Source organism: Arachis stenosperma, chromosome 9 (genome assembly GCF_014773155.1).
Source record: "Arachis stenosperma cultivar V10309 chromosome 9, arast.V10309.gnm1.PFL2, whole genome shotgun sequence".
Lineage (NCBI taxonomy): Eukaryota > Viridiplantae > Streptophyta > Magnoliopsida > Fabales > Fabaceae > Arachis > Arachis stenosperma.
The window spans coordinates 4,775,245-4,847,333 of record NC_080385.1 but is presented as its reverse complement, the minus strand read 5'-3'; the positions used below and the strand labels follow the sequence as shown (position 1 = coordinate 4,847,333).

General features: G+C 35.6%; 5 protein-coding genes, 1 long non-coding RNA gene and 1 pseudogene across 12 annotated transcripts in view; 4 read left to right on the top strand and 3 right to left on the bottom strand.

Annotated features, from left to right (window-relative positions):
- The window catches only part of LOC130948040 (polyadenylation and cleavage factor homolog 4-like), a 2,662-nt gene extending 389 nt beyond the window's left edge, over positions 1 to 2,273 (top strand). The window contains exons 1-4 of the mRNA XM_057876748.1: positions 1 to 122; positions 959 to 1,060; positions 1,146 to 1,403; positions 1,883 to 2,273. The exon at positions 1 to 122 is cut by the window's left edge and continues 389 nt beyond it. Coding sequence (XP_057732731.1) covers positions 1 to 122; positions 959 to 1,060; positions 1,146 to 1,403; positions 1,883 to 2,113 — 713 coding nt within the window. The 3' untranslated portion in view covers positions 2,114 to 2,273. The remainder of the gene's footprint in view (positions 123 to 958; positions 1,061 to 1,145; positions 1,404 to 1,882) is intronic.
- A 22,980-nt stretch (positions 2,274 to 25,253) lies between these two features.
- LOC130951631 (isocitrate dehydrogenase [NAD] catalytic subunit 5, mitochondrial-like) lies at positions 25,254 to 26,991 on the bottom strand (annotated as a pseudogene).
- LOC130948901 (putative disease resistance RPP13-like protein 1) lies at positions 26,992 to 29,679 on the bottom strand. Its single transcript, XM_057877766.1, has one exon. It carries the CDS (start codon positions 29,677 to 29,679, stop codon positions 26,992 to 26,994), a length of 2,688 nt encoding a protein of 895 aa, XP_057733749.1.
- A 792-nt stretch (positions 29,680 to 30,471) lies between these two features.
- Positions 30,472 to 32,705, top strand: LOC130951978 (uncharacterized). Its single transcript, XR_009074175.1, has 3 exons — positions 30,472 to 30,654; positions 30,750 to 30,804; positions 32,421 to 32,705. It is a non-coding gene; the product is annotated as an uncharacterized LOC130951978 (long non-coding RNA).
- Positions 32,706 to 38,186: 5,481 nt separating this feature from the next.
- Positions 38,187 to 43,758, bottom strand: LOC130951673 (putative disease resistance protein At3g14460). 7 transcript variants are annotated; one of them, XM_057880373.1, is made up of 5 exons: positions 40,019 to 43,758; positions 39,508 to 39,702; positions 39,115 to 39,219; positions 38,927 to 38,989; positions 38,187 to 38,619 (listed from the first exon to the last, which is right to left on the bottom strand). In XM_057880373.1, the coding sequence occupies exons 1-2, from the start codon at positions 43,632 to 43,634 to the stop codon at positions 39,647 to 39,649; spliced, it is 3,672 nt and encodes a 1,223-aa protein (XP_057736356.1). In that variant the 5' UTR covers positions 43,635 to 43,758; the 3' UTR covers positions 38,187 to 38,619; positions 38,927 to 38,989; positions 39,115 to 39,219; positions 39,508 to 39,646. The 7 variants fall into 7 exon arrangements, with proteins under 7 accessions (XP_057736356.1, XP_057736359.1, XP_057736355.1 ...); XM_057880376.1 differs by having other exon boundaries at positions 38,949 to 38,989; XM_057880372.1 differs by having other exon boundaries at positions 39,140 to 39,219.
- A 13,916-nt stretch (positions 43,759 to 57,674) lies between these two features.
- Positions 57,675 to 62,756, top strand: LOC130951400 (LRR receptor-like serine/threonine-protein kinase IOS1). The gene is made up of 13 exons (XM_057880049.1): positions 57,675 to 57,936; positions 58,019 to 58,562; positions 58,688 to 59,172; positions 59,274 to 59,406; positions 59,480 to 59,551; positions 59,642 to 59,716; positions 59,959 to 60,039; positions 60,381 to 60,559; positions 60,643 to 60,860; positions 61,395 to 61,521; positions 61,623 to 61,691; positions 61,769 to 61,958; positions 62,209 to 62,756. The coding sequence occupies exons 1-13, from the start codon at positions 57,855 to 57,857 to the stop codon at positions 62,609 to 62,611; spliced, it is 2,658 nt and encodes an 885-aa protein (XP_057736032.1). The 5' UTR covers positions 57,675 to 57,854; the 3' UTR covers positions 62,612 to 62,756.
- A 4,807-nt stretch (positions 62,757 to 67,563) lies between these two features.
- LOC130948472 (probable LRR receptor-like serine/threonine-protein kinase At1g05700) overlaps positions 67,564 to 72,089 on the top strand; it is a 5,406-nt gene continuing 880 nt past the window's right edge. The window contains exons 1-12 of the mRNA XM_057877216.1: positions 67,564 to 67,808; positions 67,887 to 68,424; positions 68,838 to 69,334; positions 70,108 to 70,240; positions 70,348 to 70,419; positions 70,502 to 70,573; positions 70,802 to 70,882; positions 71,091 to 71,272; positions 71,383 to 71,612; positions 71,697 to 71,823; positions 71,914 to 71,982; positions 72,069 to 72,089. The exon at positions 72,069 to 72,089 is cut by the window's right edge and continues 169 nt beyond it. Of these exons, the coding sequence (XP_057733199.1) occupies positions 67,724 to 67,808; positions 67,887 to 68,424; positions 68,838 to 69,334; positions 70,108 to 70,240; positions 70,348 to 70,419; positions 70,502 to 70,573; positions 70,802 to 70,882; positions 71,091 to 71,272; positions 71,383 to 71,612; positions 71,697 to 71,823; positions 71,914 to 71,982; positions 72,069 to 72,089 (2,107 nt within the window). The 5' untranslated portion in view covers positions 67,564 to 67,723. The remainder of the gene's footprint in view (positions 67,809 to 67,886; positions 68,425 to 68,837; positions 69,335 to 70,107; positions 70,241 to 70,347; positions 70,420 to 70,501; positions 70,574 to 70,801; positions 70,883 to 71,090; positions 71,273 to 71,382; positions 71,613 to 71,696; positions 71,824 to 71,913; positions 71,983 to 72,068) is intronic.

The window sequence follows — 72,089 nt, the reverse complement described above, 5'->3', positions numbered from 1 at the left end:
TGCTGCTGTCAGAGCTCACGTCCAATCAGAAGCTCATTATCAACGATCTCACCTTCATCGCTGTGCACCAGAGGGAGCATGCCAGGGGCATCGCCGACGCTATCTGCGCTCGGATTCTCAAGGTCTGTCTCGGTTTCCGCGGAAAAGTTCCTCTCTTTTTCTTTTTGTTCTCGGAATTTCGTAAAAATCCCATTTTGGAGCTAGGATCGAAGATACTGCCACTGTTATATTTGGGTGAAAGTTTCAGTTTTCGTAACTTGAATGACAGAAGTTGGGTTCAAAGTCTTTCGGATTTTATTTTATTTTGTTGTTTTTGACTTTTTGTTTCTAACAATGAAAGGGGTGTGTGTGTGTGAGAGAGCGGACTTCAACTTGGGTTCAAACTCTGCTATTTCTGCTTTTAGGTCTAATCTTATCTGAAAAGCAATGTCGCCCAGACATAGAGTGAACAAATGGGTTATCCTCAACTTGTACTATATTATGTGTATTATCATCATTCAACTAAAACAATTAGTTGCTAATGGTCATTCAAAGAACAGGAATTAGTGCAATCTAACTGATTAGAAAAGGGAAGATTAGGTGAAAGTATGCAAACACGTTTGAGTACTTTAATTCCTTTCAGGAAACTCTAAGGGGGCGTGCAAATTGAATCTGGCTTCGTATCTAAAGGAAGTTGTTACTTTACTTTTACTGAATTGAAGTCTTGCTATAACTTGCCAAAGAAAGGTCCATTATCGGGTATTTGATTATATATAGGCTTAGGAACACTTTCTCAGATTCCTTTTCACAAATACAACAGATCAGAAGAAATGATATACCTAAATTCTATATTGTTAATGATGGACTACAGCTATGTAATTTGTGACTAAGTGGTAGAGAGTTAGTTTGGGGTTGATTTTTAGAACCTCTGTTGAATTATACGCCTTATTATGCCACTTGTTGAATCTCCTTTGTGCAGGTGCCTGCAGAGCAAAAGCTTCCTTCACTCTATCTCTTGGACAGTATAGTGAAGAACTTTGGAGAGGAATATGTTGGATACTTTGCATTACGCCTGCCCGAAGTAGGTCAATTAGATTCACATTATTGTTTTACTTTGTATCATTTTGTTCTGTTCACTGAAACTTCTCGTTCTGTTCTGTCTCCAGGTTTTCTGTGAGGCATACAGGCAGGTTCAGCCTTATTTGCACCCTGCTATGCGCCATCTCTTTGGCACCTGGTCAGAAGTCTTTCCACCGTCTGCCTTACGCAAGATTGAAGCTGAGTTGCAACTTTCTCAAGTAGTTAATAATAGTCAATCGTCCAACATGAATCCCCTCAGAGCATCTGAATCTCCTAGTCCAAGTCATGGCATACATGTAAATCCAAAGTACCTGCAGCAGTTGGAGCGCTCAACTGTGGATAGTGTAAGCTCTTCATTGGCATCTCTGTCTTTCATACAAAAAATGTCCAGGGGCTAGTCTGACACTTGTTTTTATCAGCTTATTCCCCAAGGTTGTAATTTTTATAGAGCTGTTTTTTGTACACACGTTACCCCAACCAGAGTAAATTTTTGTGACAAATATCTTGTTTCATCTCAGATGTTAGGATCTTTCTCTACCCGTTCTCCTCTCCTCTCCTCTCTCTCTCTCTCTCTCTCTCTCTCTCTCTCTCTCTCTCTCACACACACACACACACACACACACACACACACACACACACACATGGGCGGGTTCCGGACTGGTGTGGCTGTAGTTGTCGCCCTGTGCTTAGGTGGTTAGCGACTGAGACACATCCTAACAAGCCCTTCTTTAGTTGCCCCAACTATAATGTGAGCGAAGGTAACTGATTTGTAATCTAATGCTTTTTTTTGTTGTGATATTAATTTGAGGAGGGTTGTTTGCAGACAAGTGGGAAAAAATGGTGTGGCTTATTCGTCGGGGATGATTGTGTGCAAGAGGAGCTGCTTGAAAAAGCTGTTCCAGGAGATGATGATGGTGAAAGGAAAATGAACTTTGCATGGCGGGTGGACAAGATGGAAGCAGACATTAGAAATCTGAAATTCATGACTCAAGTTCTTGGGTTTGGGTTGTTGGTAGTTGTAGTTTTTGTAGGAATGGTGCTCTTAAAGCGTTGAGAACATGGCAATGTAAGAGAGTACCTAATTTAATGAATGAAAGTTTTTTGGGGTAACATCACAAGGTTCTGTTATTGATGTTAGTTTTCTATAATATAATATCCTGTTAGATGAACAAACAGCACATGTTAATAATTAATAGAAAGGCTGATTCAAACCATCCATAGTATTACTTAATCTAAATCAAAATATGACAAAGCATTAATAGTTTTTACACATTGAAGCCATAAGTATTTGGCCATAGCAAGTAATATGGCATACTTGACTAAAATTAACAAAATGAACTATACTTTAGACTGAGCACAGTCACAATTTTTTTTTACAAAAGATGAACAATTCGCATAAGTAATGTCCTGGTATTAAGTTTCACTTCTTTCGTGGGTGCTTAAATCCAGGAGTCGATACAAACTTTAGAAAATTTGTGAATCGTGAGATTGTGGTTGAACTTGCATCCTTCATTGGATCCAGTGCTGTAGTGGGGGTTGGCGATGGAGATCTTCTAGTAGGTAATTTTGTAGGTCTTGTGGCTAGTTCAGCATTTAGTTTAGTGAACTACACAATACACGAACAACAAATGAAAACCCAAACTCATTAGCCACTAAACCTTTTTCAGAGTTAATAGTGAAGAATTAATAAAAAAGTATATTAAAGAATTAATGTTAAACCTTTTAAGAATCTTCTGGTTTAGAACAACTTGGCTGTGATAGTTCAATCTCTGAAACTTGACCAATTGGAGCATCATTTGCTGCAATCGGAATATTGTTTATAGCAGTAGCAGTAGCTGTACCTGTAGTAATTGCAGTTGCAGTGGCCTGGGCAGTAGCATTGGCAGTAGGTGTGGATGAAGTAGCAGTTGCAGTGGCATGGGGAGTAGCATTCTTAGGATCTTTAGCAGCCTCCACAGCCTTTGCAGCAGCAGCAACATCAAATGCCTTCTTCTTTTCACACCCTCTCTTGGTATGACCCTTTTGCAAACAATACATGCAGGTGAATTGTCGAACTTGTTTTTTCATGGTTGCACCTGGCTTAGCTTTCTTGCTAAAACTTGTGCCTTCGTCAGAGTCCTTCCTCCTCTTTGTTTGAAGGTTGCCTGACTTCCTCTTGATTGGTGGTGCCATTGGCCTGTTATACTGACTTTGTTCCCAGAAGGCTTGGCCAGGTAGAGGATTAATGTGATACTTGTATGTTTCTTTATAAGACTCCATGGTTATCAATTTGTGGCAGAAGTCTTTAGGGTGCTTGTTTACTCGAGCCAGTGCAACACAAGCATGAATGCATGGAATCCCTACAAATAATCATTTATAGGCAGCTCAAATTACAAACAATCATTTATAAGACAACATTAATTGTTGAAGAAAAAAAAATTGGTTGGGAAATAGAACCTGTCAACATCCAAAACTGGCAGGTACATAATCTTTTTCCAAGTCAACCGCATGGTTGGTAGGACGCCCATGAACCTCAAACTTCTCGCAGCCAGTATCTCCAGCCCATATAGCATGCCAATTCCTGGACTCCTTCCTAACCTTTTCTAGCATACTTTTGATTACCGGTGGTAACAACCCCAAGTGACTGTCCAACTTGACCTTGTTCTTAGCCATAGTCCTCATGACGAACATCCTCACCTCTTCTAGAAGGGTAACTATTAGCTTTCCCCTTACTTCCTTGATTTTTGAATTGAATACCTCACAAGCGTTGTTGCAAATTGAGTCTAGTTTGGGGTTGTGTCTGAACTGTGACCTTGTCCATGCCTCTCTAGACCACTTGTCAAGATACGCCCATGCATCCTCGTTCATCCTCTTGATCCTATCCATGTATTCCTGAATCACAAGAATTGAGAGAGATGAACATTGTGCATACAACAAATATTGACTAACTTAAAGTAAAAAGAGACCACTGTCCTTACATACCTTAAACTCTTTAAAGGTAGTTTCTCGTGCGCACTCCCATAATAGTCCCCTTAGCTCCAAGTCCTTCTACTGCTTGTTAAAATTTTGCCACAAATGCCACACACAGAAACATTGACCCACATCAGGTATCACCGCTGTCATGGCAGACAGTAATCCCTAAAGGCAGCAAATATCATGTTACAGAAACACATACAACAGCAATAACAACTTTTCATGGTAAATCCTTACTCTATCACTCGTTCACCATAATAGCCCCTAACTTTAATCATCATTCACCAAAATAATCCCTAACTTGTTCAGTCGTTCACCATAATATAGTCCTTAACTACCGTTCTCGTTCACCATAACAGTCCCTAAATTGAACCATTCAGACTCTATCTAAGTTAAACAAGTAAGCAAGTATAACAAATATAGTAATTAAACAAACAAGAACACAGTTTACAATCATCAATCACAGAATTTGTCTACACTTTATGTACTACTAAGGTGTAAACCAATTGAACACAGTTTACTCCATTCAGTTTAATATGAGATCATAAAGGTGATGCTAGATGAGTACCTTTTACATATCAGAGATGAAGTTCCACCTATGAGTCTTATAGTCTCCATGGTCTTCATGTAGCAACTCTAGAAACCACTTCCAATTCTCAAAGTTCTCCACTTCTACAATTGTCCACGCAATAACATATATATGGTGATTAGCATCTTGTCCAACAGCAGATAGGATTTTTCCCCCGAATACAGTTTTCAAAAAGGCCCCATTAAGTCCAATTAATGGACAAAAACCAGCCCTGAAACCAGATTTGCATCCACTCAAACAAATGTACATCCTCTCAAAGATGACGTCATCACTAGGTTGTGGTTTTGTGTAAATCTGAACTGTCGATCCCAGGTTGGTCTTCAACAGAGTTTCACCATAGTCCTTCAACATGGCATATTGCTCCTTTGTATCCCCATAAACTACATTCCTAGCATCACACAATGCCTGTGATATTGAATTCCTATTGAGCGACAAATCGTATTTCGTCTTGAAAAAAGTTGTAGCCTCACAGTTCCTGAAATCGGGATATTTCCTTAGCTTTTTCACCAACTTACCTACTACCCAGTTTCTATTTGCTGCCCTGTTCCTATCCTCTATTGGACAGGTGTGATCATTCAAGAATGTCTTCACTTGTCAGCAACTGTCTCCGTGGTCCCTCGAGGCGTATACGAACCATTTGCAATCCTTCACCTTACATACTGCCCTTACCCTTTTGCTGTCCTTCTTCCTGAACTTCATCCATCTCCCTTCTTTTATAGTAAACTCCCCCACTGCCTATTTGAACTCCCACTTAGTGTTGAATTTCATGCCTACTTCCAAATGCAATTCCCCAAACCTAGCACCGTGCCTAAACATCGGAAATACATCATCCGAACTTTCTTTTCCACCCAGCTCATCCTTTGAATTTGGTGGGGTTTTCATCTCCAAAGAGTGCCATGAATGGGCACCATCCAATTCTGAACCCGGATTAAAAGCGTCATAATTATCAGCCTGCCCCCCCAACAAATCCTATGTCCACATCTTTATCAGAAACGTCCTGCACAAATGCATCATCATCAACGCAAACCTTGGCCTTCCCTTTTTCCTTTCTACTCTCTGGCTAGACCTTCTTTCTTGCACTGGGTTTTCTAACTTTCTTCTCGGACAAAGGAATGTTGTCTTCAATGCCCGATTTACCTGAACTATCTTCCGGATCTTGTGGATTATATGCCTTGTCCTCAGCACTCTCATAGCTGTCATGAGAATCTGAGTCAGAGGATAGAATAACATGGTCACCTCCATCTCCCTTTGCTTTGGAAAAACCTTTCCTTGTAGCCTTGGGGGTGGAAGACCTCTGACAATATCTCCTAGAACTGGAGACTTTGTTTTGTGTGAGTATGGGTTTGGGTTTGGGAACTGTCTTGGGCTTAGGCTTAGACTTAGGCTTAGGCTTGGACTCCATTTTCGAATTCATATTGATCTTCTTTGGTACTACATCTTTATCTTGGGGCTTATATGTTACTATGCTCAAACTCATTGGAGGTTCCTCTCGGTAGTAGTTTTCGGAAGGGGGTTTATCACATTCCTAGCATTCGACTTTGCTTGCTCTCCAAGATCCCTCACCTGGTCATCAATGTGCACAATAACATCCTGCCCTTGTAGTATCTAGGGTTCTGAAATACTATGTTTAATGTAGACATCAACTACACCATTGTTCTTTCTACTCTGAGAACACATCTCCCTCAACTCGTTATCAGAGTTTAAATGTCTCAAACCCACTTCCAGGCTCATTCCTAGCACCTACCACCAAACTTCCTTCATTTTCTCATAGCCTAACTCTTTGAAGTAATTTATTAGGTAGAATGTATCCAACATGTCTACATCAAGCTCACCCAAACAGTGCTTATTGTGAGGATAATATGTCCATCTCCCATCCTTATCCTTCTCAAAATTTTTTCCATGATGAAACATTATATCTAACACTTCGGCGTCCATCTGCAACATAACAGAAGAAAAAATAAATTTAACACACATGCAACACAAAAACAATAAATAACAACCAAATTATGCACCATTAGAGATTGCCCCTGTTCTATTGAAAAGAAACAGAGCATCCAGCAGCGAACATATCAACAAGAAAAACCCTAACACCATATGGATTCCAACAAAATTTGAATGCATCATATAAGAGTAACTTAAACAATTGCCCGTCCGAAGAATGAAAAATGATCCAAAATTTTTTTTAAAAAATTAACTGACCTTGAAGCTAGATTAAACGGTTTCTCACTCTTTGCTTCAATGGCTTCGCACGGACCTTCTACCAAGTTTAGTGCAACAACAGTAAGAAAGCAGCGAGCAAGCAGCAGTGCCCTAGGCTATCGCCACTGTCTCTAGTTATGGAGGAGGAAAACAAGCGTTGAGTGAGATGAGAAAGTATGAAAAAGACGTAACGAATGACAAACTCTTTACCCAAGCAATCATTACATTCCCTGGGATCAAAGCGGTGACGTTTAGGCTTTAAAACGTTTCACCCATGAAACGACATCGTTTCGTAGGTCCTAGGTGGCAGTGGCTGTGCCACATAAGCAAGTCCGTCACTGAGTCACACCGGAATTCCAGTGAAGAACTATTATATAGCCCGGAGCGCAATCTCGAGGATATGAATAGTGCAATTAGAATATAAGAGGCTAAATTGGTGCACGAGTCAAATCTGAAAGAACACTATGAAAATTTAGGAGGAGTTTGATTGGAAAGATATGACTCCAAGCGAAACATGTGCAATAATTAATTTATAACATGATAAGGGATAAGCATATTCATATTCGTATATACCTAAATAATTGTTATTTGTTAATGTATAAGCAACAAAACCAACAATTCAACCCCGCATAAAAAAAATTTATATGTGAACAAATCAAATCCAATTAAAAATCCATTTTAATTTTTTATGCGTCATTTCATAAGGTTTCACTTTCATATTATCAATCTTAATTCTCATACATAATAATATGAAATTGTTTCTTCTAAAGATTTATCATTTTATCGGTCTGGAAAATGAACAATGATATATTGAAATAGTTTGGTATAGATAATATACTTAAGCTGAATTTAAAAATTAAAATGGGCTAACCGAGGTTAATTCACTTGTTTAGAGAGTAAGTAACTTTTGTCTTTTTTTTTTTAGATTTGACACTCAAATTTTATAAACTTAACTAAAATACCGAGGTTAATTCACTTGGTTAGAGTAAGTAATTTTGTGTGCTTTTTCTCAGATTTTAAACTCAAATTTCATTGTGTTAAAAGACCAAACTAGAAATGTAAAAAGCTTAAGAAAATTAAGACCACAGGTAGTCACCCAAAAAAAATAAAGTAAAAAACCACTTGCAGATAAAATAGCAACTTAAAATTTCAATGATTTATGACACCTTGCAACATAAAAGAATTTAAACTTCGTCTTGTGCATGGCGATAGATTAGTCATAGCGATAAATTAGTTCTTGGCCTACCCGAATGAAAGATACGGGTAAAAAACCAAAACAAATTCTATATAACCAAAACAACAGAAAAGAGAAGACACTTGATGCCCATATACCTTTTATAAACATGTGTATAAGTGCAGCAGATTACCCTGGATAACATATTAACATAAACTACTGCTGCTTCTAGCGGTTTTGTTACGACCCAAAATGAGCCATGACCGGCGCTCAGGAAGATAAACCCTAACAAGTCTAACCGACTCAAATATAAGTTGAATAAGAAAGTTACAAATATTTTAAATAAATTTATAGTTTCTAAAATAAATATTTACATATTTTAACAAAAGGTAAAATAAATAAATATGGATGGATTCTGCCTGTGACATGTAGAGCATATACATCTAGGAACTCGACAAAGAATAAGTACTCATGGCAGATCGTTACTCTTGAATAGAAAGTCTCACATAGTCAAGTATTTCTTCCTGAAAAATATTTTAAAAAAAAGGGGCGAATTTTGTAACTCAGTGACTAGACAATACATCTATAATCAACATGAGACCATATAAACATTATTATCAAAGTAATTTTAATTAGAAAATAGTAATTGATAATAATAAGTGAATCAATAAGGGAGTTCTCATATAGAAATCAAATCAAAAGTCCACACTTGGGCATCTCCACCTCTACGGGTAGCCCTTTCCTCTCGTGTGTCCATACGGAATAACAGATCCAACGTGTGACCTACACGTTAGGCTAGCAATGCCCCTGCTAGCTGAGGTCTGAGCCAGATGCATCTAGGTTAACGTCATAACCATCGTTAACTACGATTTTCTAAAACGAGCTTCCTAAACCAATTCAAAACATATAGTTTCAAATACAATAAATCTCTGATATTTCAAATATAAGGTATCAAATCAAATCGAATCAGATAATAATTTTTCATTAGAAATGTTTCAAATCATATTTTTCAATCATAAGAACATATTTTACCGTTTCAAAGTAATTGAGTGCCAACAAATACTTCAATGCTTGAAAGGTATATATTCGAGTAAAATCAAATATTCTAAAATAATATAAAGCTTACCAAACATATATATAGTCTCATGTAAAATTTATAAGGTATATATGAAGTTCATAAAAATAATTATTCAACTATAATAAATTAATTATTGTAATCAAATCAAACTTCTTCAATAACAGTTTTATAAATATAATTAAAAACTCAGAATAACATATACCAAAAGGTTATCGGTTAGAAATATAAAGCCTATTCACAACTTGGTCCCAAGAGACCAAACTCAGAACACCAAACTAAAGGGTACGAAAGAGCACAAAATTTGGACTAGAGCAGCTGCAGCTCCAATAGGCAAGTAGAACAGTGAACAGGGGCACAACAAAACAGAAGCGACGATGGCTAAAAGCAGAGCAACGACGACAACATCAGCAACTGTGGTAAAACAGTAGCAGAAACAAAACTGAACAAGCAACCACTAACTAGGTTAAAATGGTGGTGAAATAGAATTGACAGATGTGCGAAATGCTTCCTACAACATTTTCAAAGGGCAAGGGTAGTGGCAAAAGGCTCCAGTGGAAGAAGAATGGAGGATAGAGCACAGCCGGAGGCAACACAGCAGCTCAGCGATGAGCTCCTTCAGTGACGACGACAACCACCGTGACAGCCCCAACAGCGACGACAACCACCGTGACAGCCCCAACAGCGACGACAGCAGCACTGCTCTCTCTCTCTCTCTCTCTCTCTCTCTCTCTCTCTCTCTCTCTCTCTCTCTCTCTACCACTACTCTGGCCCCTCTCAAGCATGGTGAGGGTGGTGGCAGTGACTCCCATAGGCGCTGCCTTTCTTTTCCCCTCTTCTCTTCTTCATTCCTCCATCACTACCCCTCTCCTTTCTCTTTCTCTCTTTTTGTTTTGTCTTCTGTCCGTGGGATGGGGGTGTATATGATAGAGTGAGTGCTAGTGGGTTTAATTTGGAAATTAGAGTTAGGTTTTGGTAAAAGATATAAGGGTAGTATAGAAATTTTAATAAAATTGGAGGGTTAGATAGTAATAAAAGAAATCTAATGTAAAATGTTTTAAAAAAAATTCAGGACGTTACATTCTACCCTCTTATAAAAATTTTCGCCCTCAAAAATTGATATAGTATGCAAAATGTTATGTGGTTTTAACACTTTACCAAACATGAGAAAGAAGTATAATGGAATGAAAACGTTACAAATAGGTTTGTGTTAAAACGATGCGGTTGACATTTATCTACTCTCGTTCCCTTGACGACTCAGATATACATAGCACTTTTTACTTTTTTCATCATTCCCAAAGTACATCCGAATTTTAAACATCAGGACTAACCTTTCAACTTGTACTAAAATCTCCTTAATTTCCTCCTCATAACACTCCTACTTCATAATCTTCTTATGACATCGCACCCCTACAAGTTTTACCTTCTGAGTCCATGAGCTGTGTCCTAGAAACTAACGTATCGCTTGCTATATCTAGAAATCGCACGTGACACTGAAACAAGCTCAAGTTTACTCAAAAGGATACAAAACTTATGAAGAGAAAAGCAAACATCATAGATGGTGTTCGCAAGATCTTGGAAGGATGTATAAGATCACAATTAAGCTGTACAAAAACAATGAAGTGTGCCAGAAAGAGTGTCAATCGCATCCTAATAAGAAAACCTGAATCAAGGAACTTTGATAGAAGCAATAAAAGAAGGATGGAGTATTATATCGGAACAAGTTCAAGCGAAATAAAAAGAGTACATAGCTCACAAGAGATAACCACTAAAGTCGATGTCAACGTTCACGAAGGTTTAAGAGAATGATTAGGAACACAATCAAGTAGGATATCCATCAACAATGGATACAACTAAGAGAGAATCATTTCCAATCTCAAAGGAAAAGATATAAGACGAACATTTCAAAAGAAATAATAAAAGTATAAATGCTATCACGTCAAACAAATTCAAGTTGAAATAAAAGGTGCAGAGTTTATGAATTGAATATTAATAAGGGTTAAGGGCAAAGTTTTTTTTTATTTCCTCAAGAACCTTAGAGGATACCTAGATGCACAATCAAGCAAGGAGTAACAAAGAAAGCAAAGTAAAACAACATAAATTAAAAATACGACAACACAATTTAGAATAGCCAACTTGACAGTCATAAAAATTAAAAACAGCAACTGTCACAAAAATCAATATGCTTCCTTTCCTATTCTATAGAAACATTCAACTAAGTGCCTTTTAGATTATCATCACGACTTTGGATATTAAGTAACTATGTCATTATAAAATTTAATATCTCATGACTTTAAATAGTAGATAAGTTATGTAAAGCATGACAAGAATTATAATTGATCTCCTTGTCGTCCTTTATGCCAAAATTTACATATACATTTAACTCATTCTTGTCATCGTTGTAAAATAAAGTTAAATGATTTCCTACAATCATACAAGACTTAGTATGAAGTTACAAATTAAATTCGCATATAAAATAATAATAATAGAACTAAAACTTGAAGTACTGGTAATTAACACACTAAGATCAATTATAATAACAACTTTTTTATTTTTATTTTTATTTTTATTTTAACATAATCCAAGCACATAGCAAAAGAATTTTAGAAAAATGGTATGGGATCATATTTCTTGTAAAGATAAAATACTAAAAAGAAAATTCACCTTTATAAATAGTTAATTGAACTTAAAGCTCGTGAACTAAGGACAAACTCATATATATATCATAAGAATAAAAAACTTTTATAATATCATAAGAATAAAAAACTTTTTTTTTAATACACAAAGTCTTTCACAAATTTTCAACTCGGAAGTGAGGTTAGGAAACACAAAATAACAACTAAATACAAATCAAGAAACCCAAAAGTCCAATCACAAAAGAAATTGACTTGCTTGTTACTTAAAAAATCTCAATGATCTCTATTAATATGTCATATAACCACATTTTGGGTTCAAACATACTAAGAATCCACTTATCACTCTTTTCTTCATATGCATTGTTCTGAGTTTTCATATATACGAATTGTAGGCTTGTAGCTTTCTAGGGAACACTTATGTCACGGCCATGGACACACTCTAACGCTACCGTATCAGCACTCAGACTTACTCAACCTTTTGAGCTAAGGCCAAGTCAGCCTAACCCTTAATACTTAGCAAGAAAGCTAAGAACACAAGAGAAAGAAAGTTTTGGTGGAAAGAACACTTTATTACTCAAGTGCTTATTACAAATGACTCACACACCCAAACTCTAACTCTCACCCCTATTTATAACCATCCACCTCCTTAATGGATGGTTATGATTAAATCTAATTAACAGTCCAGATTGATCATCTAGAACCTTCACTACACATATCTATCCTACCACATTCCTCTAAATATTTCTAGATTATTCCATATTACTATTCATACTTTTATATACATGCATACTCTTCTAAATTATCTATGACCTTCCAGAGTCTTCTAGAACCTTCTAGGATATTCCAGAACTTTCTAGGACATTCTAGAATGTTTCAAAACTATCTAAAGCGTTCTCAAACACTCTAAAAAACTATACACACACACACACCGTTAAATCTAACCTTCTAAAATTTACCGTGACATTCTCTCCCACCTAATGCGTAGACGTCCTCGTCCGTTCTGTTCACGATAGCGCTCTAGGTGTTCTTAGAATTGCCATAGGCCTTCACGAGCTTCCCAGCTAGCTTTGGTTATCGGGAGTCCTTTCCACTTGATCAAATATTAGATACTTGGTGGTACTCCTCTTCGTCGCACGACGCGATTAGCTAAGATCTCTTCGATTTCTTTATCAATGGATCTAATCACCACAGGTGGAGCATGACTCGAGTCACCTCTACTCAGTTTATCTTGGTCTTCATGATATGATTTAAGCATGCTCACATGGAAGACGAGATGAATCTTCATAAAGGGAGGGAGTTGTACTTTGTAAGCAACCTCCCCAACACGTCCAAGATCTCAGATGGCCCTTCATATTTGTGGATTAAGCCCTTATAAACCTTGCGAAAGGCTTTGAATTATTGTGAAACAAGTTTAGTCATTACCTTATCTCCCACTTGATAGCTTGCAGACCTCCCCTTCTTATTTGTCAATTTCTTCATTCTCTTTATAGCTTTGTCGAGGTAAGAACGAGTGACATCTTATTTAGGGCTTAATTTCTTCTGAGTTTGGAAATAACTTGTAGCCACATTGTCTGTCTTGATGATGAAGTGTGAACCAAGCAAGTAGTGGAGCCAAATTCTCAAATAATGCACCACCGCGGTCATCTCCGTCTCTTGGATAGTATATCATCTATCTGTAACATTCAACTTGCGACTCTCAAAGGCAATAGGATGCCTTCTTGCATCACAACCCCTCCAATAGTGTAGTCAAAAGCATCAGTGTGGACTTTAAACACCTTTGAATAGTCAAACAGTGCTAGTACTGGTCCTTTTGTGATAGCAACCTTCAACTTATCAAAGGCCTTTTGACACTACTTTGACCATTTTCAAGAGTGATTCTTCTTGAGAAGATCAGTTAATGATGCAGCCTTGGCAGAGTATCCCTTGATAAACCTCCGATAGTAATTAGCCAACCTAAGGAATGACCTCAATTCAGATACCTTGTTTGGCAGCTCCCATTCTTTGATAGCCTTTACCTATTCTTCATCCATGCAGAGAGTTCCATCTTTAATGATATGTCCCAAGAAGTGAACTTCGTCCGATGCAAAAGAACATTTTTCCTTCTTCATATATAGCTTATTCTCTTGCAAGATCTTGAACACAGTTTGTAAGTGTTCTACATGTTCTTCCAAGGTATTGCTATAGACAACAATGTAATCCAGGTAGACCACTACAAATCGATCAAGGTAAGGTCGAAAGATCTCATTCATCAAGGTACAGAAGGTTGCAGGAGCATTGGTCAAGCCAAAAGGCATCACCAACCACTCATACGATCCATACCTCGTGACACACGTGGTCTTAGGTTCATCACCATCATCAATCCTCACTTGGTGATATCCTGACCTCAAATCTAGTTTTGAAAACCACTTAGATCTACCAAGTTAATCAAACAAATCGGCAATCAAAGGAACATGATATTTGTTCTTGATGGTTACCTTGTTAAATGCTTGATAGTCGATGTATAGCTTCAACGAACCATCATGCTTCTTTTGGAATAATACTGGTTCCCCATAAGGTGCCTTCGACGGATGGATGAATCCAGCACCGAGCAAATCCTTGAGTTGCTTCTTCAACTCCTCAAGTTCTGGCGGTGCCATCCTATAAGGTGCTGAGGCAGGCGGCTTTATTCTTGACTCTAATTCAATCTTGTGGTCCACCTTCCTCCTAGGTGGTAGTTGTTTTGGCAACTCGAGAGGCACCACATCCTTATTTTCTTCAAGGACTTCCTTGATTTCAGGAGGAATTTCTTCTCTTTCAGATGTTGACTCCTCTTGTAATATAGTCAAATATGTAATCTCTCCCTTCTTGAACCCTTTCTTGAGTTGCATAACAGAAAGCATTGGTAGTCTTCCAGCTTTAGAGATTGTAGGGACCATGCATGCAGACCATTTCTCCGTGACACATACTATGTCGTAGTATGGCATAGGCATTATATTTTCCTTCCTTTTTAAATCGAGCTCGATGAGTATTTTAAAATCATCCATGTGTGCTACTGAGAAATCCACAAAGCCCTTCCAAGAACCAAGAGTCATCTCAACCCCTTTTGGTACTCCCTTAAGGGGTTCAACTTTGGTATTCACGGGTTTGAACCTGCCATTCTTTTCGATGATCTTTAACCCAAGCCTCTTTGCTTCATCGAGTGTGATGAAGTTGTGTGTAGCACCAGTGTCAATCATAGCCATGACGGGTTTTTTATTGATAAAGGCTTTGACATACATCAAGCATTTCTTTTCTACAGTGCTTGCCACTTTGCCCTTCACAACATTCATGAGTTGGATAGATCCAACACACTCAGTTATTTGAGATTGAGCCTCTCGTTCCTCGGCGATAGATGCCAGAGTTCCCAACTTGGGACAATCCTTTATTTGGTATGGTCCCTTGCACATGAAGCATCCTCCTTTGGGTACGAAATCTTTCTTCTTTTCCTCGTACTCTTTCTTTGAAGAGTACTTTCCTTCCTTCTTGGTTGAGAAACTCTTCCCCTTGTCTTCCCCACATTTAGTAGAACTAGGCTTGGAAGAAGACTTGGGTTTAGAGTCTTCCCAATGATACTCAGTGAGTGATTCGGCCACCACAATGGCCTCATCGACATCCTTAATATTCCTTCTTTGTAGTTCTTGCTTTGCCCAAGGTTGGAGTCCATCAATGAAGAAGAACAATGCATCTTCTGATGCTAAGTTGAGGATTTGAAGCGTAAGAGTAGTGAACTCCCTTACGTAGTCGCTAATCGTATTCTTATGCTTCAACTCCCTCAACTTTTTTCTTGCTTCATAGACCACATTCTCAGGGAAGAATTGTCTTTTCAACTCTCTTTGAAATCTTCCATTGTGGCTATGTTGCAAGTACTCTTTTCGATATTTGCGCACTTTCTCCTCCACCACAAAGTAGCATTATCAGAAAGGTAGAGAGTTGCAGTGTGTACCTTTATTGCTTCCTGGTGCACGAAATTGTGATCAATACTTTTCAAAACATAAACAATCCCTAGTAATGGCTCCAAAGACTTGGTGCTCAATACCATGGCATAAACACAACTTCGCACAACTAACCAGCAAGTGCACTGGGTCGTCCAAGTAATAAACCTTACGCGAGTAAGGGTCGATCCCACGGAGATTGGTGGTATGAAGCAAGCTATGGTCACCTTGTAAATCTCAGTCAGGCAGACTCAAATGGATATGGTGCTGAACGAATAAAGCATAAAAGATAAAGATAGAGATACTTATGTATATCATTGGTGTAAGAGCTTCAGACAAGCGTATGAAGATGCCTTCCCTTTCGTCTCTCTGCTTTCCTACTGTCTTCATCCAATCCTTCTTACTCCTTTCCATGGCAAGCTCGTGTAGGGTTTCACCGTTGTCAGTGGCTACCTCCCATCCTCTCAGTGAAAATACGTCCCTGATGCTCTGTCACAGCATAGGCTAATCATCTGTCGGTTCTCAATCAGACCGGAATAGAATCCAGTGATTCTTTTGGCGTCTGTCACTAACGCCCCGCCCTCAGGAGTTTGAAGCACGTCACAGTCATTCAATCATTGAATCCTACTCAGAATACCACAGACAAGGTTAGACCTTCCGGATTCTCTTGAATGCCGCCATCAGTTCTTGCCTATACCACGAAGACTCTGATCTCACGGAATGGCTGGCTCGTTTGTCAGGCGAGCACTCGGTTGTCAGGCGATCAACCATGCATCATGCAATCAGAAATCCAAGAGATATTCACTAAGCCTCATATGCTTGTAGAACAAGAATGGTTGTCAGTCACCTTGTTCATAGGTGAGAATGATGATGAGTGTCACGGATCATCACATTCATCAAGTTGAAGAACAAGTGATATCTTGGACAAAGAACAAGCGGAATTGAATAGAAGAACAATAGTAATTGCATTAATACTCGAGGTACAGCAGAGCTCCACACCTTAATCTATGGTGTGTAGAAACTCCACCGTTGAAAATACATAAGAACAAGGTCTAGGCATGGCCGTGAGGCCAGCCTCTAAGATAGCATAAAATTAGAAGATAGCTACCAAGATTTCTAGACATCAAATACAATAGCAAAAGGTCCTACTTATAGAAAAACTAGTAGCCTAAGGTGTACAAGGATGAGTAAATGACATAAAAATCCACTTCCGGGCCCACTTGGTGTGTGCTTGGGCTGAGCAATGAAGCATTTTCGTGTAGAGACTTGTCTTGGAGTTAAACGCCAGCTCTTATGCCAGTTTGGGCGTTTAACTCCCAATTAGGTGCCAGTTCCGGCGTTTAACGCTGGAATTTCTGTAGGTGACTTTGAACGCCGGTTTGAGCCATCAAATCTTGGGCAAAGTATGGACTATCATATATTGCTGGAAAGCCCAGGATGTCTACTTTCCAACGCCGTTGAGAGCGCGCCAATTGGGCTTCTGTAGCTCCAGAAAATCCACTTCGAGTGCAGGGAGGTCAGAATCCAACAGCATCTGCAGTCCTTTTCAGTCTCTGGATCAGATTTTTGCTTAGGTCCCTCAATTTCAGCCAGAAAATACCTGAAATCACAGAAAAACACACAAACTCATAGTAAAGTCCAGAAAAGTGAATTTTAACTAAAAACTAATAAAAATATACTAAGAACTCAACTAAAACTACTAAAAACATACTAAAAACAATGCCAAAAAGTGTATAAATTATCCGCTCATCACTTCCCCTTGGTCTTCAAAGTACCTCTTTATTTGCCATAGGAAGTTATCCACCTCTCGAGCGTCCCTCACGCCCTCGAACTCATTTGGCTTTGGAAGATCAATTTTTGTCATCTCCCTTATAATGGTTGGTCGAGATTTTGCCTCCTCGAACCAAACTCGAACTTCCTCAAATAGCTTCAAGGGATTCTCAAGCTTCTCTTTGATTTGGAGCATGCTTTCTTTGAAAGCATCTAGTTCTCCCACACATGAGTTTCGAGGGTCTCCTTGTCACGTTCTATCCTTTGGAAGCATTCATCCATAGAGGATAGAACATTCTCCAACATATAAACTCTCTTCTAAGAAGTTAGAGTCCTTACCTCTAGGCTCACTTGAAGAACAGGCCTTTTCGCCTCCCGTTGAGAAGGAATAGCGTCCCTTCCCCTTTGAGATTCAACATGCTCCATGGTTACACTAGAAACCATATCCACAAACTACTTGTGCTCCCTCTCGAACCTTGCTCTGATGCCAAATTGTCACGGCCTTGTACACACTCCAATGCTACCATGCTGGCACTCGGACTTGCTCAATCTCTTGAGTTAAGACCAAGTCAGTCTAACCCTCAATACTTAGCAAGAAAGCTAAGAACATAAGAGAAAGGAAGTTTTGGTGGAAAGAACACTTTTTACTCAAGTGCTTATTACAAATGACTCACACACCCAAACTCTAACTCTCACCCCTATTTATAGCCATCCACCTCTTTAATAGATGGTTATGATTAAATCTAATCAACGGTCCAGGTTGATCATCTAGAACCCTCACTACAAATATTTATCCTACCACATTCCTCTAAATATTTTTAGATTATTCCATACTACACATACTTCTATATACATCCACACTCTTCTAAATTACTCTATGACCCTTCAGAGTCTTCTAGAACCTTCTAGGGTATTTCAGGACCTTCTAGGACATTCTAGAATGTTTTGAAACTATCTAGAGCATTCTCAAACACTCTAAAAAACTATACACACACACACACACCCCATTAAATCTAACCTTCTAAAATTTATCGTGACACTTAGCTCATGCTGGATTTTATCATCTTATTATCGAAATGTAAGAAAAATCAGTCAAAATTTCAAACTTAACATTAAAAATACTATAATAAAAGTTGAGATAAAATATTAGTTAAATTATCAAAATCAAGATACAAGATCTGGCAAGACAAACTGGAAAAGATGCCATTTCAATGTATTAAAAGGTATAGCAAATTTATTAGCAATAATTAAGTTACAATAGTAACTAATGATATGTGTGAGATAGTTAATTAAAAGGAGAATAGAATCATTTGCAAGAATGAAATATGTATCATCTTATGATTGTCACAATATGTTGACTAATAAGATAATTATTTTAACTATAAATCTATAAACATGAGAAGTAATAGTACATTTGACTATTCTTTTTATTATATTAAACAAGAAAAAAATTTCGCAAACGTCAGATAAAAAAAAAGGGAACACCATAGGAGATATGAACTTTTTAAAAACCGTGTTGAGAATAGAAAAGACAATGGCTACTGTAAATTTTTTTTTGTGTGTGTGCGAGTCAGTAATTATAATATACTAAAGATGATTTTATATGACAAAGGAAGAAAAATTCTAGTGCCAAAAACCAATGTTATTACTATAGAGCAACATGAATTAACACTGCAAATTTTTTTATAGTTGGGTTCTCTATACTTTTGGCAAAATAAATTACTTGCTTTTAAAATACAAACAAACAATCTTTACGAAACAAATAACATGGTTCATCAGATGAAATAATTTGCATCACAAAACACATTTCTACTTCTAGTTGTCATCAGCGTTATATTTTCCTTAACTTCGTACTAGTATAAGAAGTTTTAAGATGTCAATTCCAATTATCTTCTTATTCCAGAATCATCCCGCACAAATAAGAATTTTCTAGCTAAAGAAAATTGACTTCACAAGTTCAATTAGATGATTTCACATGACTTGATTTAGAATACTTTTGTTATTATTTGTTCTATACCAAGATGAAGAAATTCCTTCACATGCCATGTAGTATTTATTTAATACATCTTTTCCATAATGCTCCAACATAAATAACTACTCAGACATTATCAATAATACACTTTCATATTTTAGCCAAAAACAAAATTAATCTTTTAATCACTAACCAAAAGCAAGCGTTCATAATCTTTATCTCAACTTATCAAGCAGAAAAATAGTTCCGTGATAGAAAAGCCATGTTCAGCAACAAAGAACCATAACAGAACCAGATCATCCAATTAGAAAAGCACAACCAAACTTCTAGATCAGAAAAGACTTTCAATCCAGCTGACTGATCACCCAGATAATTCACTCCACTTAAGCAAAAAAAAAAAAAAATCACCAATCGAACAAACAACAATAACACTCTATTCATATGTTTCATCACTTAGTCCTTCTTCTTGAGCAACTAAATAACAGTTTTTAAAATTATTGATTTGAAAGAAAGAATCAACAACAAATCAAAATTATGTTATAACTTCAAAGATTATCAACATAAGAAGAAAAATTCCAATATCGCTTAACAAATCCAGAACAAAATATTTTGATCAGAAACTTAGCAAATCCATGTAATCCACAAATCTAAATATAATTCTATAAGGGAATTAGATAATAACTAGAATAAGACCTGCGCGATTGGTAAATTAATGATATTATATAATAAATATTAAAAATTGTTATGTTTTGTAGAAATAAATTAAATACGTGTAAATTAAAGTTAAATTTAAAATGTGTTTTATTTAAAATAATTTGTAGTACAAAAGATTTGGATGTTGGAGTTGTACAAAGTGACATTTTTATTTGGTGGTTTGATTTTTACATTTGTTTTAGTTGATGGACTTTAGTCTTTTTATGTGGCGCTCGTCTTCCTTTTTTTTATTGGTTGTTGTTAGAGTTGTTGCTTTTTTTCTTTCTGTCGTAGGTTCTTGTGAAGGCATGTTCTTTATGAATTGTTGAGTTTGATGCACTTTTTATTGTGTTGTTTGTTCCATCTTTGTATATATGTTCTTCTTCCGAAGATGTGTCTTGAATTTGTATGGTTTTCTTTCTCCTTAATCTCTTGATGTAGTGGTGCTTCAATGTCATTATTTTTCTGAAATGTTATTAGATTTGAAGCAGTTGTGCCCAATAAGTTTTTTGCTTCGCCATCAAATAGTACAAAAGTTGTTGTAACACTTTGATCTAAAACCCTTAATTGAATTCTGAACCTAAAATAAGTATTGGGTTAGTAACTAATAATTTGATAGATGAGATTATGAAAAGTATATAGAGTTACTTTATTGTTGGATATTGTGGTGTTTGATTACATGTGCCACAAATGTAGTTGTTTCCTTTTTTATATACTTTTTTCTAACACTTTTTACATTCAACATAGTTCCATCCAAACATAGTTCCATCCAAATTTGTCATCAATTTCGTTTATAGTTGCTAAAATTATGAAGATCTTTTCCTATTCCAATATTCAATTTATGTTATCATTAGGTATATGGTATTTGAGTAAGTATGAATGTATAATGCATGTTGTGAGTTTTTTTTTGTCAAACCTGATCATCAAATTCTCATTGCATGGCCATTAGATCTTTGATAGTTATTCGATTTCTAATCATTCTGCTCTGAAAGAATGATACTCTATTGAGTAAGTTTGAGATGTGTAGTTCGAAAATAAATTTCTTGTGCTAAATTTGATGTTATTTGAAGGAATAGTGATAAGAGACTTATATAAGTAGTTTAAATAGTATGAAATTTAAATACTTATAACGTAAAATTTATTATGATTATAATATTATTATGACATTTGTAATATGGATGTTTATTAATTTTAGTGAGATATTTATAAAAATTAATAAATTAATTGTTGGGGTTATAAATTTATTGTATTGTTTATAACGGTAATATATAATAAATATAGGAATATAAATTCAATATATTTGTAGGTTATAAATTTATTGTATTGTTTATAACGGTAAGATATAATAAATATAAGAATATAAATTCAATGTATTTGTAGGTTATAAATTTATTGTGTTGTATTTTTTAGTTTTTTATTTGTATATTTTATTTTTTTGCTGATTTAGAAATAATAATTGATTTGGCAAGAATTGAGTGGTTGATTCTAAAATTTTGTCAAGTAAGCAATATTGCTGACATGGCATTAGTAGGAAGAAAGAAATGTTTAAAAAGTAATGTAGATAACCTTATGTATCTACTTTTATATATTAAGAATAGATTCACGGTAACCACCGATTGAATCTTCTAAGTAATTAATGAGATATTGACATAAAAAATCATAGATAACAACACAAAGATGAAGAAAATTAAAGCATACATTCACAAAAACGAGGAAGATTAGAACTAGCTACAAAGCAGGAATTGCAAACCAAAACCGAAACTGAAGTCATTGCAAAAATTAAATAAGTTCAAGAAAAGCTACCGAATATTAACTCAAGGTTGGGTATAAAGAAGAGGAAAGAGGTGGCAAGAATCGACAGATGACTCATGATGACAAGAACCAGAAGACAAGAATGACAAAAAGACAAGGATGACATTCCTATAGACCTTTAATAGTGCCACAATTTGTACAAATAGGCGCACTTCTATTTATACCATTGTGATCCTACCATAGGACACTTACTCCATATTGCATAGGTTAACCTAAGCTCTGATACCACTTTTTCACGGCCCAAAATGAGTCATGACCGGCACTCGGGAAGATAATTCCCTAGCAAGCCTAACCGACTCAAATATAAGCTGAATAAAAAAGTTACAAATATTTTAAATAAATTTATAGTTTCTAAAATGAATAATTATATATTTTAACAAAAGGTAAAATAAATAAATATGCATAGATCCTGCCTGTGACATATGGAGCATATACATCTAGGAACTCGACAAAGAATAAGTACTCATTGCAGATCGTTACTCTTGAATAGAAAGTCTCACATAGTCAAGTATTTGTTCTTGAAAAATATTTTATAAAAGAACGGGGTGAGTTTTGTAACTCAATGACTAGACAATACATCTATAATCGACATGAGACCATATAAACATTATTATCAAAGTAATTTTAATTAGAAAATAGTAGTTGATAATAATAAGTATCAATAAGGGAGTTCTCATCTAGAAATCAAATCAAAAGTTCATACTTGGGCGTCTCCACCTCTATGGGTAGCCCTTTCCTCTCGTGTGTCCATACGGAACAATAGATTCAACGTGTGGCCTACACGTTAGGCTAGCAACGCCCCTGCTAGCCGAGGTCTGAGCCAGAAGTATCTAGGTTAACGTCATAACCGCCGTTAAGTACGGTTTTCTAATACGAGCCTCCCAAACTAATTCAAAACATATTGTTTCAAATACAATAAATCTCTTATCTTTCAAATATAAGGTATTGAATCAAATCGAATCAAGATAATACTTTTTCATTAGAAATCTTTTTCAATCATACTTTTCAATCATAAGAACATATTTTACCGTTTCAAAGTAATTGAGTGCCAACAAATACTTCAATGCTTCAAAGGTATATATTCGAGTAAAATCAAATATTCTAAAATAATATAAAACCTTACCAAACATATATATAGTCTCATGTAAAATTTATAAGGTATGAACTTCATAAAATTAATTATTCAACTATAATAAATTAATTATTTTGATCAAATCAAAGTTCTTCAACAATAGTTTTATAAATATAATTAAAAACTCAGAATTACATAAATAAAAAAGTTATCGGTTATAAATATAAGGCCTACTCACAACTTGGTCCTAAGGGATTGAAGAGACCAAACCCGGAGCACCAAACTAAAGGGTATGAAAGAGCGCAAAATTTGGACCGGAGCAGCGGCAGCTCCAATAGGCAAGTAGAACAACGAACAGGGGCACAACAGAACAGAAACGACAACGGCTAAAAGCAGAGGACCGACGACAACATCATCAACTATGGTAAAACAGTAGCAAAAATAAAACAGAATAAGCAACTACTAACCAGGTTAAAACGGTGGTGAAATAGAACTGACAGAGGTGCGAAACGATTCCTACAACATTTTCAAAGAGCAAGGGTAGTGGCGGAAGGCTCCAGTGAGGAAGAATGGAGGATAGAGCACGGCCGGACAGGACAGCAGCTTTCTAACGAGCTCTCCTTCGGCGGCGACACAGCAACTCAGCGACGAGCTCCTTCAGTGATGACGGCAACCACCGCGACAACACCAACAGTGACGGCAGCGACACTACTCTCTCTCTCTCTCTCTCTCTCTGGCCTTAACGTCCTCTCTCTCCCACTCCTCTGGCTCCTTTCAAGCATGGTGACGGTGGTGGCAGTAATTCCTCTGGCCTTCAGGACGTTACAGGTTTATAGCAGCGGATTATGCTTGCTTCACCTGCCTCCTTCAGAAATCATTACACTCTGTAACGGTTTTTGATAATTCACGTGCTGCATGAAAATCACGTTAACCTATAGTGGTTTCTGTTATTTTTATAAACCGCTACACTCCGTAGTGATTTACATAAAATAATGAAAAAAGTGTATATAAGTAACCCTTATATAAAAATTGTATATGGGTAATTTTGATTGCCATTTATTTTATTTAAGTAACTTGCCCTCTAATTTATTTTTCTTCTACATGATGATGCCGCTTTAACTGGTACCTCTTTGCATCTCTCAAAAGCTAAAACTATTTACATTATACATACTTGATTATATTATATTATTTAAATGACTCAATAATACCCTTCTAACATGGATATTCATACTTGAGTATTAAATATGAACTTTTATCAAAATCATGTCTTGCAATGTAACTGTTAACATAAAATTTCAGTCCCCACATTTGATAGAAATATATCATAATAACTGATTGTTCATATAGGCTCACCTTACAAATGAAAAATTGTATAACCAAACTAGTTAAGCGAACACAAATTATCTTATTTCCCACATGGAAATCTCAAGGCCCCTATTGACACTAGGCATTATTGAAGGAGCTGCAAAATAAAAATGTGAACTAGAATGTGTCGGAAAAAAGAGCTTAAAGACTTCGTGAGACAGATGATATGAAACTGAATAGATTCATTCATTGATTATGCACAAGATACAAAAGCACAATCTTATATATATGTGAGGGAACTAACTGATTGACAGAGAAGAGTTTTTCGCTCTGACGGGATCATAGTAATCAAATGGGATCACAGTTGGATTCTAAGCAAAGATGGTATTAATTCTATGAAGTATCCGACATGTGATCAACAATTTCAAAAGAATCCTCGACAGACCCGGAAAGTTTGTTTATCTTTCCATGGCAAATTGGAAATCCATGAAACACAAAAGAAAAGTAGTGTAAATTGAATCTTTGTTTACCTTATTCATGTCACAAAAATTACAAGTTATTATTACTATCACAATCTTTTTTAACATTAAAAACCTCGAAATTTACAGCAACACAAATCCATGATTTCTAGTCAAATTTCCTCCTCGTGAACTAGCTGGCATTGTGAAACCAGAACTTACCTTGATCCAAGTGGAAGTTTTAGGGTATTTAGATCCTTTTTTTTTTTCACAAGGAAAAATATCATAAGAAATATTTCAAAAAACTAAAAAATATTGACATATACACTTAGGCTGTGTTTGATTGAAGAGAAATAGAGAGGAGGAAGATAAATTGGAAAATTTTCTTTACAAAATTTGCAACTTCTTTCCCCTCCTCTGTTTCCCTTCTACTTCACTCCAAATAAACAAAGTCTTAGTCACCAATATATTGGTGGTTGTGCAAATACAGATTAAAATAAAGGGAGCAATTAGAGGGAGAAAAAGACAAAACAAATATAAAAACAAACTAATGGTACTTCATTTATTTAACTATATTATTGACAAGGAATACCAAAATGGACTAAGGAGGGTTATCAGACAAAGTGCATTTTACAAGGCCATAACACTGCATGCGCAGTGAATATTTTAAGGCTTGCTCATGCCTGGTGGTTATAAGGTCACAACCTTAGATGAGTTTTTCCATTATGCTGAGGTATTCCTACTCTGAGCAGCAATTCCTTGCCTACTCTGAGCAGAATTTAGAGATGGTCAATGATTGCATTGATGAACTCGGTTGTCTTTGCTTTGCCTCCAAGATCAGCAGTTTGGTACTTCCCTTCTGCAATTGTGTTGAGGATGGCATTTTGAATTAGGTCAGCTTTGTCATGGAGATTCAAATGGCGCAACTTTGAACACCACTCAGCAGTAAAGCAGTTGGATTTGCCAAATTCTACACAAGCACAAAGTTTCCAAGGTTAGAACATGTTTGTGACCACTACCGGATAAATACATTGCAACAATTACTATTCACAATTTGTTCTTTTAAGAAAGAGAAGACCAAATTAGTTTTATGAAATCACAGAGGGCAAACTGATATTGAGCACTTTCATGAAACAAGCATTCAAATCCCATATTCTGTAATGAGTTCATAATAAGGTGAAAAGATCCATAACGGATAATATAAGGTTGAGAAAGAACTTTGCAGCTTACCTTTCCAGCAATATCAGGTGCTGAACCATATACAGCCTCAGCTAGTGCAATACCTCTCTCACCAATGTTGCAGCTGAAACATGTATGAATCAGAATGACGGAATGGTGTGAGATGATAAGACTGTAACTTCTAGCTTTTGTTGATCGACCTGCAAAAATTACCTTGGTGTGAAGCCGGAACCCCCAACCAAGCCAGCACAAAGGTCACTAATATTGTCACCATAAAGGTTTGGCATCACTAGTACATAAAAAAGAGCCGGATTCTTCACAAGCTGTAAATTATAAAAATGAATGAGTAATTCCATTTTCAAACTCAATGAATTTCCAAATACAGTTGCACCCTAAATCCAAGTTCACAAATATACCATCATGCAGCAATTGTCAATGACAACTTCCTCATACTTTATCATGCCGTTGACTGCTCTAATTGCACATTAAATGATGTATAAATGATTAGAATTCTAATTCACTTTCTTAATTATCTTTCTAACTTTAAATATCAGAAAAATAATTAGAAAGATAAATTAAGATTTGTAATCATTAATCAATCAGAATCATTCGAAGCCTACCCATCGCTTGAGTCTGCAATAAACCAAACAAATATTGTAATTGGAGAGCACTGAGTTTAGGAAAGATGAAAGCAAAAAGCACTTACCTAATTCGTAACAACCCAATTGAATCCGTGGGTCTTCCATCTCTTCCAGCTTGCTCTTCAAAGGACATTCTTCCCCTATGTAGATTTCTTTTATGGAGACAAGCAAATGTTCTTCTGTGATATTCTGAAGCTTTTCAGAGTATGTAATTGCTAAATATTTGAGGGAGGAAAGATAGTGAAGCCCCTTGCAGTCAAGCGTCTCCAGATTTGGAAAGTCCCACAATCTTAAAGACTCAAGAGAAGCAGGGAGGCAACCCCCTCTTGGGAACGACTTTACATCAAACTCACAAAGATAAAGACGGGTAAGGCGGCCTTTTTGAAGTTGAATCTACCAAAGCAGGTGGGGGACCCACTCCAACACGGGTTGCGCCAGCTGGGTGTCTGAAATGTCTAACGTGTGTGGTGCCATATAAGCTTGGGAGCCCTCGGCAGCGAACATACAAGCTTTGAACATTCAACAATGGCAAGTTCCTCCAGAGCCGGAAGGTGAGCTGGCAGACTTCCTCTTAACTTGAGACAGTATCTCATTGAAAGGCTTCTAAGTTTAGGAAAACCATCAAACCCATCAGGAAAATGCCACTCCTCCCAACTATACATTTTGTGAAATTTCAGAGTTTCAAGAGATTTGAAGGGTGTTTCCTGCCGAAATGATCCATCGTTTTTGTTGTAAAACTCTAAACCAATTTCCACCAACGAATAAAAATTAGATAACTTTAGATGCTGTAAAGAGGGTAACTGTCCCAGCGAAGGAAGCTCACAACAATTCTCACAATCATTCAGACTTAATTTGGTCATATTGGAGTAGCGAGAAAGGCTTAACCAATCTGGAAATGTTTCACCCCCATAACCCTCAATTGATAACTCTTTCAAGTTTTCATGAGGTTGTAACTCCTCAAGTATTTTGACATGATCGGTGTAAATGTAACCTAATGGAAGCCATTGCAATTTCAAAGTGTTGAGGTGCTTCTTGTTACCCATCTTTGCCTCCAAAGCTTCATCACTATTCTTGACGTTCTCCAAGTTGAGAATGTGAAATGAACCATGAAGATTGTCCAGTGTTCCCAATTCTCTTATTCCGTTCTCTTCATGCTTGCCTATGATATAATAACTTAAGAAGTTTAGATGCTTTAGCTTGCTCATTTTCTTCGGCATCTCTTTCAGACGAGAAACACCTCGAATATCAAGGTGTTGTAGGTTCACAAGATCTTGCATGCGGCTGGGAAGCATCTCTAACTCATAACAAGTCCCCAATATCAAAGTTTGGAGATTGTATAATTTACATATTGACTCTGGCAATGTCACAATCCATGCTCCAGACAGATTTAAATAACGTAAATATATCAATTCACCTATTGATTCAGGCAATGACTTGATAGGAAATGACAAAACTCTCAATTGCTGTTGTAAGAGCCAGGGTTTGCTTTCAACATCAATTGATTGACGATACCAAGAAAAATCTAAAGCTGTTCTCAAGTGTACTGCTCTCTTACAGGCCTCTCCAAATGATGTGATAATACCCCAAGATATTGAAGAAAAGGACAAATGACGAATTTTGCTATCTACCCCGTGTAGATTCTCAGATTCCTCGAGTTTGAAATAGAATTTTCCAGCAAAGAACGTTGCTAGATCATGCATGAGATCATGCATTACAAATAACCCTCTCTCAGTACTAGAAGGTTGAAAAAATGACCTTGCAACTAATTCATCAAAATATGCACAACCAATATTTTTTAATGTGTTGTTTTTCTTTGGTTGTAAGAGATCTTCTGCCATCCATAACAAAATTAAATTGTCTTTGTCAAATGCATAATCTTGAGGATATAATGAGCAATAAACAAAGCACCGCTTCAAATGGGAAGGGAGATAGTGATAACTAACTCTTAATGCAGGAGCAATTTTACTGTTGGAGAGTTCCCAAATTTCACTTTTAAGTACATTCTCCCAATCCCCTTCATTATGCTTGTTGCGCAATAAACCTCCAAGTGTCTTCACGGCCAAAGGTAATCCTTTACACTTTTTAACAATTTTTCTACCAATTATTTCTAGAGTTGTATATTGTTTAGAATTAGTAGAAACAGATGTATGCTTCAAAAACAACAACCAACAATCTTCCTTCGACAATAAATTTAGTCGATAATGTAGATTGTTTGGTGCAAACACAGAAGCAACATTTTCGTTACGGGTTGTTAGGAGAATCTTACTCCCATTATTCCCATGATGAAAAGGTTTTAGGAAATCCTCCCACATGTCTTGTTGATCATGCCAGACATCATCTAAAACAACCAAGAAGGTCTTTCCTATCAATTTTACCTTCAGATTAGTCTGAAGTAAATCAAAATTTTCCAGGATACAGGGAGAAGAATCTATTGCCCCTATTATTGTCCTTGTAACATGAACAGGGTCAGGATTTTCAGCAACACACACCCATGCTCTAGTGTCAAATTTTCCCATGACTTTGGCATCATTGTAAACCAATTGAGCCAAAGTAGTTTTTCCTATCCCGCCCATGCCCACAATGGGAATCACAGTCACAAGTGATTCAGCATCGCAGGTATCATCTAACAGTAATTTGATTATGTTCTCCTTGTCCTCGTCCCGACCAAATACATCAGAACTAACGAGAGATGTGGATGGAAGTCTCCATGATGTCTCCAACTTGGCACTCTTTTCCAGACCAAGTTTATCTTTTCGTTTAACAAGAGACTCTAGTGTGCCAACTATTTTTTCAATGACATTGACACCACTATCTTCAATAATTGAATCAACGGCGCGAGACCAGTCATAAAAGTTACCTGAATCCCTCGGAGTAGCAGTGGCAGCTTTAGTGGAGAGTTCATCCAGAAAGTCATCAGCCCTATAGAGAGCATCTTGGAGATCAACAAGCCACTTCTTCACTCTCTTGTCACTCAACTGCTTCAGCTCAGCATCATCAAGCACAGGTTCAACATCACACAGAATTTCATCCAACCTTTCAAGCAACTCCGGGGCAGAGTCATCTTCAAGTATTGAAGACAGCTTGTTTGAAATAGCATCAACAAAAGAAGAGAGATAAGCTCCACCTTCAAGTTTTGAAGCCATGATGCAAAATCAGATGCAGCAGATGATGAGAAAAGAATGAAAGGGGTTGAGGGAAGTTGTTGTAGCTAGATCGATATAATGTATTCAGATCTCTGGGTCAAAGGATCTCAAGTATATGCGTTTTGCAGTGAACTATGAATGTTCTTTGCTTAGTATTATATATTTGAATAGTGCTGAAACATGTGCAATAATTAATTGAACCAGGAAATACAAGTTACTCTGGTTGAATATAAGGTTAGCTTGATGAGATCCAAGAGTACTGTAACATGAACAACTAACACCTCTTTTATCAACAAACTCGAGTGTGTCTGAATTAAACATCACAATTTAGTCACATGCTCAGACATTAAATTACAAATTACAGCTATGTTTTACAACTACTATGCGAATTTTAAAGTTGACCCGGAATAGGAGAAAAAAAAAAAAAAACCTTCGTCCGCTTCTATACTATTCCTTCGTAGGATTTATTTATTTATTATTTATTTTGTGGTAATAGTGAAAGTTGTAGAAGACTTAGAGAAGGGGTTGAATCTATGACCTTCTTTTATTTTAATGAAATATGTCTTTGCTTACTTTAAAATACACAAAATTAGTAAATAATTAGTTAATAAATTAATTATTAATAAAAAATTAGAAAATAGAATTTTATAATTTAATGAGGTAGAGCTAATTAAAATAAGAATTTTGACACTAATTTTAAAGAATTTAATCTAAGATTGAACCGAACAGGCCGAACCGAATGAACCGGACCTATATTGGGCTCAACCCAACTTAATGAACAAAAGAGCTTCAGCTCTCTCTTTCTCCCCTCTCATTATGAAACACGCTGGGGCAGCTAAGGAATGGGGGAGAAACACCAAACCCTCACTCATAAATTCAATCCTCCATAACTTTTGATCCAGAACTCCAATTGATGTGTCATTTGCGACCACGCGACCACAACGTCGAGCTCTACAAAGTCCAGTCCTTTATTAGGTATGGAACCCACTTCTCAATTTCAGAGCTCTCCTTCCCAAATTTTAAAATTCAATGAGAATCTATATTGAATTTTGTTTAATTTTGGTATTTAGGTTCGAATTAACTTGTGGGTATTGTCGAGTTTAGCTCATTAGAGCTATAGGTCAGGTAAGCACCCACAAACCCTTTTGAAATGTTGAGTTAGTGAGCTTTACATTGATTGTGATGATAAATGTGTTGTTAGATTAAAATTAGTTGTTGACTAGAGTCGATTTGAGAATTTGGGAAGCTTGTGATCAAGCCTTGGAGGCTGGGTCTTGCTTGGAAAGAAGCTAGAATTTCAAAGCTTGGGGTGTGGTACATAAGAGAGGTGTTCCGGGTTTATCGGGGAATCGGCCAAAGTATGGTTTTAGTTTTTTGTAATTAAAATATAATGTGTCGTAAAAACGTAGGTTAGTTGACCATAAGATCAGAGTTGAATTGTTGGTGTGGTTGGTGATTGAGATTTAGTTAAAATGTATATTGGTAAATGATGATTTATTAAGAAAATAACGAATTATGTTTTGAGTTTTGATTTATTAAGAAAAACTTTATGTTTTGAGTTTGTTTACAGAACTACATTTTAAGGAATTATGATTCAAGAAATTTAATAATTTTAAAGAAAGAGATTGGTTGTTGTCCTCCATAAAGTCTTGAGACACTGCCATGCGGTTTAGTTAATAAATGATTCGCTTAGTGCTTTGAAAGAGGTTTAAATATGAAATGATTTTGAAGTTGTATTAGAGGAAAATCTTAGCTAAGTAAGAACTGGGTTTTGTGTGAAAAGAGAACTTGTTTTAAGTAAATTGGTTTTGGAGGTTTCGGAAAAGGTTATAAGGAGTGGTATTGGTTTTAAATAAAAATGAAATGAGCAGAATGTGATATATATATGATGAATCTGGCCTTAATGAAGGATTTTAAATGATTATGAATGGATATGAATGAATGATTTATAATTAATTTGAAAATAAAATTGTTTTGAGCTTGACCTGGCAAGATTCGTGGTGGTTTACCACTTGCCCATTGTCGAGATGTATGTGGGGTTCGTGGTGGTGTATCGCCCACATGTTTTTAAAAGAAAGAGAATGTATATGGGGTTCGTGGTGGTGTACCGCCCACATGTTTTTAAAAGAGAATGTTGTGAGGTTCGTGATGGTTTACCGCCCACATGTGTGTGTTGTTTTTCCAATTGAAGATCTTGCGAGGTTCGTGCTGGTGTTACCGCTCGCAATGGTGGGGTTCGTGGTGGTGTACCGCCCACTGGTTTTCAAGAGGACGATATCCGAATTAACTACTAGATGTGTCGGGCTCTGGCAAAGTAACCGACACGTGAACTCACGACTAATACGAAAGGAATTCATCATATACATTTATGTAACTTGTTTGGTTTGCACTACTTGAGTTTGCTTACTTGAATATATGTGCTTATTTGCTATATTTGCTATATTTGAATATCTACTTGTGTTTTCCTTATCTGCTTTGTCTGTCTATGCATCGGTATTTTGGAGGATTGGAGAAATAGGTGAAGAGCTTAGGGGTTAAGTTAGGAAGTTAGATAGAACCAGGAATCCTTAGATACATCACTCTGTTTATTGTTTAAAATGTTAGTTTTAAGTTTGAATCTATTGTCGGAAGTTCTAGGATTGCCTTCGCCTTTCCCGGTACCTTATATGTTAGTTATGTGGGCACCGTTACCATGCTGAGAACCTTCGGTTCTCATTACATACATATTTTGTGGTTTTCAGATGAAGGACGTGAAGCACCTCGCTGAGGCATACTGAAAGCTTCTGATAGCGGAGATCCTTGTTTTTGGGACTTTATTTTAAATATATGTATATATGTAGATACTTTTATCTCCACTACTTATGTACTGGTGTATTAACTTCCTCTTAGAGGTTATTTTGGAGAAATAGGTTCTGTAACTCTGTATCTTGGGCTTATTTTGGGTTCTCTTATATATATGTTATATACTTATGTGCTCAAGCCGGTTTGTCTTTGCAAGCCGAGTCTTGAGTTTTGATATTTGTACCTTGGAGCTCTCTTTCGGTTATATCTATATTAGCTTCTCTTATCTTTCCGTTTTTCATTTACGTAGCGTAGGTGTTGCGCTTTTCATTTTACCATTTTTGATTTTAACCTTTCTTCAAAGGCCCCTAGTTATAAATCTTTTTCACTATATTATGTATATAATTTTTACTTTTAGAAGTCGTAGCGCCTCGCCACCTCTATTTTACATCCTAGGTGTAAAGTTCTGTGTGGTAGGGTGTTACACTTACAAACTTTAATTTAGAATCTGTTTGAACTGTGCAGCAAAAACTTTATGAGACAATTCCGTTTTGTTTCATAAATATCAGAAAATAGAATTCAGAGACAGAGAAGAGAAATAACGTATGCATGTATTCTGGTTCAGTTGTCTTGTGCAATGCAACCTACATTCAGTCTCCACCACAACTGTGGTAGAATTTCTACTATAGTTAAAATATTACAAACACCAATTATATAGGATTCACACAATCCTTTTCTCTCAAGTTCTGAACTAACTTGACTTGGTTATGCTAATACCTAACTCTTCACCCTTAGTGCTAACCTAACTAAGAAAAGGGCCCCTCACAAGTACAAGACACAAGACATAGAAAACAACCTAAAGAAATCTAAAATTACTCTAGACTTTTCTCTCAAGTGTTTCACTCAGTCTTTTTATCACTCATAGGCTTTTTCTTGATTCCTCTCTTTTTGCCTTTTACCACTCAAGAAATTACAGAAAGATATACATTAAAAATAAAATACAAATTGTAGAACATGAAGGAGATTGATGCATTAATAGCCTCTGTTGCTATATGTTGAACCGGATTCAGTTGACTCTGATTAAGTTCTTCATTTTGGCGGAATGCTCTTTTACTAGAAAACACTGTCCAAGGTTAATGAACTCTTCACAGAGAACCCTTCAGAACAATCTCAAAATTTGGTTCTCTCTCCTTCCCTCAAAAAAATGAAAATTTTCTTATTTGTACCTCTTTCAAAATTGTTGTCTTGGTTGCTTCTGAGTCAACTCCTTGAGCTGTGTGCTTCCCAAACTTGTCATTTCACTTTCTTCCATTAACCCCCAAATTAGGAATTTTGGAACAGATCCTTTTTGCTTGACCGAATGCCTTAGATCAGCAAAGAAAAAGTTTCATAGGTAAACTTGAATCTGAACCCTTGAACAAGAGCTTTGTCCCCAAGAAACAGTTTTAGCCTTTGATTCACAGTAGTGATTATCAGAGAACACTTTTCCATTTATCCCAAATTAGATTAGCAAAAATTTGGAGAAGGAGTGAAGAAAGTAACTTGCATGCAAATGGAAATAAATCACCTTTAACTTCTGACTTAACTTAAAATGGTTTGATTTGGGTGATTAGTAGGGGTGTTCAAAACCGATCCGGACCGAACTAAACCGAAGAACCGAACCGAAAAACCGAAAACCGAAAAAATGATGTGTTGCTGTTTTTTTGCGGTTCGATTCGGTTTTCGGTTCTCACTACCAAAATCCTAACCGAACCGAACCGAACCGGTTCATCCCAAAACCCTAAAAAATTAAACCTACCCCCAATCCCCCACCCACCCATACGTGACTTGTGAGATGAGAGTGTGAGACGGCCACACCCCCACTCCCCCTGTCCCCTTCTCCTTCCCCACATGCGCGACACTGCGACAGGCCGACAGCTTCCCTCTCCAAATCCCACCGCCGAACAGAGGAGAACCCCTACCGCAGGTGCACGACCCAGCCTCCAGCCCTCCACCCAGCAGCGTTTCTGGAGCCACCTCTGACCACGCTACCTGCGACCTCGCCGCCTCTAGTCCACCCAGCAGCATTTCTGGAGCCACCCCCAACCTCGCCACGTCCGACCTCACCGCCTGCAGTCCACCCATCAGCGTTTCTGGAGCCCACCCACGACCTCGACACGTCCGACCTCGCCGCCTCAAGTCCACCCAGCAGCGTTTCTGGAGCCCAGCCACCCAGCCACCGATTGTCCGATTCAAGTTCATATGGAGCCCGAGCCATCTATTCAGGTAAACTTTGCTTGATTTGTTGTTCAATTTAGACCTAGGGTTATAACTTATCAGTTTATTGATTTATTGTTTATTGCTGATTCATTGTTTATTGCTTAATTATTGTTTATTGTTCAGTTTATCAGTCTATTGATTTATCAGTTTAGCAGTCTATTGATTTATCAGTTTATCAGTTTATCAGTTATTCAGTGCTGGTTCTGTGCTTAATGATTTAAACTTCAGCTGCTTGTTTATTGCTGGTTCTGTGCTTGTTTATTGCTGGTTCTGTGCTTGATTTATTGCTGGTAAAAGGGCTTGTTTATTGCTGGGTTTTGTGCTTGTTTAATGCTGGTAAAAGTGCTTGTTTTTTGCTGGTTTTGTGCTTGTTTAATGCTGGTAAAAGTGGCTATTTTTTGCTGGTTCTGTGCTTATTGGAAATGCTGGTTTTGTGCTTGTTTAATGGTGGTAAAAGTGCTTATTTTTTTGCTGGTTTTGTTCTTGTTTAATGCTGGTAAAAGTGCTTGTTTATTACTGATCTTGTGCTTGTTTAATGCTGGTAAAAGTGCTTTTTTTTGCTGGTTTTGTGCTTGTTTAATGCTGGTAAAAGTGGCTATATTTTGCTGGTTCTGTGCTTATTGGAAATGCTGGTTTTGTGCTTGTTTAATGGTGGTAAAAGTGCTTATTTTTTTGCTGGTTTTGTTCTTGTTTAATGCTGGTAAAAGTGCTTGTTTATTGCTGATCTTGTGCTTGTTTAATGTTGGTAAAAGTGCTTTTTTTTGCTGGTTTTGTGCTTGTTTAATGCTGGTAAAAGTGGCTATATTTTGCTGGTTCTGTGCTTATTGGAAATGCTGGTTTTGTGCTTGTTTAATGGTGGTAAAAGTGCTTATTTTTTTGCTGGTCTTGTTCTTGTTTAATGCTGGTAAAAGTGCTTGTTTATTGCTGATCTTGTGCTTGTTTAATGTTGGTAAAAGTGCTTTTTTTTGCTGGTTTTGTGCTTGTTTAATGCTGGTAAAAGTGGCTATATTTTGCTGGTTCTGTGCTTATTGGAAATGCTGGTTTTGTGCTTGTTTAATGGTGGTAAAAGTGCTTATTTTTTTGAAGATGCTGAATTCTTAACTTCAAAGGTGAAGGAGACGCTTTTTAGGGTGTTTGATAGCTACAGGCTATTTGGTGATAACTATCAAAGGTCTAGTCGGCAAGATCCTCGTGAAATTAGCACACAAGAGCTTGAGGCACATGAAACTTCTTTGGCTATGGAATTTGAGAAGGAAATGCAATTCAATGAGAGTGCTAACAAGAATGAGGTGGAGTTATATCTTATGGAGGCATTAGAGAAGAGTGGCGTGCAATTCGACATTCTAAATTGGTGGAAAGTGAATTCCACTAAATTTCCAATCCTTGGGCTGATTGCAAGAGACGTCTTAGCCATGCCAGTTTCCACAGTTGCTTCAGAATCGGCATTTAGTACTGGAGGAAGGGTGTTAAATAATTATAGGAGTTCTCTAACACCGATGACAGCTGAAGCGTTAATTTGTACCCAAAATTGGCTCCGAAACTCTCCAAAACTTGTCCTTGAGGAACTCATCGAGGAATTGGAGAAGTTGGAATTAGGTATGGTTAAGTTTTTACTTATAATTTTCTTTATTTTAATCTAGTTTTTATTAATATATATTAATTGTTATGATTGTTTCTTGTTTTATATATTTTGTAGAAGTTGCACCCACTCGTGATCCCAATGAAGAAGATTCTGGTGTTGAGTCTGATTAAAGTACATCTTGTTAAGTTGTTATGGTAGGAATTGTTTTCCTTATACTATTATTATTATTATAATTATTATTGTTGTTGTTGTTCTTATTATGTAACTTTTTTTTTTAATTTCAGGTTGGTTTGCATTATGAAGTTAGCTATTTTGTTGGAGAAGATACCATAACTTTGTTAATGACAATTTATTTTTATTTTCAGTTGTGTTGGCTGTTGAACTATTAAACTTCTTTAATTGTCGTATTTGAATTTTGTTGTTGTTATATTTCATTAGATCAATACTTTGTTAGCTATTGTGTATTTTGGTTTGTTGATTTCAGTGTTATGACTTTGCATAATAGTACGGTAGAATTTTTTTTATTTGATTGAAAAAACCGAACAAACCGAACCAAACCAAACCGATTTTAATTGGTTTGGTTTGGTTCGGATGACCTTGAAAAAAAAACCGAACCAAACCGAACCGCAGCATAATTAAACGATCGGATCAGATGACTTTTCCTTCAAAAACCGAACCAAACTGCACCGCGAACACCCCTAGTGATTAGACCTTTGTCCTTTTTTATTTTGCTTTCTCTTTCTTCTCTGGTGAAATGAGCAAGAAGAAGAACGAAGCTTTCTCTTTCTTTTTTTCTGAGTCTGACCGAAGCAACAAGTGAACGTTGGCTTTGGAGTGTATCAGCTTGGTGGAATCAACTTGGGCTTGGATTCGCTTTCCTTACCTTTCAGCCCGTTTGATTTCTTTGTTCAATTACTTTGGGCTTTGTTGGCTAGAGCTTCACCTATAATCTCGTTTTTTTTTCTTCCAAATGGGTTGCTGCTTCTTTGATTTTTGGCCTGCATTACTTAACCAAACACAATCAAAACTAATTGGGTGTTTAATTCAATAAAATAATGTTTGTCATCATCAAATTAAATTAGTTATATATAACTCAACAATCTCCTCCTTGATGACAAACATAATTATGACGTTGATCATAGGAGTTGAATTTTAATAAAGTTAAGGTACTTCCTTTTTAGTGATGTTACTTGCTTTTGAATTTACTCCCCCCTTTTCTTTCCAAGAGTTGCTCCCCGTGAATTTGTTCTCTTTTCTTCTTTCCTGTTTACATATTCTCATAGAGAACACAATAATATACTACATACTATATGTTTTCCATGGATGAAGCAATCCTCAAGATTTTCAAACAATTTAACATATTAACTGAGGGATGGTACACAGACAGCAACTAAAATCCAGCTCAATACCAAACAAAACATGGCAGAAATTGAACAGAACAGAGCAGTAACATCAAAAAGATCAAAAGCATAGCAGAGCAAAACCTCGAAATTTACAGCAACACAAATCCATGATTTCTAGTCAAATTTCCTCCTCGTGAACTAGCTGACATTGTGAAACCAGAACTTACCTTGATCCAAGTGGAAGTTTTAGGGTATTTAGATCCTTTTTTTTTTTCACAAGGACAAATATAATAAGAAATATTTCAAAAAACTAAAAGATATTGACATATACACTTAGGTTTTGTTTGATTGAAGAGAAATAGAGAGGAGGAAGATAAATTGGAAAATTTTCTTTACAAAATTTGCAACTTCTTTCCCCTCTCCTCTATTTCCCTTCTACTTCACTCCAAATGAACAAAGTCTTAGTCACCAATATATTGGTGGTTGTGCAAATACAGATTAAAATAAAGGGAGCAATGAGAGGGAGAAAAAGAAAACAAATATAAAAACAAACTAATGGTACTTCATTTATTTAACTATATTATTGACAAGGAATACCAAAATGGACTAAGGAGGGTTATCAGACAAAGTGCATTTTACAAGGCCATAACACTGCATGCGCAGTGAATATTTTAAGGCTTGCTCATGCCTGGTGGTTATAAGGTCACAACCTTAGATGAGTTTTTCCATTATGCTGAGGTATTCCTACTCTGAGCAGCAATTCCTTGCCTACTCTGAGCAGAATTTAGAGATGGTCAATGATTGCATTGATGAACTCGGTTGTCTTTGCTTTGCCTCCAAGATCAGCAGTTTGGTACTTCCCTTCTGCAATTGTGTTGAGGATGGCATTTTGAATTAGGTCAGCTTTGTCATGGAGATTCAAATGGCGCAACTTTGAACACCACTCAGCAGTAAAGCAGTTGGATTTGCCAAATTCTACACAAGCACAAAGTTTCCAAGGTTAGAACATGTTTGTGACCACTACCGGATAAATACATTGCAACAATTACTATTCACAATTTGTTCTTTTAAGAAAGAGAAGACCAAATTAGTTTTATGAAATCACAGAGGGCAAACTGATATTGAGCACTTTCATGAAACAAGCATTCAAATCCCATATTCTGTAATGAGTTCATAATAAGGTGAAAAGATCCATAACGGATATTATAAATCGTTAAGTTTAGACAAAATAACAAGTGCAAGAGGTAGTAGCAATTGCAAGACATGGACAATGCAAACTTACTTCATTGCAACCCCATTCTCACCTTGCCTCAGCCTTGTATTAATGTTGACTCTTCAATCCTCCCTATTATTAATAAAAGCCAACATTTCATTTCATTTGTCACTCACAAACTCTATAACACCCTATGAGTATATTAGAGATTGTAAATAACTAAATATTAACATAGAGAAGTATATTGGGACACTAACATTCAGTTTTTGCATAACCACACACCTCACCCAATGATAAAAGTCAGATGAGTAACACAGAGAATTCCATGAGTGCAAATCTGGAAGACCTGATCCAACAGTATGCTGAAAAATATAGAACCTTAATAAATAAAATCTGGGTTTAGACCAATGCTTTAGGCGGGATTAAGATAAATAAAAAAAAAAACTTTTATAAATATTACAAATCGATAAATAGATTGGAGCACTTTCAAAATTAGTTACTCGTCTAAGTGTTCAAGATAACAGAAATAAAGAAAAACGGGTTTAAAAATTAAAATTCATGGCATAAGAAAAGTAAGCCTTTTTCTTTCTAATTGGAATAGCTTTTCACAAATAAAGAAAAATAATCTACTTCATGAAGTATGTGCTTACCTGTATGCCGTGACTGCTCCCATTGCACATTAAATGATTTATAAATGATTAGAATTCTAATTCACTTTCTTAATTATCTTTCTAACTTTAAATATCAGAAAAATAATTAGAAAGATAAATTAAGATTTGTAATCATTAATCAATCAGAATCAGAAGTAGCATCCTCATCATTCGAAGCATACTCATCACATAATTCTGCAATAAACCATACAAATATTGTAAGCAACAAAGAAGCGATCATGAAAAAGTTTACTTTTTTTGTTTTTTCTAAGCATGTAATTTGTTATCCTTTAAAAAATTGCAAAAATTGGCACCCATAACAAGTTTTTATTTAAAAAGTAAAACTTGTGAGTGAAACGGGTAGCTAGAGTACAGAGAAATGGGTAAGAATGAAAAGATAATAAACATTGCGTTGGTGTATTAACAAGGGAACGAAAATGTTTGATGAAAAGAATTAGCATTGTAATTGGAGAGCACTGAGTTTAGGAAAGATCAAAGCAAAACCACATACCTGATTCGTCACAACCCAATTGAATCCGTAGGTGTTCCATCTCTTCCAGCTTGCTCCTCAAAGGACATTCTTCCCCTATGTAGATTTTTTTTATGGAGGCAAGCAAATGTTCTTCTGTGATATTCTCAAGCTTTTCACAGTATCTAATTGCTATATATGTGAGGGAGGTAAGATGGTGAAGCCCCTTGCAGTCAAGCGTCTCCAGATTTGGAAAGTCCCACAATCTTAAAGACTCAAGAGAAGCAGGAAGACAACCCTCTCTCGGGAACGACTTTACATCAAAATATGAACCAAGCCAAAGATGGGTAAGGCCTTCACTATGCAAAACATTTGATGATATCCAACTCGCTAGTTTCTGGCACTCGACGATTACAAGTTTTTTCAAACTCAGCGGGAGGCACTCCCCTGCAAAACAATCGATTTCCGGGCAATTGCGTATATCCAGCTCCTGTAGGCGGGGCGCAGCCGACCCTAGCGGCGGCAAGGATACTAAACTGGGGCAGTCTGAGATGTTTAAACAACGTAGAGTTGGAAGAGCATGTGCCACCTCAACATTTTCCATGTTTTTGCATTCAGTGATTGTGAGTTTCTTGAGATTTGGAAGGTCCCCCAATGGAAACAACGTCAGTGAATCACAGTCCACTACAAGTATCTTCGTCAGCGACTTGTGTTGCAGTTGCTCTGAGAATGTTAATTTTGAACAATCAATGATTTCCAGACGTTGTAATGAAGCTGGCAAATGATTTGCTGAAATTGATATCGCTGACTGACAATCATCGATGTACAGACATTGGACATATGGTGGTTGGATGTGCAGCAGCCATTCCCATACAAATTTCGCCAGCTGGCTTACTGAAATTGTTACTTTGTGCAGTTCCAAATTCCCATAAAACATGTCGCACTTTACATGTAATTTGTGAAGCTTGGGAGCCCTAGGCAGCGAACATGCAAGCTCTTTACATCCATCAATGGTAAGTTCCTCCAGAGCCGGAAGGTGAGAAGGCAGATCTCCACTTAACACAGGACAGTTTCTTATTTCAAGGATTCTAAGCTCAGGAAAACCATCAAACTCATCAGGAAAATGCCACTCCCGCCAACTATACATATACTCAATTTCCAGAGTTTCGAGACATTTGAAGGGTGTCTCCTGCTGAAATGATGCATTGTTTTTGTTGTAAAACTCTAAATCAATTTTCTCCAACCCATCAAGTTTAGAAATCTCCAGATGCTGTAAAGAGGGTAACTGTCCCAGTGAAGGAAGCTCACAACAATTTATACAACTATCCAGACTCAATTTGGTCATATTGGAGTAGCAAGAAAGGCCTAACCAATCTGGGAATCTTTCACCCCGATAACCATGAATTGATAACTCTTTCAAGTTTTGATGAGGTTGTAACTTGTCAAGTATATCTCTTTCAGTTTGAACATCATCAATGTCACCATCTGGAAGCCAATTCAATTCTAGAGTGTTGATGTGCTTCTTGTTACCCATCTTTGCCTCCAAAGCTTCACCACTATTCTTGACGTTCTCCAATTTGGAAATGCAAAATGAGCCATGGAGATTGTCCAATGTTCCCAATTCTCGCATCCCATTCTCTTGCTCGCCGACGATATAATCACTTAAGAAGTGTAGATGCTTTAACTTGTTCATTCCCTTGGGTATCTCTTTCAGACGAGAAGCACCTCGAATATCAAGGTGGCAAAGGTTCACTAGATCTTGCATGCGGCTGGGAAGCATCTCTAACTCAACACAACCCCGCAACTTCAAAGTTTGGAGATTGTATAATTTACATATTGACTCTGGCAACGTAACAATACATGTGCCAGAGAGATTTAAATAACTTAAATGAATCAATTCGCCAATTGAATCAGGTACTGACTTTACACGAAATGAGAAAACTCTAAATTGTTGTAAGAGCAAAGGATTGCTTTCAACATCAATTGATGGACGATATGAAGAAAAATCTAAAGCTGTTCTCAAGTGTACTGCTCTCTCGCAGGCCTCTCCAAATAGTGTGATGGTATCCCGATAATTTGAAAAAAGGGACAAATGTCGAATTTTGCTATCTACCATGTGTAGATTCTCAGATACCTCGAGTTTGAAATAGAACTTTCTAGCAAAAAAAGTTGCTAGTTCATGCATGAGATCATGCATTACAAATAACCCTCTCTTAGTACTAGAAGGTTGAAAAAATGACCTTGCAACTAATTCATCAAAATATGCACAACCAATCTTTTTTGATGTGTTGTTTTCCTTTGGTTGTAAAAGATCTTCAGCCATCCACAATAAGACTAATTCGTCTTTGTCAAATTCATAATCCTCGGGATATAAAGAGCAATAAACAAAACATCGCTTTAAAGACGAAGGGAGGTAATGATAACTGACTCTTAACGCAGGAATAATCTTACAACCATCCTCAGAGAGTTCCCAGATTTTACATTCAAGTATATTCTCCCAATCTTCTTTGTTATCCTTGTTGCGCAATAAGCCTCCAAGTGTTTTCACAGCCAAAGGTAACCCCTTGCACTTTTCAACAATTTTTCTACCAATGGGTTCAACAGTTGCATAGTGTTTAGAATTAGTAGAAATAGTTGAATGCTTCAAAAACACCGACCAACAATCTTCATTTGACAGTAAACTTAGTCCATAATGTAGATTGATAGGTGCGAACACAGAAGCAACATTTTCGTTACGGGTTGTTAGGAGAATCTTACTCCCATTATTCGCATAATGAAAAGGTTTTAGAAAATCCTCCCACATGTCTCGTCGATCGTCCCAAACATCATCTAAAACAAGTAAAAAAGTCCTTCCTGTTAACTTTTCCTTCAAATTAGTCTGAAGCAAATCAAAATTATCCATGTTACAAGGAGATGAATCTATTGCCCCTATTATTGTCCTTGTAACATTGACAGGGTCAGGATTTTCAGCAACACACACCCATGCTCTAGTGCCAAATTTTTCCACAACTTTGGGATCATTGTAAACCAGTTGAGCCAAAGTAGTTTTTCCTATTCCGCCCATACCCACAATGGGGATCACAGTCACAAGTGATTCAGCATTGCAGGTATCATCTAATAGCAATTTGATTATGTTCTCCTTGTCTTCGTCCCGACCAAATATGTCAGAACTTACAACAAGAGATGTGGATGGAATTCTCCATGATGTGTCCAACTTGGCACCCCTTTCCAGTCCAAGTTTACCTTTTCGTTGTACAACAGACTCCAGTTTGCCAACTATTTTTTCAATGACATTGACACCACTATCTTCAATAATTGAATCAACAGAGCGAGACCAGTAATAAGAGTTACCTGGATCCCTTGGAGTAGCAGTGGCAGCTTTAGTGGAGAGTTCATCCAGAAAGTCATCAGCCACATAGAGAGCATCTTGGAGATCTACAAGCCACTTCTTCACTCTATCGTTACCGAACTGCTTCAGCTCAGCATCATCAAGCACAGGTTCAACATCACACAGAATTTCATCCAACCTTTCAAGCAACTCCAGGGCAGAGTCATTTCCTTCGAGGACAAAGTCATCTTCAAGTATTGAAGATAGCTTCTTTGAAATAGCATCAACAAAAGAAGAGAGATAAGCTCCACCTTCAAGTTTTGAAGCCATGATTCAAAATCAAGCGCAGCAGATGATGAGAAAAGAATGAAAGGGGTTGAGAGAAGTTGTTGTAGCTAGATCGATATAAAGTATTCAGTTCTCTGGGTTTTCTCAAGCAAAAGGAATCTCGTGTTTTCCGTTTGCAGAGCACAAATAATAAAGTAACAATGTTCTTTGCTTTAGTTTAATATTTGTATAGTGCTGAAACATGGATAATAATTAATTAATAATATTCATAACAATTGTTATAAAATCGTTTATTTATTTCTTGCGCACATTTTATAAGATTTCATTACTAATCTTAATTCTCAACATAATAATAAGGAATTGTTCTTTCAAAGATTTATCATTTTATCGGTCTGAAAAGAATAATAATGATATATTAGAATAGTTAAGTGTAGATAAAATACTTATGGTAAATTTATAAACTAAATTAAAAAATGAATTAACTAGGGTTAATTCACTTGATTAGAATAATTAGTTTTGTCTTTTATTTTTTTTTTAGATTTTCGACTCAAATTCTATTATGTATTAAAAGATAAAGCAAAAATGCCTAAGAAAATTTTCATTGGCTGTAGAGCAACCATCTCAAAGGGATAGAATATTAATTAATGTAGGAATATGAATTTTACTTTTAATTTTGGGTAATTTCGTTTACACATCTGTAGTCTGTACTCTGTACCTTTTTAACACTTCTTTGTAGCAATAATTAAAATTTCAATGATTTGTGACACCGTGGGTCTACATGCAATAGTGTATCCCTTTTGATAAGGAACGGATCCTCTCTCATTGTTAAAAAACATTAAGAATATAAAATATAATTTTTAATTATTTTTTTATATTTATTTTTTGTTCTATTTATAAAATTAATAATAAAATATTATATTTTATTCCCTCAATTGTTAAAAAAGATTGAGAAGATTCATCTCTTTTTGATAATGATAATTAATATGGAATAAAATATTAAATTGATCTTCTACGTTTGAATATAATTCTATTTTGGTTATTAAGTTTAAAGTATCCTATTTGAATTCAAAAATATTTTATTTAATTTCAATATAGTTCTACCGTGAGGTCAAAGTTAAATAATTAACGAAATATCCTACATAACACCAGTACAAGAATAAGGTCAATAATCTGAAAAACAAATACAAACTTTAAAAGTACAAAATAATTAACGGAATGTCCTACATAAAAGCAGTACAAGTACAAAGTCGATAATCTGTATTTTTTTATCAACAATTATCATAAATAAATTGAACTCATTATTTATTTTAAAAAAAACTGGGGTTGTTATATGCACAGTATACCATTCCGCTGTCATACGACTATAGTATGTTGCTAACTTCCTTATGGCCTCTAGTTACCCCTCCATCAGATCCATTGTCTCACTATCAGTACACCACAGTTCCGTATTCAGGTGCTATTCAGCACATGCCTACGGGAGATCCTCGATCTACCCAACTTCAGCATCAGACGCAGCCTCCATTGTGTGGTACCGGGCATAGGTGCCACTATCAGGAATCACACTACCGCTGATGTTTTATTATATGTTGAGGGTTTAGAATCTGTTTTGTAGTCATGTTGCATGTCTTTATATGTTGTGATTTTGTAATTTAAAGAAAAAGGCCCTCGGTGGTAGTTGTAATGTGAACCGCTCCTATTTGTTACTTTATTGTTGTTTGTTACATATATGTGCTTTGTTTATAGACTTAGCGCTATTATATTCCTTTTGCATTATATCTCCTACGTTGCGAATTATATTTACTTGTTTATTTCATAAGAGTGCACAACTATAAGCGGGTACTTAAATAAACTAGATTGTACGTTAACAACAACCTAACATAATATAACAAGTACTACAATGGAAATAAAAAGATGACATACCATAACATAACAAGTACAACAAAAAGAAATAACAAGATGAACAAACTACTACAATGAGATGGATGGACAAATCCTAAAAGTACAATCTACACTAAGGATCCTCCATGGGTTGATTAGGACAACCTCGTCTGGTGTGACCGACTTGTCTGCAGAGGTCACATCACTTCTCCTGTTGCTCCACCTCATCCGTGTCACCTCGGAATCTAGTCGACACGGGTCTCCCAGTCGCCTTTCGCCGCATGAGTGGGTTAGGAGGCAGCAACCTCCCATACCACTCCGGCCACAGGGACTCATCCGGGATCGTTGAGAACTCTATCTCTTACACCTTGAAAACTGCCTCCTATCTGTAAATTGAATGAACATAAGAGGGCCACTCAATGCTAGCAGTGGCACATTCGGCAAGGGCATGGCGGCATGGGTAGTAGAGAGACTGAAAGAGACTGCAGTCACACGTACCAGCTGAAAGACGGACACGGAATGAATCTTGCGACCAACCCTTGAACGACTCCAACTCCTCCACGACAAAAACAGTAGCCCGCCTATCGCAAAGAGTAACACGCATCTTCGGGATGCCTTCTCTATTCTTCTCAATGGCTGCCAGCAGCTTCTAGGAGAAGCGGTTTCCAGCAGCCAGCTGTGACTGTGCCTCTCTGCCCTTCATAACGAAAAACTTCTGCAATCGTTAGTACGTTATGCGCACGATGGCAAATATCGGCAAGTATCGTGTACCCTTCAGGACGTCATTGATGCATTCGGACAGCTTGGTAATCATGTGACCAAACTGCCTGCCACTGTCGCAGTGTTTGAGCCATATCTCTTTGTTGAAATGACCAGACCAGTCCGTCATCGCTGGAGAAACTCCTCTCAAGACATCAATATACCACTCATACCCAGCTTTGCTTTGACTGTAAGCGGCGTTTATAAGATATCTCTTACCCTTGGTCGATTTAAAACGAGTCATGAAGTTATCGGTCATGTGTCTGATATAGTAAGCATGAAACGCCCTCGAAGGATGCCAACCACTATCATTAGCACTGAGTGCAGCCTTGATAGCCTGCGATCTGTCAGAGATAACCAGCAGAACTTCCTGTGGGGTGACATGGCGTCTCAGATTAGTTAGGAAAAAGGATCACCACTCGGTACTCTCAGACTCAACAATGACAAAAGCAATAGGTAGGATATTGTTGTTGCCATCTTGTGCCACCGCTATAAGCAACACCCACCGTATCTGCCATACAGATGCGTGCCGTCAATGGAAACAAACGACTTGCAATGCTTGAAAGCCTCGACCCAGGATGGAAAAGCCCAAAATACTTTATCGAACATGCTACAATCGCGTACTAGTCGGTGCCCATCGTAGTACGGTACAACCCATAGCTCACAAATAGTCCCAGGGAAGCTATTCTGCAGCGCCTAAAGTAGTTTTGGCACTTTGTTGTATGACTCCTCCCAGTCCTTATAGATTTGAGCAATTGTCTTCTGTTTCGACATCCACACCTTTCTGTAGGAAGATTTGAAGTGATAGCTTTGTTGAACCGAACCTTGCAGGATAGGGATGCTGACGGAGGGGTTTGATTGTATCAACGACAAGATGACCTTGCAGATAAGACTGCTATCCAACTGTCGGTGGTCCTAGAACATGGTGGGTGCTAAACAAATGTAAACTCCTCCAATCCTCCGGACCACCCTGACGAAATAAAATAGCGATGTTTAGGTGGCATGCATCGAAAATATGTAATCTATGGAAACCATGAACTACTAAGTACGCCTCAATGAATCTTGAACTCATCAGTATCTGAAGTTCTATTGAACGGCAACACAGAGACTCCATGGACAGCCATTTGCAGCTTGACGGCATTGCACATGGTACTTCAGTCTGTCGGATTCGATCACCCAATAATCTGCACTCCGGCGGATATTGTAGTTCTTCACACCCTGCATCACTGCATCTTGGCATTTGAATCTGTGGCAAACCCAAAACTCTACCCTACCGTCTAGGTTGTAATCCTCCTCCTCTATACTGAAAAATAGAGTTCTCTCGTGCATGGCATCCAGATCCAACGTATGATAGTGACTTGGTACATCGAATAGCGCCGAAATTGGGTGGGGGAGGCAAAACATAGTGCATAACTGCCTGAGCGGGCGTCTCCAATACAAACTCCTCGTCGTCACCTCCTTGGAAGAATCACTGTCGCCATTATCGGCAACGTACTCCTCATCAGAGTCTTCCTCACCCACCTCCATGTCCTTTACTGGAATGAAGACATGAATGGGTGGTGGTGCGAGAGGTCGGTCATCCTATACGTAGGTCGAGTGTACAGAACTACCGCCACCAACGTCTCCAACCTCGACAGAAAGCTCCATCACTTGCTTCACCATGATTTTCCTATGGATATCGAAGATCAGTCGCACATGCTCGTCCCCTATAAGTCGAAATAGTCAAAACCGGAACACTCCATTACCCAACGGTGCCAACAACCTATAGCCCACCCTTTCGACCTTTTTCGTTTCGGTGCCCCCAAGATTTCTTAATATCAAACTCTTTAACTCGGACAACGAACTCACATGCTGAGTCCGCAACTGAATTGGATTCTCACACTCAAATATCACCCCATTGTCGCCATTTCTCATACGACAATTGGGGTAAACACACATAACTATGTATAAGCTATTACTGGCCATTGTTGCCTTCTTTTTGTGAGAAAAACGGAATAGAAGAAGATATGAAATGAATGTGGAGAATCCCAAGAGTTAGACATCCTTTTATAATTGCTGAAAAATTGTTTACACATATCTCGTTTACACTGTACACGAGATGAGATTGCTCATATCTCGTTTATACTGTGAACGAGATGAATTTACATGTATCTCATTTACAATGTGAATGAGATATATACATGTGACATTTACGTGTTTTATCTCGTTTACACTGTAAACGAGATACGTGTAAATTCATCCCATTCACAATATAAACGAGATATGACAAGATGATGGATTTCGATAATAACTTTTGAAATTATTTAATTCAATAATTAATACATTTATTTTATTTATTAAAATAAAAAATCCGTCACTATAACGTCAAATCTGATATAGTGAGAGTGAGGCCAGAACTTACCTTGATTCCTCCGAGTGGAAGCCTTAGGGTATTCGATTTTCTTTTTGTAAGGACACAAGATAATAAGAAATGATAACAGACTCACAATTATAATGGTGGTTGTGCAAATACAAATTCTTATGCACGTTACAATGTGCATAATTTCATTTTTTGTTATATTATTAAAAAAGCATGCATGTCTGGTGGACGAAATTGTGATCAACAATATTAGCTCTTTGGTATGTGCATTTATTAACTCAGCACTTTCTTTCCACAACTCCATTCAACTAACCAGCAAGTGTACTGGGTCATCCAAGTAATACCTTACGTGAGTAAGGGTCGATCCCACAGAGATTGTTGGTATGAAGCAAGCTATAGTCATCTTGTAAATCCCAGTCAGGTAAAGTCAAATGTAATTGGATTAGATATTTAAAAGATAAATAAAATAAGGGATAGAGATACTTATGTAAATTAATAGTGGGAATTTCAGATAATCGTATGGAGATATTATGCCCTTTCTTTTTCTACTTTCCTACTTCTTCCTTCAATCCTTCTTACTCCTTTCCATGGCAAGCTGTATGTAGGGCATCACCGTTGTCAATGACTACATCCCATCCTCTCAGTGAAAAAGGTCCAAATGCTCTGTCACAGCACGGCTAATCATCTGTCGGTTCTCAATCAGATTGGAATAGAATTCCTTGATTCTTTTGCGTCTGTCACTAACGTCCAGCCTTCAGGAGTTTGAAGCTCGTCACAGTCATTCAATCCCGAAATCCTACTCGGAATACCACAGACAAGGTTAGACTTTTCGGATTTTCATGAATGCCGCCATCAATTCTAGCTTATACCACGAAGATTCTGATTAAGGAATCCAATAGATATGCGCCCGGTCTAAGGTAGAACGGAAGTGGTTGTCAGTCACGCACGTTCATAGGTGAGAATGATGATGAGTGTCACGAATCATCACATTCATCAAGTTGAAATGCAACGAATATCTTAGAATATGAATAAAGAGAATTGGATAGAAAATAATAGTAATTGCATTAAAGCTTGAGGTACAGCAGAGCCCCACACCCTTAATCTATGGTGTGTAGAAACTCCACCGTTAAAAATACATAAGTGAAAGGTTCAGGCATGGCCGAATGGCCAGCCCCCCAAAACGTGATCAATGACCTCCTAAGATGAAGAATAAAACAAAACTGAGACCAAAGATATAACGTGGTCAAAAGACACTGAATACAATAGTAAAATGTTCTATTTATACTAAACTAGCTACTAGGGTTTACATGAGTAAGTAATTGATGCATAAATCCACTTCCGGGGCCCACTTGGTGTATGTTTGGGCTGAGCTTGATCTATCCACGAGCTGAGGCTTCTTTTGGAGTTGAACGCCAAGTTGTAACGTGTTTTAGGCGTTCAACTCCGGGTCGTGACGTGTTTCTGGCGTTTTACTCCAGACAGCAACATGAAACTGGCGTTGAGCGCCAGTTTACGTCGTCAATTCCCAAATAAAGTATGAACTATTACATATTGCTGGAAAGATCTGGATGTCTACTTTCCAACGCCGTTGAGAGCGCACCATTTAGAGTTCTGTAGCTCCAAAAAATCCATTTCGAGTGCAGGGAGGTCAGATTCCAACAACATCAGCAGTCCTTTGTCAGCCTCCTATCAGAGTTTTGCTCAAGTCCCTCAATTTCAGCCAGAATTTACCTGAAATCACAGAAAAACACACAAACTCATAGTAAAGTCCAAAAATGTGAATTTAACATAAAAACTAATGAAAACATCCCTAAAAGTAGCTTGAACTTACTAAAAACTACCTAAAAACAATGCCAAAAAGCGTATAAATTATCCGATCATCAATGTCCAATCGAGAGTTTTCACTTTTCTGTAGTTTCATCTTTCTATAAAATTAACTAAACAAATATTTCGACTATTTTTGCCATCTTTTGCAGATATGACGAGCGAGAGAGGGAGAGGGGGAAACATAAAGCGGGGTAGGGTTTGGGAACCACATCAACATTCGAAAGATCCTAGGGTTTGGAATAGAAAAGAATACTATCGTCTGAAAAATGAGTTTTTCTCCATCTTTGTTGACAGTTTATCGGAAGATATCTCGAAGAGGGAATTATTCCACCTTTTTACTTAGACAGAAAGAATCATTGACATATATTTGTCTCGCAAGCAGAAAAAAGGTTTGTTATATCTTTTTGCATTTATACGATACACGAAAAAAGGGGGAGCACTGAAGGCAATAACGGACATGGACCGAATGAGGCTACGTGGAAAAACAATCTCAGTAAAAGAAGCTAAGTATAGAAGGCATGTGAAGGAGAAAGTAAGAAGAATGCATGTCGAGGGTAGAGAACGTACTGCTGATGGGAATAGGCGGACTCAACGTGGTGAAAAGCTGAATATGCTTATAGGTGAGGGAGGGACGATGATGACTACATCGGAGAAGGATCCAAACAGCAATGAATGGACGAAGAAGGTTGAAGTAATAGTTGTAGAAGAGAATATGGGTTGGCTAGCAAGGAGTTTAGTCGGGGGATGACCAAGGCTATAGATTTCAATGCTTTGAAGAATGCAATTAGCAAGAATCTGCCTCAAATTATTCAAGTTCATGAATTAGGAGCTTATAAGGCACTTTTAACTTTCAACACTGTGCATGAATCACGCGGAGGAATCTTACACATTTAAAATGAATAGTCTCCTGTAATTTTTTCATAGTGTTTGGAGATGGGAAGAATTAGAACGAAGTGAGACTAGAAGAGTATGGCTAGAATATTTTAGGGGTACCATTACATGCGTGGTCTGCAGAAACATTCAAAAGAATAGGTGGACAATGGAAGAAGTAGTACAGTGTGATGAAGTAACGAAATCAAAATTATCATTCAGCTCTGGAAAAGTCCTAATAGATACTTGTATGTTTGATGTTATTAGTGAATGGATCCACATAATGGTTGGTATTAGTGGATTTGATGTACTTTGTGAAGGAGGTAGGACGTGAGATATATGGAGCAGAGAGCATGACCGCAGATGAAAATCAGCGAATGGTGAAGGCCAACTATGATGTAAGTGATAGAGAAAGAAAGGCGTCGGCACCAATGTATGATCCCGCGGCTGAATTGGTGGAGGCAGGGCTAAGAAATCACTGGTAGAACAGTAATTCATAACTTATTTTTGAATGACTGGAATCAGGAGCATTTACTATCGTACAAGGAAAAAAGGGAAACGGACTTAAATGTATTAAAAGGAATTAATAGAGGCAAAAATCATGGAGATCTTGAATTTAATATAGAAGGGGACTCCGAAAGGACTGTGTCACAAGGAAATTTTATTTCAAGTGCAGGGTTACATGCAAATCTTATAAGGGCTGAAATGAGGAATATGGTGGGCCATTACTTTCACAAGGAACGTGAAAACAAAAGAGAAAGGAGTGGCATAGGCAAGTTGGGCCGTCATGGAACTGGGCTGCCGAATGATAATACCCAATATAGAATTGTTGAAGGCGAAATGAGTCCTTGTGGGTGGGCTCATGATGAAGCGGTTCAGGAATATTCTCCATGGGTTGAAATGCACGTTGCTCTTGACCAAAAAAAAAAAAAAAAGTGCACGTTGCTGATATAGGAAGGAGCGGCGACAGGCTCTCTTCGAGGAGCAACTCCTGTGCGTCGCTAGAACCGGTGCAGTCGACGTTGAAACACACACGGGCGGTGACGAGTGAAGAGACGCGTCAGAACAGCATCGCGCAGGGGAAAGGGAACGCGGGTCAGACGGTGATGGTGACAAGTGTGGTGAAACATGCCCGGCCGAAGATGGTGGCTCCACGAGTAGCGCCTGCATGCGGGATGCAGGACAGCGGCGGCGACGGGAAACAAGGAGCGGGTCTGATTGACGTGGGGGGAGGCAGTGCGGTAGAAATGCTAAGGGATGAAGAGTACCATGGCGAAACCAATGAGCAAGGTAATCGGAGCAACAACAGGAACTGCGATCCAGCAGAGGAAGAAGGTGGAGAAGGTGAGATTATTCCAGAGACTGACAGCTTGCAAGGAACATTGTGCAAATGGTAAAGAATGTAACCATGAGGAAGGTGGCTCTGGAACAAACCAAGGGAATCAGAAGAACGTGGTGTTTGATGAAAGGTTGGAGTGGGAGGAACAAATGAAGGAGAATAGAAAAATTTGATGAAAGGCTAAAGCATTAGAAGTAATGCCTTGTGCTCAGTAAATTAGAGAGGCTGTTTGGGATTGTGAGTCAACGAAAGCCCCAAGTAATGACGGGTATAACATGAACTTCATTAAGAAGTGTTGGGATGAGATTGGTCATGAATTCACTGCAGCTGTATTAGCTTTCTTCCATAGCGCCAAATTACCGACGGACGCGAAAGTAACTTTGGTGGCGCTAGCTCCAAAGTTTGTGGGTGTCAAGGAGATCAAGGACCTCAGGCCTATTAGCATGGTTGGGTGTGTGTACAAAGTGATATCGAAGGTTTTGGTAGAAAGGATGAGTTCAATGATGCCAAGACTAGTGGGAGAGACACAGAGTGCTTTCGTCAAGGGCCGGAAAATACATGATGGTGCTCTCATTGCATGTGAAACAGTTCAGTGGCTTAGGACGAGTAAAAAGAAGGCGGCAATTATAAAGCTAGATTTTCAAAAGGCATATGACAGGGTCAGGTGGAGCTTTGTTGATATTGTGTTAAAAAAGATGGGTTTCGGACATAGATTGAGAGCATGGGTAAAGGAATGTGTAAGTACAGCCTCTATGTCGGTTCTGATTAATGGAGCACCGTCCAAGCCGTTCAAGATGGAGAGAGGCCTAAGACAAGGGGATCCTCTATCTTCGTTCCTGTTTGTTCTTGTGGTTGACGTATTACATAGTATAGTGGGAGAAGCTGTCATGAATGGACGTATATCTCCTCTGTTGGTTGGGAGGGATAAAATAGAACTGTCACACTTACAGTTTGCAGATGACACTATTTTGTTCTGCCCACCAGAGACTGAGACAATCTTGAATTCTAAGAGGCTCCTGCGATGCTTTGAACTCATGTCTGGACTAAGTATCAACTTTGACAAATCGAATTTGATTTTCGTTAATTGTGAATCAGAGTGGGTGACAAATATGTGTGGGCTACTAGGATGTACTGAAGCGGTCCTACCTGTAAGATACTTGGGAATACCCTTAGGAGCAAATCCTCGACTAGTGAAGACATGGAAACCGATTATAGACAAGGTAGAAGAGAAGCTCGGTCTGTGGAAAGCAAAGGTACCTAACAAAGCTAGAAAGTTAGTTCTTATCAATTCTGTGCTTAATAGCTTGCAAGTCTACTATCTTAGTTTATATAAGATGCCAAAAGGGGTGGCAGAGAAGTTGATTGCGTTGCAAAGGAATTTTTTATGGAGAAGAGAGGATGGTAATAATGGTATGCCTCTGGTAAAATGGGAATTGGTGCAGACTCCGAAAAAGCTAGGAGGCTTGGGAGTGGGGGATGCTGTAATTAGGAATACAACACTTCTGTTTAAGTGGTGGTACGGTTTTCAAAGGAGGATTGTCCATTGTGGAAGAAAATTGTATGTTCGTGTAATGGCTTAAATCCAAATATAATACTAGCAAATCAGATACTACCCACAAGAGGAGGTCCGTGAAAAGATATCTGTCAATTGAAGATAAATGGGCAACATGTGAAAGACAAAATTCTTAGTGGGCTATCTATGGAAATAGGGGACGAGAGGAGAACTCGTTTTTGGGAGGATAATTGGTTACAAGGTGGACCCTTGAAAGAGAGCTTTTCGAGACTTTTCTCTGTTTTAAACCAGTAAGGATCTGTTATAGAGGATTGTGGGTTTTGGGATGGATTAGAGTGGATATGAAATTTTCTTTGGAGGAGAGAATTGTTTCAATGGGAGTTGGCACTCGTCAACCAACTCCATGAAAGGCTAAGACCAGTTAAATTATTACCTGGTAGAGAGGACAGTGTGGTGTGGTTTGATAAAAAAAAATATATTTTTTCTACTAACTCTTTTGTGCAGGTGTTGCAGACATAAACTGTATCGGAGGAAGTCACAAGCTATAGCTTTACTAGCTCAATTTGGAGAGGCTTGGTTTCGCCAAAAATTGAGCTCTTCGCATGGTTTGTCTTAGTGGGAAGAGTAAATACCAAAGAGAGACTGGGTAGACTAGGTGTCAATCATCTAAGTGATAATACTTGTGTTTTGTGTAAAAAAGATGTAGAATTTGTTCATCATTTATTTCTCTGCTGTAAGTTTACTTGGCAGGTGTGGTGTGCTTGGTTGACATACTTTGACACGGTTTGGGTTGTTCCAAGCTCGATCAAGGACTTATTTGAGAGTTGGACAGGAGAGCCTGATAGAAAAGTTGAGCAGAATAAGCGGTTGGTTGGTTTCTGTGTAATAATTTAAAATATTTGGATGGAACGAAATGCGAGAATATTTAAGAATGAAGAAAGTAGCATTGAGGATATCAAATTCAGGTTGGTGGTAAGCTTCAAAGAGTGATTTGGTGCTGATCCATGAGATTGTTGATGACAATGTCAGAGATGACAATGAATTAGTCGCTGTGAGTTATCTTTTGTTTTTACCTTTTTCTTATAACTTGGTTCTTTGTGTCTTCACTTTAGTGTGTTGATCTTTTCTTTGTTAAAAAAAAAATGGAACAATTATAGGGAGAAAAATACGAAAAAGTGTAAAAACATAAGAAAAAAGGGTCTAAAAACAGTTAACATTCTAGTAAGAATAATATAATGTAAATTTTGGATTGAATTTCAATTAGATATCAAATTCAAGGTGGAAATTAAAAAAGATACCATAGAAAATAATTCTATTCACTGACCCTCTTCACCAAAGAGGCTACACAATGAGCATTTCAATGACTTATACATACTTGCATGAAGCAAAAGTGTGTCTCTCTTCGGCTTCAATTAAAACAGATCAGAAGAATGAGAAGGCATAGCATGTGTATATGCATAAATTCACTTTGATGTTCCATTTGTGAGTTCAGCCATAAATCAAGCCCATGGTTGAACCAGGAAATACAAGTTACTCTGGTTGAATATAAGCTTAGCTTGATGAGATCCAAGAGTATTGTAACATCAACAAATAACACCTCATTTATCAACAAACTCGAGAAACATCACAATTTAGTCACATGCTCAGACATTAAATTACAAATTACAGCTATGTTTTACAACTACTTTGCGATTTTTAAAGTTGACCCGGAATAGGAGAAAAAAAAAATCCTACGTCCGTTTCTATACTATTCATTTGTAGGATTATTTATTTATTATTTATTTGTGGTAATAATTTATTGCTTTGATATATATTGTAATTGATAGTCCCATCATGCCATAAACCATTGAAGCACAAAAAAAAAACAATAATCAATGACAATATATAACAATTTGGTCTTTTTGTTACAAAGTCTAGAGCAAAGTCTAGGTCTTCAGCTACAGTATAATACATACCTTTCAAACTATCTAAGTATCTAGCTCTATTTTGTCTCTAACGTGGAATATATATCCGATGTGCTTATTTTTACTTTATTATTATTATGTGATGAGACTGGAATAATACTTGATTTTCTTTTTTTTTTTTTGTGGTCAAGGTTTTGGGTTGGACAATCCAATCTGAGACATGCAATAACAACATGAAAGAGCCAGGCCACGAAGTTAATGTCCTCGATAACTATTACAGTTAAGTCTTCGTCTACCTTGGCACCTATCCTCCATGATCACTATCCAAGCTACGTCTTCGTCTACCTCATCAACCAATTGGTATCAATAACTACCAAAACAGTTGAATTGGTAGCTGTGATCGTCATGAGGTGCAGGATTGATTCTCTAGATGCAATGAATTAGACTACATAGGACCATGGGCTTCGATACTTGTCTTACATGCTGGAAAAAATGACAACTTTTTGGAAATATTTCTTTTGGTCCAAAACAATGGTCTATTTTTTTTTTGGTTTCCCACGGTATCCCTCAACCCGACAGGTCAAGGACTAATCCGTCGCGGTACTGAGCTCCATTTAAGGGTTTGCCGCTGGCCAATGGATTGTTGCATGCACAAGGCGGGATTCGAACCCCCGACACTTGCTTAAGCGGACTAGTGAGCTAACCACTAGACCAACCCAACTTGGTTAACAATGGTCTATTTAATCGGGTTGATTCAGTGATTAACTTACTTATCTGTTTAAATAAGTGTTAGAATTTAAATTTTAATTTGTATATGCAATAATTTATTAGATATTGGCCAATAATAAACTTTTAACAAAAATTTCAATCCATGACCAATTAAGTTTTAACCAATCAAATTAAGGAATATTGAAAAAACAAAAAGGGTCTATTCTTAAAATTCAATTCAGTTTAGAATATTAATCAATATATTTTCATTAATAAATTTATTAAATGAATAAATATAGGAATAGAATAATATTAATGAGAACTTTATATTCTCTTCAAATACAAACAATCAGTCACAAGTCACAACATATACAAGTTTGATCTTTTTGTTGCAAAGAAGAAAATGAAAGAAAGGAAAAGCCAAGACTCAACCATTTAAAATTTAAACTTAGTTTGGCAAAATTTTTTAAAAATATATTTATGAGTAAAGTGATAATTAGATTTTTGAAAATTTTAACTTCAGACTAATTAATTTTTGAAGAAAAAAAAATTATCAATTAGATTTTCTATGATAACAAATGGTGGATATGATACATGTATCTCCTTCCATTAATGGATAGTGCAAAACTATAAAACGAACGGAATTGTCTATATATTTTATTATCTACAGTGGTGTATGTTCTGTTGTTGCCACATGAGCACTGAAACGATATAGTTTTAGATCGTAAAGCATTTATTATCTTTTGAGTATCCATATAATATTTATCAACTGCTCACTATTTATCATGAATTCTATCAAAATAGATAAAGTTTTACTCTAAATATTATTATCGATCTGCATGACAATCTTTCATAATTAAACATATCCGCCGAAATATATATGCAGTGTGCTTATTTTTATTACATATTTAAAAAATGATATATACAAATATCCTTGCTCTAAATTTGCCATAAACAGTTAAACTACATCCTACACCATAATTAACTACGTTGCCCCTTAAATTACCTCGAAATCATACTTCAACATTATCAACCATATTATATATGGAACTCTTTTTACTCTCCCGCTCATTATAAGGTGCAGAATAGAATACGAAGAAAAATAATGAGAATGTTAATGCACTTGCTTTTTGTGATGCTTGGGGTTGTAACTAGTGGGCTTCTGGTTCAAACCCAGTTACAATCAGGTATATGCTTACCAATATTTAATTATTTGAACAGTCAATTGAAACAATTCAATTTGATGAAACCAATATTTGTATGCCACAGGATTCATTAGCATAGATTGTGGGCTACCCGAAGGAAAGGACTATACTGAGAAGAGCACAGGAATTAATTACATTTCAGATACTAATTTCATTGATTCAGGTGTGAGCAAAATGGTATCCAATGAAGATAAGATTACTCACCAACAACAGTTTAGTTACCTGAGGAGCTTTCCCAACGGTATGAGAAACTGTTACAAAATTAGTGTGACAAGTGGCACTAAATATTTAATCAGAGCAAGTTTTCTGTATGGAAACTATGATGGTCTAAATGAGCTTCCACAATTTGATATTCATCTCGGGTCTAATTTGTGGGACACAGTGAAACTAACCAATGCATCACAGAGCAGTTACAGAGAACTGATGCACACTCCCACACTGAATTATGTACACATCTGTCTAGTTAACACAGGCAACGGGATTCCTTTTATTTCTGCCATAGAGTTCAGGAATATGGACTTTAACAATATTTATAAAACTTCCGGAGCTACAACATTGGCTCGTTTGGCTGGTCTAGATTTTGGTTCATTCACCAACCTAACATACAGGTCAGATTTTGCTAGTATTGTTTGGATCGATATTTGATTATTCCTCTACTACAAATTTGATTATTATAGTTGTTGATAATTTAATTGAAAAAGTATGTTAATTAACACTAAATTGTGGTATCCAGGTACATGGATGATTTTCATGATCGTTTATGGGAGCCTTATTCCAACGACCAGTGGACACAACTACACAACCCTATTAGCAATGATATACTTTCCAACCATTATGAACTGCCAATTTCAGTAATCTGGACTGCTGCTACACCAAGAAATGCTAATGGTGTCTCCTTAGATTTCTACTTTGATGCACTTAATGAAACTACACAGCAACAGTGCTATTTCTATCTGCACTTTGCTGAGGTTCAAAAGCTGGCACCAAATGAAACTAGAGAATTCAACATCACCATTAATGGAGAGTACTTTTATAATCTACTTCTAACCGATCACTCTGTACATACCATATCTTATTCATCTCCAGAAAATGTATTCTATAAGAAGAATAATATTTCTCTTGTTAAGACAGAAGCTTCTACCCTTCCACCCATCATCAATGCTCTTGAGATTTATCAAGTTAAGGATTTCTCACAATTAGAAACTCAACAAGATGATGGTATGTTCTAAAATATTATTCTTTTCATTGTCATCAGTAATCTTATAGTTATAGTTCTGTATATATGGGCCTCATTGTTAACTCTCTAATATCTGTGGTAGTTGATGCTATCACAAATATCAAGAAAGTTTACAGGGTGACCCAAAATTGGCAAGGTGATCCATGCGCTCCTGTAGCATACATGTGGGAGGGTCTAAATTGTAATTTTAATGGCACCCCAAGAATCACATCCTTGTAAGTATGCATATATAGATTTGATTTGTTAAGTATAATGAACCGTTTATAATGTATTTGGAAATTCATGCAGGAATTTATCTTCAAGAGGACTCACTGGACACATAGCAGTTTATATCTCCAAGCTTACTGAGTTAGAGTCCTTGTGAGTGACTCCAATGCAAATTCGTTGAATTTTTGTATGTCTTTTCCTATCCTCCTCTTGGATTGTAGTGATTTGAGTTTGTTGTGTCAGGGATTTATCAAATAATAGCTTAATTGGGGAGATACCTGTTTTTCTGGTAGAAAATCTGCCATTGCTTAGAGTCCTGTAAGTTTATTTCATACTCTCAGCATTAATATAAATTAGGAAAACTTTCAAGTGTACTGGTATACTGGTATTTCAGTGATTTTTAATCGTTGATTTTAATTATAAAAAATATATATAGTATATATAATTAAGATCAACGGTTAAAAATGACTGAAATACCGGTGTACGGTATACTTAAAAACTTTTCTAGAAATTATTGATTTCGTTGTCACAAAAAAATAAAGAAGCATTTTCTTTTGTAGAAACTTGCAGAATAACAACCTCACAGGTCTAATTCCAAATGCACTTCTCCAAATGTCAAGTGAAGGGGTACTATCACTTAGGTATGTATCTTACTCTAATTTAATTTGATACCCTGAATCAGCAATACCTGTTATTTACATAGTTACATGAATTTCTACAAGTTATGTAGTATCACATATCAATTTGTTATTTGTACGTACTAATTCACAATTTATTTTTTCAGCATACTAGAACGTCACGGGTATACTTTTCCCATAAAATATTTTACATGTAGCGAATGTACTAAAATGTATTACCTTCCATGTAACTATTATTTTCTTGATGACACGTACATACAAATAAAAGTAAGAACCTCCATAGAGATTGCAAATTAAATGTAGTTTTTCACTTTAACTTGATTCTTGTTACTGAATGATGCTAGGTTGGGGCAAAATCCAAATCTATGTGAATCTGGTCCTTGTGACCAACAGACAAAAGATAAAAGCAAGGAAAACAATCCAGTTATTTATATACTAGCATCTGTTTCTGCATTTTTGATGCTCCTACTGGTAGTTCTTGCAGCAGTTAACATCATTTACATTAAAAAGAGAAAGCTAAAAGGTAAAAGAAACAATACTGCAAACTACAATTTACAGTCCTCTAAGTACAATTAACCATGACACACATTTTGACCTTAAAATTAGATGATGTCTACATTCATATGGAATCTGGTGATCCTTTGGAATCCAAGCGCCGACAATATTCATTCGATGAAGTTGTTAACATGACCAATAACTTCGAGAGAGTCCTCGGTAGAGGTGGATTTGGAACAGTTTACTATGGCGTTATTGATGATATTCCAGTAGCTGTCAAGATGCTTTTGCAATCATCAGTACAGGGATATCAGGAATTTCTTGCAGAGGTAAATTTGATAATAAAAATATGGGGAATGCTAGGGGGACAATGAGTTTGGTGAACAATATGAACAACCACCAATCAAATAAAAACACACTATACTTTTAAATTAACCCTCTAAATTTTAATATTAAAATAACCATCCGTACACTAGTAAAATGAACATCCAATATATCTATTGTTTACATTGTTTAATATTTTCATTGTTCACCTATACTTTTCCTAAAAATATTGGTTATCTAATATTTCTTGAATCTCAGTACAAAATATTCAATAAGTATAAAAACAAATCCGCCGCTAAATCAACCGCCACATAATTACTTATTGAGAAAGTGTAGGAGGTCAGCACTTTTATTAAAATCTGGCCAGCACTTAACCAGTAAAAAAAAGTGAGTAATTCCATACTATTAGATGTAATGTCACACCATTAAAAATATTAATGATGACTAATTGATGATTATAAATCACAAAACTTGCTAATTAAACATGTTATAACCAAATTATCAAATTCTTTTACACACTAAAATGAGATAAATTACAGGTTAAATTTTTTATGAGGGTTCACCACAGAAACCTGACTTCTCTGATTGGATACTGCAATGAAGGCGACAACATAGGGCTCATCTATGAATATATGGCAAATGGGAACCTCAATGAACATCTTTCAGGTGTATATCTGAATTACTTATTTTTTGTTTAATTTAGATTTAATTAACTTAATTATGCTACAAATACAGGCTTTTAAAAGTACTTAATCATAATTGTGCAGGAAAAACTACCCGGAAAAAATTCTTAACTTGGGAGGACAGACTCCAAATAGCAGTGGATGTAGCCCAAGGTTAACTAGAAAGCTAACAAACCATTTTCTTCAATCTCATCCTATTTTCTTTAATTTGTACTAAAATCTTGTGTCAGGATTGGAATACCTGCATAGTGGTTGCAAGCCACCTATAATCCACAGAGATATAAAATGTACAAACATTTTGTTAAATGAAAATTTTCAAGCGAAATTGGCGGATTTAGGCCTCTCCAAAAGCTTCATTTTCAGTGGAGACACACATGTGTCCACTATGGTTGCTGGAACTCCTGGCTACCTTGATCCAGAGTAAGTGTTGTAATTACTTTTGGTTTAAATTTTATTTTTAAAGTTTAGTTTGAATTATTTAATTTTAATTTTAATTACTCTGTTGGTCTCTATAGTTTCATCAAATTTATAATTAGATTTCTATATTTTTTTTCTTTTCAATTAGGTCTCTATACTATTTTTTATTCTGTAATTATGTTATTTTCATGAGTTTGAAGAAACTACTATAAGACCTTTATAAATTAACGAAACTATATTATTGGTCATGCAGGTACCAAACATCAAATAAATTAACAGAAAAAAGTGATGTGTATAGTTTTGGAGTAGTTCTTTTGAAGATAATCACAGGTCAAGCAGCACCAGCATCAAAAGCACATAACAATGCTCACATAAGTCAGTGGGTGGGTTCTGTGGTTGCTAGAGGGGACATAGAACGTATTGTAGACCCAAGCTTAGAAGGAGATTTCGACATTTATTCTGCATGGAAAGCAGTTGAAGTAGCAATGGCATGTGTCTCTATTAGTTCTAAAGAAAGGCCGTACATGAGAGATGTTTTAGTTGAGCTGAAGGAGTGTTTGGCGGTGGAATCAGCTCGGAAAAATGTTGGCGCCAAAGATTCAAATGAGTTGGTTACCATGAATCCAGTTACTGAAATTAGTCCCATAGCTAGATAGTTAATAAATAATTCCTTCCTAATCCTAGTGCTTAAAATGAAATACTCTAAGTTGTATTGTGTTTCATTTTCTTTTGTTTCCTTGTTTCTTTACTTTAATTCCAGTGGTATGACTCTTTTTATGGGTTATTCTTAGGATTTAGAAATCATGTCTAATAAACGTGTAAAAAAAAATTATGAAAAGTAAGAAGTAAAAAAAATAAATACAAAAAATAAAAAATAAAAAATTGCAAAACTTAGCTTGTATTAAAATGTGCAATAATAAAATTTAAATAATAAAAAAAATTGAAATGACGAAAAGAAAAATGAAGTCTTCTAATATAGAGTGAGTAAGCGTGTGAATAAATCAAAGCCCTCTCTAGCTTATTTAAACTAATTTTATTTATAGAGAAAAAATCCTAAAGTAATTGGTATAACTTTGGATTTCAAGTAGTCTTAGACCTCAAGCAAATTTAAATTCCAAATAATTTTGTATTTTAAGTAAATTTGTGTATAAAACGTAAGTTAACTTAACCACCAAATTTAACTCATTTTTATTTTCTTTAACTATAGTCATATATGATTTTCGACTTTAACTATTGAATTATTTTTTATGTCGATCATTTGTGGCAAATTATTTTGTACAACAATCAGAAAAACTTTGCAACCTCTATTGTTTAATTAAAGAGAATTTAAGTTTTACTTTGTGTATACAACATTTTATTGACTAATAACATATTTTTAATAGAGTTTAGTTCGTAATAAATTAGTCTTTAGTTTATCAAACTGATGCAAAAAAGCAAAAGAAAAATTAAAGGGAGAAAATAAAAAATGCTAATACGTATGATATATTTTTCTATCAAAAGAACCTGTTATATTTACTTATAAAGATTAAAAATGTATTCAAAATATTTGATTCTAGATACATTCAAGAGAATATAAAATTATACTTATTAATTATTTTATTCCTGTATATATTTATTTTTTTTTTGAAAAATCCTATATTTATTCATTTAATAAATTTATTAATGAAAAAATATGAATGTTAAGAATAGACCAATAATTTGGATGGAAATAAATATTTTCAAAAAGTTGTTATCATTTTTCCGCTGCATGCAAGATAAGTGTCGAAGCTGATGGTCCCAGGACAAATTATTATCAGTATAAAATTAAGTATCATTCCACTCTCATCACAAAATAAATAAATAAATAAATAAATAAGCACAAATGAAAGCCAGGCAACTTTGAAAGATATGTTTTATATTGTAGCTGAAGACTTAAGTCGCTAAGTCTTGGCTTTTTCTTTCTTTCATTTTCTTCGTACCAAATTGGTATATATTATGATTGATTGTTTTATTGTGCCTCAAATTCAATGCCACGAGATCAGATGGTGACATCTGTGGTGGCATAAAGAAGGATGGTTAAGGATGGACATATGTTGATTGATTAATATTTGTTAGATACTTGATATTTGACAAAAGGATTATGAAAAAAAGATATGGTAATTCATTAGAGTGTTACGTATAAGAGTATAAATGAGATTTGGATACCAAAAAATTAGGTTTGAGTTATAGGCCCTGGACTTAGACAAAAAAGATTTAATAAGACAACATCAATAGGCAGAAAAAATTCATAGAATCCAAAAATTTTGATGATGAATTATTTGTTGTTACTCCAAATAATTAAATAAGTAATATTAGTTAGTAGAAAAAAGAAAACAACTTTACAATTTATGAGTAGAAAAAAGAAAAGAAAACTGAAGAATAAATTTATTCGAGTAAACAGTAAAAAAAATGTTAAATAGATGTTTGCTATGAAATTTTTTTAAAATGAAGTACTTTATATTGAGATACAAACTTTGAATAAATTTTTATCAATTATATATTAATATTGGAGTTTAGATTTTAGGTTTTACTTGTATAATTTTTTTTATTTATTCTAAAAATTGAAAAAACAAAAAGAACAAACAAAATTATACTTTACAATTATTAGATTAAACAAATTTATTTATTATCCTATTTTTGTTTTTTTATTTTAAAATAAACAAAAAATAAGACAATAAATCGTTATACTTTACAATTTTAATTCTTGCATTAAAAATTTCGGATATCATTCTAATTACCTACTGTTTGAATAATTTTATTTCTCCAACTTATCAGGGGGCTATAAACTAATGCGAATTATTTAAATTATTTGATAATAAAAAATTTTAGACAAAAAAAATATTTTTTTTAAAAAAAGTTGTTTTAAATAAATAAATCTAAGATAACTTTTATTGTCAATTCATGTTATATTATTTATTTTTAACAACTCAATTTTAATACATTAGAAAAACTTTTCAATTGATACTACCAAAAGAATAATTTTAATCAAAGTCAGAAATAAACCCAAATATTTGGGATATGCTATATCAAGGACAAATCTATCAATCGTAACAAAAAAATATCTCATCGAGCTGAGTTTGCTTTCTGACTCATACAATATTTAAATTTTACAAATCATCTTAAATTAATCAAATTCTACTTAATTTTTTATCACTTTGGTTAAGTTTGCTCATATCACACAGTTTTTTCCTAAACCAATTATTTACACAATTTAAAAACATATAACGTAGAATTTTGTATGTAGTGAACTTTTTTTTGGAACATTTGTGTAACTTTTTTATGCAAATATACGTTGTATGTAAATCTTTTTCAAAGAAAATCTCTTCCATAAATTCTATAAAAAGAGAAAAAAAAACTAAAATTCTAAATCCTAAATTCTTATACGTCAATAAAAAAATATACAAGTAAAATCTAAAATTTAAACCTCAATATTGATATATAATTGATAAAAAATTATTCAAAATTTGTGTCTCAATATCATCCATTTCATTTAAAAAAATTATCTCAAATATCTATTTAACAATTTTTTTAATCTTTACTATTTATTCTAATAAATTTGTTCTTCTAGTTTTCTTTTCCCTTTTCGCTCAAGAATTATAAAGAATAAATTATCATATATATCCATAAAAGATATAAACGCTAACAAATAAAAAAATAACTATTATATCCATAAAAAAAATTTTGTGTGACAGAAATGTTTAAACCCTAAAAATTTATTCAAAAATCTTAAATTACCATTTTTCCATCACTGCTACCATCATGGATATATAAGGTAATTTATTCAATTATAATCTTGTTACCTTTTTTATTGATATTACTTATTTAGTATTGGGGTAACAAAATATTAAACCACCATCAAAATTTATAGACTCTACAATTTTTTTGGGCCTATTGATGTTGTTTTATCCCAATTTTTACCTAAGTCCCATAACACAGGCCTAACTTTTTGGTGTCCAAATCCTATTTATACCCTCACAATAAAACTTTAGTAGTAAACCGAAAAAAAAAATAATAATAATAACACTCTAGTAAATTTCTGTAACTTACTCGATTTTTGTGCTGATTAAACTATCCTTCCTTTCTAATTCTCTTGCCAAATGCCAAGTGTTCAACAGGTATTGGTTAATCAATTTCTATACATCCTTAGTCACCATTTCCTATTTCACCACAGATGTTATTTTATTTGAATTTATCTAGTTCAAAATCCTTTCAGTCTGAAAAAAAAAAAAGAGAAAATGAGACTTTTATACAATATCTTAATTGAATTCTATGTAATGATCAATAATTTCAGTTTTATTCTATTCTATATCTATATGAATATTAAACTCCCAGCAACAATTACTTTTTTGAGATGGAATTGACGAACAACTAATACCATTAATAGTGTTTATGAATGTCAAATAAAAAAAATGGGACGTCGCCAAGCGGTAAGGCATCGGGTTTTGGTCCCGCCATTTGGAGGTTCGAATCCTTCCGTCAGAGCAAATTGGTTATTGGACAGTCAAAATTGTAACAGGAGTACCCGAAGCTATTCCCGGAATAGGATCGTCTGTCGTGGAATTATTAAGGGGAAGTGCTAGTGTAGGACAATCTACCTTGACTCGTTTTTATAGTTTACATACTTTTGTATTACCTCTTCTTATTGCTGTATTTATGTTAATGCACTTTCCAATGATACGTAAGTAAGGCATCTCCGGTCTTTTATAGAGAATATGAATCCTAAATATTTCTAATCAATCATTTTTTATTTTGGGAGGAACAAAAGTATTTCATTGCTACAAATATGGATTATTAAAAAAAATAAGACATGTATTTGGATATTTTCCTGCAACTTTTGGTGTTCCAAAAGTTCCCTTTCGAAGTCCTGGAGAGGAAGATGCATCTTGGGTTGACATATAGTGCGACTTGTCAGATATATATGGGTTATATGGGATTTCTCCGTTTTCTCCACCGATTGAGGTATCCTCTCTTTCACCCTGAAAAATATTGATTAAATCGTTATAAATCTGGAGCGTGAAGTGTAATGAAGTTCAATTAGATCGATCTTTTAGTGTTTTAGGGAGTATCCAAATTAGTATTCTCAATTTTGAATTATTTATGGTTGGCTTGATTGGTCCAATAAATAAAATGAAGCATCCAAGGTTTGTCTAAAAATTTTAAAAATCTACATTTTTATTAAAATTTTATTAATATTTAATAAAAAAAATAAATAATTTTATTTTATTAGATATAATCTTATAATATTAAAAATATTATTGATAACTAATTAATTACTACAAATTATAAAATTTGTTGGTACTCCTCGTATATATATTATAAACTAGTACTTTGAATAGTCTTGGTGTGAAATAGGACGAATATCTGAACTCTGAAGAAACAATAAACAATTATTACCACAAACAATATAAAAATAAAAAAAAATCATATATATGAATGAACAATAGAAGCCGACTCAGGATTTTTTCCCCTTACGGCCCGGGTCAACTTTACAATATCAGATAATGTGTATATTAAAAATCATATATCAAAGGAAGCTAGTAGCCTAGTACAAAAAAGAAATACAACTATAATAAAATGTTTATCAAAAAATAAAAATTTATGTGCAGTTAACTTTAACTACATCTGAGTTTTTACCTATCAAAAAATAAAATGCAAGTGGCAAATAAATTGCTAGGTACAAAAAAATCTTGAGCTATATTTACATAGCAGCATTGAACTGAACCACTCGTAATCTTTGATATGCTTGTGCAATGGCAAATATGATTGCAACTTCTCTTTTTCTACTGCTTGGAGCTCTTTCTTTCATAGCAATGATCCAAGGCCAGGATCAATCAGGTTCGGTTACTTAAGAGTCATTTTATGTTTCATCATTTCTTAATTTTAACAAGTCTAAATAATAATGATTTCTATCAGGATTTATTAGCATAGATTGTGGACTACCTGAAAATTACAGCTACGTTGAAAAGAATACAGGAATCAGTTACATTTCAGATGCTAATTTCATTGATTCTGGTGTGAGTAAGATTGTGTCGCCTCGAGATAAGGCTACTCATCAACAATATTTTACTTACCTTCGAAGCTTTCCTTATGGAACAAGAAACTGTTACAGAATAAATAATGTAACCATCAACACTGTATATTTAATCAGAACTAGTTTTTTGTATGGAAACTATGACGGTCTAAATAAGCTCCCACAGTTTGAAGTTCATTTTGGAACTAATTTGTGGGACACATTGAAATTCTCGGATGCATCAGTGAGCATATACAGAGAGCTCGTTTACTCTGCAACAAGGGATTATGTAGATATCTGTCTGGTTACCATAAGCACTGGCACACCATTCATTTCGGCTATAGAATTGAGGATTATTAAGAAGAATAATGGTCCCAGCTCTTACTCACTTGCACGTCTCAAAGGATTAGACTTGGGCAGCAAGAACAATTCAACATGCAGGTGAGTGATTTCTAAAATATGGTTGCAGTTTCTGCATGCCAACTTCACTTGTTACTAGGGGTGCTCAAGACGCATGAATTTGATTAGATATAAACCTTAAAGGATTATACACCCTCTACTTTTACTATTTATGGTTAGTGTATAAAGCTACAGTAACTTAGTCTCAATAGTTTAGCTAACCACAATGGTTAGAGTATAATCCAAACTTTATATAAACCAATTCATCAATCTGATATTGTGTGAATTCCACCATTCTAAATGCAAAGTTCATTCTGTGCCTTCTAAAAGTAACTGATAAGAAAAAAGAAGATAAAACAGATATACACAAAAAGTAATACATATATCATTTTTCTTTTAGAAATGATTAAAAGAATAAATATTTAAAAGAAAGAAAATTGGGGGTGTACATGCAGGTACAGAGATGACATATATGATTGCTTATGGGAGCCTTATTCCGTGAATGGGTGGAGACAGTTAATCAGCACAAATATTGATCCTAATCCAAGTCAGGAAAAGGCATATTTTGATAAAAATTATGTTCCACCAGCAAGTGTGATGAGAACAGCCGCTACACCAAGAAATGCAAGAGATTCTTTGGATTTCTACTTTCAGTTTGATTATGTTGCACACATATATGTTGTCAGATTCTATTTTGCTGAGGTACAAAAGCTGTCAGCAAATGAAATTAGATCATTCAACATCAGTGTCAATGGCAATTATTGGGAAGGACCCATTGTACCCACATACAAAACAGTTTTCTACGATTTTCAGAGTACATATTTTGAAAGAGTTAGTGAATATCGATTCTCACTTCTTCCTACAGAGTTCTCTACCCTTCCTCCTATCACCAACGCTATTGAGATTTTTCTTATTAAGGATTTCTCACAGCCACAAACTCAAAATGATCAAGGTATGTATAATATAACTATAATTCTATGGCAATTGTTTTGGTATCTTTTGAAATTAAAGCTAAAGGTAAATTATTTTCTGGTATGCATAATTGTATGATAGATTTATCATACATACTTTTTTATTGGTAATGCTACAGAGACAATATCTAAAGTTATTTTATATACATATAACATTTGTAACTATATGTTTGTTACATCAAAAATTATATAATTATCCTAGCGATAATTTAATGAATGTTAAATAAAGTAATTTTGAATTATTTTAGCTAATTTTTTATTATTTCCAAACATTATTACACTCTTATAATGTATAAAATTATCACATTTTCAATCAATTTAACCTGTAAACTAAATTAAAGTTTGACCAAAAACAAATTTTAAAGTATGCATTAAATATACTTTAGAATTACAGAAGTATTTATAAACTTCTATATTTCTCTAAAAGTAGAAATAATGCAACAAGTTAATTATTTAGAATCCAATTCAAACACAATACTTTACATTCAACAAAAATTATGTAAAGAAATTTATTGCATACATTAAATGAGTGCATAATCCGATTTATTACACAGTAATATACGACAAAAAATAATTTATCCTCTAATTTTAAAAAAATACCATTAACAGTGGTTGCCTGATTCTATTTTTCTAAGCATACTCCTTAATTTCCATTCTCATTATTTGTAACTTGTCGATTTAAATCTATATATGTATAGAATGGCTTATAAGTTAAAATTCTTTTGAACTGGTGTTTATCAAAATAAAATGGCAGTTGATGCTATGAGAAATATCAAGATTGCTTATAAGGTGTCAAAAAATTGGCAAGGAGATCCATGTGCCCCTGTAGCATACAAGTGGGACGGTCTAAATTGTAGTTCCGTTGGTACTTTAAAAATCACAGCCTTGTAAGTTTATTTATTAACTACCAATTTTTTGTACAACAATTAAATTCATCCTCACAAAAATGATGTATAAATTCTTAAGTTGAGAGTAACTTTGGAAATGCATGCAGGAATTTGTCTTCTAGTGGACTAACGGGACAAATTGTATCTTATATCTCCAAGCTTACTGACTTAGAGTCCTTGTGAGTAACTAACTCAGCTCATTTAGTTAATATACTCAACGATTCAACCAAGTTTTGTACTGATTTGTGTTTGTGGTGTTAGGGATTTATCAAATAATAGCTTAAACGGGGAGATACCTGATTTTCTGGCAGACCTGCCATCACTTAAAGTCCTGTAAGTTTATCCCATATTTCTCCATGCATTTGTATATAGTTTTAAAGTTTTATAGCTCTGTGAGAATGAAAATCATATAATAAGTTAATTATTTAAAATTTAATTCAAGCATGACACTCTATATTCAATAAAATATAAATAGGAGAATTTATCTTATATGTTAAATACGTATATAATTAAACTTGCTATAAGGCAATATATAAGAAGCTGATGAGTTTTCATTTGTAGAAACTTGCATAACAACAACCTCACAGGTCAAGTTCCGAATGCACTTATCCAAAGATCAAGTGAAGGAGTACTATCACTAAGGTGTGCATCTTATTCTTATTCAATTTGATGCCATGAATCAGCAATAATATCTTGATTTAATTATTTGTTGTCTTTTTCTCTTTTATATTATACCCAAAAAACTTTAAATCATGTCACAGAAACTTGAAAGTAAGAATCTCCAACAGAAGAATGCAACTGTAGTTTTTCGTTCTGACTTAATTCTCATTACTGAATGGTGTGATGCTAGGTTGGGGCAAAATCCAAATCTGCTATGTGAATCTGCTCTTTGTGACCAACAGACAAAGGATAAAAGCAAGAAAAATAACACAGTTATTTATGTACTAGCATCTATTTCTGCAATTTTGGTGCTTTTGCTGTTAGTTCTTGCAACGGTTAACATCATTTACATCAAAAAGAGAAAGCCAAAAGGTAAAATAAACAATACTTAAAACTACCATTTACAATATTTAAAGTTTAATTAATGAAACACATTCTGATCTTGTTGTAACACATGTTTTTCTTTTTGGATACAATAACAGATTATTTCAAAGTTCATAAGGAGTTTAGTGATCAAACTGGATCACAGTTGGAATCTAAGAGAAGACGGTATTCATTCAATGAAGTATCTAACATGACCAATAATTTCGAAAGAGTCCTCGGTAGAGGTGGATTTGGAACAGTTTACTATGGCATTATTGATGACATTCAAGTAGCTGTCAAGATGCTTTCGCAATCATCAGTACAAGGATATCAGCAATTTCTAGCAGAGGCAAGTGATAACTATTCTTTGCTTAGTAGCTTCTAATCTCAATATTTTTAGCTTGTTGTAATGAAAAGTGACACTGAATTATAGGTTAACATTTTGATGAGGGTTCATCATAGGAATCTAACTTCCCTCATTGGATATTGCAACGAAGAAACCAACATAGCACTCATCTATGAATATATGGAAAATGGCAACTTAGAAGAACATCTTTTGGGTATGTTAACAACCTATTAATTATTTTCTTCCAGGATTAACTAAATTAAATGATAAAGGATTTAGAAAGCACGTAATTATGATTCTGTAGAGAAAAATAGCAGGACAAGGTTGTTCAATTGGGAAGAAAGGCTCACTATAGCTATGGATGCAGCCCAAGGTTAGAATCAAAATTCAAAACTAACTGAATTTTCCTTAAATCATTTTATCTGTTTCATTTATATATGCCAAAATGTTTTAATCCAGGACTTGAATATCTACATAACG

Coding starts and splice junctions, on each gene's coding strand:
- LOC130951673 (XM_057880373.1), bottom strand. CDS start 43,634: ATGGCTTCAAAACTTGAAGGTGGAGCTTATCTCTCTTCTTTTGTTGAT. Junction 39,703..40,018: donor ATTGGGTTGTGACGAATCAG/GTATGTGGTTTT, acceptor GGTTTATTGCAG/AATTATGTGATGAGTATGCT.
- LOC130951400 (XM_057880049.1), top strand. CDS start 57,855: ATGAGAATGTTAATGCACTTGCTTTTTGTGATGCTTGGGGTTGTAACT. Junction 60,861..61,394: donor ATCAGGAATTTCTTGCAGAG/GTAAATTTGATA, acceptor GATAAATTACAG/GTTAAATTTTTTATGAGGGT. Junction 61,522..61,622: donor CCTCAATGAACATCTTTCAG/GTGTATATCTGA, acceptor ATAATTGTGCAG/GAAAAACTACCCGGAAAAAA.
- LOC130948901 (XM_057877766.1), bottom strand. CDS start 29,679: ATGGCTTCAAAACTTGAAGGTGGAGCTTATCTCTCTTCTTTTGTTGAT.